At 38.3% G+C, this 60948-nt stretch overlaps 1 protein-coding gene across 1 annotated transcript; it reads left to right on the top strand.

Moving 5' to 3' along the window:
- Nucleotides 1-4016: 4016 nt before the first annotated feature.
- Nucleotides 4017-27842, top strand: RPN1 (ribophorin I). The gene is made up of 10 exons (XM_051983388.1): nt 4017-4302; nt 8890-8954; nt 14551-14857; nt 15269-15478; nt 20924-21116; nt 21258-21357; nt 21544-21682; nt 21947-22066; nt 25202-25447; nt 27108-27842. The coding sequence occupies exons 1-10, from the start codon at nt 4045-4047 to the stop codon at nt 27288-27290; spliced, it is 1821 nt and encodes a 606-aa protein (XP_051839348.1). The 5' UTR covers nt 4017-4044; the 3' UTR covers nt 27291-27842.
- Nucleotides 27843-60948: the final 33106 nt, after the last annotated feature.

The raw sequence follows: 60948 nt of genomic DNA, 5'->3' as shown, positions 1-60948 counted from the left end.
CTCATCATAGTTTAGTGAAAGAATCACAACACTTGAGTTTGAATCTTCAATCTGTCTCTTGTGTGGGATAGTGACCCTTACCCAAATTAAAAATCTGAGACTCTCAAGGTAAAAAAAAAATTAAAAAGGGATTTTGGGGGGGATGTTTGGGAGAAAGGGCAACTCTTAACAGACAAGATTTCAGTAGAAAGAATGCAAAGCACAAACTGCAAAACATAAGATTTTTAGACCAGAAGCACACACCCTCTTCCCTGACCTTTTCTCCCATTTTCGGGAGGAGTCCAGACTTACACTCTGAACATGGAGGTCTATCCCAGAAACAAAAGAATATTAGCAAATAATAATCTCTTAATTTAAATCTCCTTAAAGAACTGCTATACAAGTAGATATTCTTGGATAGAGAGAATTCTGTTACCTGAATTCCCAAAGCCATCATGGCCTTTAAAAAAAGTACTTAAATGCTAATTAAGAGGTGGGTGGCAGGAAACAGGAGGGGAAATGTTCATCCAAGACAATCGAACACCTGCAGGTTTTTAGCTATGGTTCAACTTGTTATTACAAAATCTAAAGTCATAATTAGGGCATAGTTTAGGGTCATATTCCCATGAGAGGTCTTCACTCAGTTTATCCCATTCACTTACTAATTATGTTACTATGGGCAAGCCATCTCTCTGAGCCTCAGTTTCTTCATTCTTCATTAAATATTTACTTAAATATTTAAAGGCAATATTATTAGATATGAAGGATGGGTTGCCAACAGTTGGCTATAAAATGCTTATTATATTCCAGGCACTGTGTTAAGTGCTGAATATAAATACAAGCAAAAAAAAAAAAAAAAAAGACCTCAAGGGGTTTACATTCTTAACATTTTAAAAATAAGTTTTAATTACTATCTTCTGTTTCACATCATCGTAATTATCCCAAGTATCCCTATTCCTCATCATCCCCGAGAACCATCCCATATAACAAATAGTATTTTCTTAAAGAGAAGAAAATCAGCACTACTGATCTATGGGAGCTTACATTCCAATGGGGAAAAACAAAAAGTGGGGAGGGATGAGAGGTACCGGCAAGGGGCATTATGAAATCTAGATTGCAGACTTGTGAGAAATAAAGAGATGGTTGACCTGGATGTTTCCCTTAAATGGAGATTTTGGGAAGAGTATCCAACTGAAGGAAGAGCTAAAGGGGTGCAGGGTACTTCCAAGGTATGAATTCCAGAGCTAAAGTGATCTTGGACAGACTAGAGAAATAAACTCTCAAATGAGGATAATAATATTAGCATCTTATAAGGCTAGTATGAAGAAAGCACTCTTTAACAGTGAATTCTTGTTTGTTTACAACAGGTGCTCAATATGTATTTGTTGGCTGACTGAATGAGTCTCTTGTCACCTTTGTCACTACCCTGCTCAGAATTCTTCATCCAATACAAGATGGCAAACAGGTTTGTCTACATAGAAGTTTGTCTGAAAAAGATCCTAGGTTTTTAGTGGACTTCAGACTCAAAATGAATCACCAAATGAGCCAATGAGAGGCAGCTGGAAAAACTGTGATCGTAGACTGCATTACCTTAAGATAGTACTCAGGATGAGACTATCATTCTGGGGTGCTTTGCCCTAATAAGATTCCATCTTTAGTCATGAGTTCAAATTTTCTTGCCACATCTTAGCAAGAAGGTGATGATAAGCTGCAGTTATCAAGAAGAGAATGAAAGGTCTCAGGTTGATCCATGTGAACATCAGCAGAAGGAACTGGAATATTTAGCCTGAAGAAGAAGACTTGGGGTTGGGGGTGGGTGTATAAAAGCTTTCTTTAAGTATTTGTGGAACAGAGATTAGACTTGTTCTTTTTTTGTGGAGAAATGGGTGAAAGTTTCAGAAATTTGCATTTCTGCCACCATACAAAAACTCCCAAGAAGTGGAGCAATTTAAAATTGTGGCCAGTGAGCTCCCATCTCTGGAGAGGGGCAGGTGAAGACTGAATGTCCACTGGCTGGAGTTGTAGAGGGATTCTCCCTCAGATACCAGGTTGACCTATATGGTTTCTCAGGACCACATATCCAAATAAACAAGCATTGATTAAGCAACTTCAGGCATTCTACTAAATGTTGGGGCTACAAAGAAATACAAAACAACAACCCAATAATTCTTGCCTTCAAAGAATTCACTGACTAATGGAGACAACAAAGAAATTATGTCCAAATAAGATATACTGGAGATCAATTGGAGATTATCAATAGAGAGAAGGTGTTAGCATTAAATTGATCCTGAAAAGTCTTCTTGCAGAAGTTGGGGTTTTACTTGGGATCCCAAAGAAGTCAGAGAAGCCACTTGGCTTGACATGAGGCAGAATTTCAGGCATGGTGGACAGTTAGTAAAAATGCATGTGGTTGGGAGATGCAGTTAAAGCATACCAAGTAGGGTCCTCCAACTCTGAGATTCAGGGATTCTTTAAGACTAGTGGAGACTAATCTCCAGGGATGAGCATCCTCATCTCTAACCACCAGGCAACTCAGGTTTCTCTAACCAAATTTTACTTGGATTTTGTTTTTAGGAAAAAGCCCTAGCCCGAGGAAATTTCCACGCTTAATTAGCCTCTCTACATCAAAGAATATCCTCAGCAGCTAATTGTAGCTCCACCCTTAGACTGGTTGGGAGACACCCTAAATTTCATCCAACTCCTATTTAGAACCGCTTAAGCCCTCCCAGGGGTGGGGTCACTTAAACGCAGTACAACCTGGCAGATTTCCCTCGGATTCCCGACTCCTAGCTAGGATTTTGCAGACAGTAACATTTCACAGAGGAATTTATAATGTTCCTTTTCTGGTGTATTTGGTTCTTCATTGCCCCAACTCCCAGATAGGTGCATTAGGCTGTAAAAATGATTTGAGAGAGATCTTTGAATACAGAATACTGCCTAAATAGTCATATGTGTTGGTCTTATATTAATATGGGTTGTATTTTTTAATTAAATTAATATTTATTGGCCACAGAGCATTAATACCAGAGATAGTAAATAGGAAGAATCAGATAGGGATCACTTTGTACCCAAGCACAAAATGCATGGGATGCCTACTCTTCGACCTACATAGTGGAAGGCTGAGGCTGTTTGGAAGCACTGCATCGGCTGGAGCATGGGGGTCATAGTGATGTGATGTTATTGAACAGGAGAGGGGAAGAAAGGAGCAGGGATTCCAAAATGAGGTTAGAACAAAATCCACAAAGGTTATTAAGGAAATGTTTGTTTGTTTGTTTAAAGAGATCTCAATTTGAAGTCAGGAAACCTAGGATGAAATCCTGATTTTGCCACGGCGACTATGATGTTGTGAATTTTCTGTGCTCAATTTCTTTCTCTGAAGAAAGAGCTTTTGGTGTACACTAATAATAGTTAGCATTATATAATCTTGAACAAGATTTTACACTTAAAAAAAGCAATGACACATTTTATCGTTTTATTATCTTCAGGACCCGAAGATGGAAGTCCAATTATTGATTCCCATTTTACAGATTTGGAAACTGAGGCACAACGTCTAGGGTCTGACGCAAAATTCGAACTCAGTCCTGAATGTCTCCAAGTCCAGCATTCTAGACTAATCCTAAATGACTTCAGAAAAGTCTTGGACACTCGGCTAATCACATGAAAGGACTTCTCTAAGCCTCAGTTTCCCCATGTGTATTATGGAGCTAAAGAATATCTGAAGCTACCACCCAACCTATCAGTGGTTCTAAGGAAGGTATGTAAAAACTTAATAGCAGAAGTTATTAGTTTGATCTTAGGCTCCTGCCAGAGATGCCTCGGTTGCCTAGGAGACGAGGTCCTCGGCAGAACCCACCCCGCTTTCCTCCTCCCGTGGGCGTCGCCACTCTGTGACCCCGCCTCCCGTCCAATGAGCGGATCTTTGGGGCGCGAGGAAAACGAAAGAGCAGGGGAAGAGGAAGGCTCGGCGTTAGGTTCGCGGGGCTGCTGGGCCGGGTCCTCCTCTCGTCTTCTGCGCCTGCGCCTGCGCCCGCGCCTGCGCGTGGACGGTCTGCTCGGTCCGTGGTAATGGAGGCGCCCGCTGCCCGCCTGCTGGTGCTGCTGTGGGCCGTGGGGGCGGCCCACGGGGCAGCCGCTGCCGCCGCCTCGGAGACGCAGCTGGTGAATGAGGATGTGAAGCGCACGGTGGATCTGAGCAGCCACCTGGCCAAGGTGACGGCCGATGTGCTGCTGGCGCACCCGGGCGGCTCGGCCGCGCCCGTCTCCTCCTTCGTGCTGGCCTTGGAGCCCGTGCTTGAGGCTCGGCTGGCCCACCTCGGCGTGCAGGTGAGAGCCAGGGACGTGGACTCCCTGCCGGGGGCGAGCAGCCCGCGGAGCCGATCCTGCGCCCTCCTACCCCCCCGACAACTCCCCTCTAGCGGGATCTCTGCCTACCCCCCCACCCCCTGCGCCGGCCGCCGCAAACTTCCGCGTGTGCCGGGCCAGCCTGCCGCTGACTGACACGTAAGCGTAAGGCCGATGTGCGCGGTCGGGACACGCGCCCGCGGCCCCCGTTCTGCAGGCCTGCGCTCGGCTCAGGTCCAGGCCCCGGCGGCCGCGTTGTCCAGCTGTGCTGACCCTGGGGCGGCCGGGACTGCCGCGGCCTTGACCCGAAGGCGCGGGACGTGTTTTGGCCACGCTCCCCAATTCTTTCCTTCTCCTCCCTCTCCCCAGGGCTCCTTATCCTTGTGGAACCTGACTGTTTGGGCCCCTTGTCCTTGCCCCTGGCTTCTAGGCCCACCTTGCGGCCCCTGTGATTCTCCTGAAGCTCGGGGGTTTTCCCGAGACCATCCTCCAATTTGCATGTTCTCTCCTGTGAGACTGAGCTCCCTGTCTTCCCGTGGTGTCGGGCACACTGTGGCGCCTAATAAAAGTTTATCCTCTGGCAGGGAACTAATAGAATTGATTTAGTAATCCTTAAAACTTAAGAACACTTTAAACGGAATACTAAGGGAAGATGTATCGATCATGTCGTTTATATAGCATTTTGCAAAACTTATGCAAAATATTTTACAAGTTTGGTCTGCAGATCACTTTACAAATAAACTTTTATTCCCACAATTGCTCTGGGAAGTGGGGACTATTATTATTCATGTTTTACAATGAGGAAATTAGATTTAGTGACTTATCCAAGGCCATTTTGATAAATTCGAGATCAGATTTGAAATCACATCTTCCTGACTTCAGTACTATGGGTCTTTCCAAATTATGGAAGCTGCTTTTTTTTTTAAAAATAACCTTTTTTGAAAAATTTTTAAGTAGCCATTGTTATCAGAGTACCATTTAGTAAGAGAACGACCTGGACTTCTATTTAATTGCAGGATAATCTAGTCTCTAATTTACAGATTATGTGTTTAGTTGCCTGTTATAAAATTGCATTTTATAGTGTGTCTGGCAGCACTGGTATCAGATTTATGCATTTTTTTCAGTAAGACATGTTTTAAATAAATTTTCGAGCTAAATTTCTCTTCCAAGTACAATTTTCTGAAATATAAGCAAAAGTTTTGTTTAAATGGGTACTCATTTCTTTTTATGTGGAAAATAAATTTTTTTTTTTACCAAGTCCAATGCTCATTAAAAAGGGCGTTTCATGTATTACAGAAGCAAGTTGTCCAAGAGTATATAGCTGAAGGATAGTTGTAAACCACATTTATGTAGTAGAGATTAGTTTTCATTGCTCTATTAGGTCTTCAGGCTTCCTCCTTGTCTTATTCAGAATCTGTAGTCTTCTCTAACTGTTGTGCAAATCATAGCAAAATTAAAACAGGCTAGCACCATTCTGCACTATGGACACTACTTTTAAGATCATTTGAATCTCTTAATTTTTTCTAATTAAGAAATGAAGGTCCAGGAAGATGATTTACTATGCCCATGGTAGTAGAACTGGAATCAGAATTCTGTTCTCTAGACTTCTAGTCCATTATTACCTAGTATATTTTTCTATATTCATTATTGCTTTCCCCACATGCTTCACTTGTATATACTGATTTGGTCTCATTTTAATTCTCAGACAGCTGCAGTTTTGGAAAAGAACCCGTGGTTTGCAGGAAATAACGTTCTTCTATTCCCTAATGTGGTACCTTGAGAGGCTGTATTATTTCAATGAGCCTCAGGAACCTTGAAATTTTAAAGGCAAGTCAATAAGTATCTAAGTGTCTACTGAGATACCGGCACAAGCTCTTCCAGTACAAGAATCTCTTCCTTCAAGGAGTTCCCATTCTAATAGGGGTACAGGCAAGATGTACCTGGAGGCACTAACTGTAAGGAAGACCAAGAAAGATTTCTTGTTGGTAGTGGGATTTTCCCCTGAGAATTAAAGGAAACCCAAAAGTAGAGATGAAGAATAGTGAGAATGCCAGCCATAGGGAACATGAAGGGAGTCCAGAGATGAAGGATCTGGTGTCTTATCCCAGGAACAGCAAGGTCATAGTGATTGGTTGGGCTGAAGAGTGTGGAGAGGAGGAAGGTGTACATCTAGAAGACTGGAAAGTTAGGAAGGACCAGTTAGGAATGTTTTTTTTAAAAGCCAAACATAGGATTTCATTTTTGATTCTATAGCAATAGGCTGTCTTTGGAGTTTATTGAATTGGGAGGGTAGCATGGTCAGACCATGGTAAGCAGTCCTCTGGGTTGCTCCATCATTCCTTGCAATATCACTTAGCCCTAGAGCTCCCACTTTCTCAGTCCTTTGTATCCTGCAGGCTGCCCAGGCCAGCATCTCTTCCTGCTTCACTCCTCTGAACTTATCCATCTTCTTCTTGCCCCCTTCAGTTTCCTTTGGTGTATTGTCTTTTTCCATTTAATTGCTCTTTGAGGACAGGGACCATCTTTTTTCCTTTCTTTGTATAAAGAGTTTAGCACAGTGCCTGGTTCATTATAGGCTCCTAATGTTTATTGACTGACTTGTGCTAGGAAGATCACTTTGGTAGATGAGTGAAGGATGGACTAAAGTGAGGCTTTGGATTGAGACAAGGAGGACAACCTGCAGGCTACTGCCAGAGTCCAGGTAGGAGGTATAGAGAGGCTGCCCTTGGCTGGTGATGGTGTCACAGGAGAGCTATTCTGTGGATAGATTGGACAGATCTTGGTAACAGATTATAGTAGGTGAAGAGTGAAAGAATGATGACCCAAGTTCTGTGTTGCTTTGTGATTCTAAAAGCATAGAATATATGACAATTGTTGCTATTTGGCATATTATATGTTGGCATAGTTTTGTTATTACTGTTGAAGAAGCAGAAATGTGCCATCTTCCCAGAATCAACCACTTGTACTCCTGGGGCATAAGTGGGATTAAGATCACAAATGGGAAAAACATTGATGACCCCAACTAGTAATGTAGTTGGCCAACCACATAGATCAAAGGTATGTCATAAGTTTTTTTCCTCTCCCTTTGAATCTAGTAGGATTTGAAATAATCTCACAAAAATCAACATCTTTTCTATGTACCAATTACCAAAGCAGAAGAGGATAATAGAAAAATCCCACTCAAAGAATTACAAAATGCATAAATTGTCTGGGAATCAAATATCTCAGAGCATGTTTAGTATTTCTTTATAGATACAGTTCAGAATACCGTATATACTCGAGTATAAGCCGAGTTTTTCTGCTCAATTTTTGGGCAGAAAATCTCCTCGTCTTATACTCGAGTCACTAGATAAAACATGTGTAAATATCCCTTTGAATGCCTCCCTGCTGTGTAGTATGGCCATTGCTACGGTGATGCGGCTGTTCCTGTAGTATCACAGTCGGTAACTGGACTGTATACTAATGCTGGCAACTGCTCTACATACGTATACGGGCACCTGCTCTCCTCCTCTGCAGGTACCGGTGCACTACCTAAACCTACTGATATATAAGTTTTCCCAGATTTTTGGGTTAAAATTAGGGGCCTCGGCTTATATTCGGGTCGGCTTATACTCGAGTATATATGGTACTTCTTAAAGAACAGCAAGTAACTGCAGGGATATTCAGTACTTGTGGTTGGGCTGTGCTAGTAGGAAATCACAAGACCACCTGTATTAAGTTATAGATTTAGTGCTATACCAGTCAGATGAACAAGGGGATACTTTCTAGGGGTAGACACGATAATAAAATTTGGAGGAACAAAAATAAAAGGAGAACAGCATTTCTAGACCTTGTACTACTATTTTAGTAACAAATTGAGTGTTCAACCGATTGTAGAAAGACTGAATCATTTGGGATATGTAAAGGAGAAATGTGGAAAATCATGAGACATGTTCAAATATCACCCAATAGGTGTCTGGGTTTGTTTATTTATCTGTCAGAAGAAGGATTTGAATCCTGTAATGTGTCCAGTCCTTTCCAACTCTAAAACCAAGTTATCTAACACTGACCACAGGGAACAGCTTGGGAAGAACTCAAAACAGAGAAAGGCTTTATGAAGTAATATGAATAGGTACAACAAAGTCAAAAGGACAATATACATAATTTTTGCAGTTGTGTAAATGAATTTTTAATGCCAATAGGGATTTTAAAAATTGAAGACTGTTGCTGTAAATGCATAAAGCATACATCTATCATTTAAGAAAACTAGACATTTCATAGAGTTAAGTTTATGTGTGTCACAAGTTCTAGTCATTTTTTGTTTTACTTTAGAATGTTTCATATTGTGGAGGGTTTAGTTTTCAAGCATGTAAAGAGTTTTCATAAAGTCACAATTTATCATTGGTCATTAAATCCACCTTAGTAAAGGTGATGTGACTGTCCCCTCAAGAAAAGCTCTTGCAGATTGGTGGTAGTTATTCTTGAATAACTTTATAAGTTATAATGTTAAATGTTTATAAGTTAAATGAAAATGGATTCAAAATTTGTGATCAAAAAAAGCATAAGAAATAACTGTATTTTCTGCTACAGTTAAAGGGAGAAGAAGAGGAAGAAAATCATTTGGAAGTACGAGAAATAAAGCTTAAAGGCAAAAGGTAAACATTCTGATTAGTATTTATTAAGTTTTATTTATCATCAGCTTCTTAAATTTCTGTATTCATCTCCATATTTCCTAGGTCCAGTTAGTGAAGGGTTTTGTGATTTGGTTTTTTTTTTTTTTTTGATTATTGCTATTTTCATATTGTTGTCTTCTTAAGAGTTTACATTTTGGTCTTCCCTGCCACTGATGTAGCTCTTTTGTATGTTCCCCCTTATTCTGGGTGTTGGGGGAGCTCCAGACAGACCTCCACCCATGGGGTTACAGACCTCTCCTGCCAAGGTCTTAACTTGTCATAGGCCAGAAAAATAGCTTACCGTAATATTTTGTGGGCTCTGTTGCCCCTAAATGTGATGTAGGGGAATATAGAGAGAATTCAGCCAGGTGGCTCTCTCATATACTATTTTTTCTGTTTTCCTTGACCAGATCTTTGTCAATCCCTTATTCCCCCTTTATTCTTGCACATAAATTGTTAACTTGAGTTGGAGGAAGTCGGGAGCTTGTGCTAATTGGGTCCACTAAAAATGTACATTGTTGAATTTCTGTTGGCCCCTCACCATGGTGAGGCAGTCTTGCTGCTCTCCTTGACAGGTCAGTCACTCTGCTGGCAGTTTCTCTTCTCAAGGTTTTGGTGACACTGATTTCTCTTTCTTCTCTCCCACTTGTCTGACCACTCCTGAGTCTCCTTGTCGAGCCCCAAATTGTGGGTGTCCTCTGAAGCTCTATCCTGGGTGCTCTTTTTCTTTTCTCTATACTGGCTCCCTTGGGCTCAGTTATTTCTTTGCAGAAGATTTCTCAGATCTCTATGTATATCTAATTCTAATCTTGTACTTCCAACTGCCTGTTAGAAACTTTCTAATTGAATATCCTATAAGAATCTCATACTCAGTATGTCCCAAACAGAGCTCATGATTTCCCCTCACCTTCTCCTCCTCCAGACATTCCTGTTACTTTGGGGGACACCTCCCACTCTCCCCGGTTCTAAGTCTTTGTCTTCTGACTCCCCACTGTCATTCATCTTGCTTGGCTGCTCTGCTGCCAGGGTTTTTCTTTTCACTTCACATACATGCCCTTAGTAGACCTTTCCAGTTCCCTCCAGTGACTTTGGCCTTCCACGGTTACCTTTTTATTTTTATGCATCATCTATGTACTTAACTGTTCATATGTTGTTTGCCTCCTTGGGGGCTGAGTAGTGAGTGTTATTCTGCTGTTTTCCCCTGTATCCTGAGACAACATTGTGCCTGGCACACAGTAGGCATTTAATAAATATTTATCAATTGATTGGGCACTAATCTGGCCTCTGCCCTGTCCCCACACCAACAAGTTACTTTGGAGCTCTCTAAGACTGAATTGTCTGAAGTTCTTTATAGGATGCCTCCCATACCCATGAGGTCACAGGTCACAAAAGGTTTTCATCTTTTCATTACCTTGTGAGGAAGATGGGATGGATATCATCACCATCTACTAAGGAAATCAAGGTGCAGTTTGGTGAAGTTACTTCTATAGTGACATTGTTAATATATACAGGCCCTGGTAGGCTTTCATATTCCAGATCCTTTGTTCTTGCATTACAGCATACCGCCTTTGTTAGAAAATCTCTATCATTTGTTGATATGTATAAACCAATAAGTTGAAATCTACCAAGAGAATTATTTTCCTTTGTTTTTTAAAATCTGAAGTTACACTATCCTGTAATTTTAAAAAATATATTATTTTATTCTCCCTCCACCCCATTATATATGCCTTTTTTAGAATTTTTATTTTATTTTATTTTAGGTGAGGCAGTTGGGGTTAAGTGATTTGCCCAGGGCCACACAGCTAGTAAGTATTAAGGGATTGAGACCAGATTTGAACTCAGGTTTTCCTGACTCCAAAGACTATGATTTATCCACAAAGCCATTTAGCTGCCCCACATCACTCAGTAATTTTTAACTAAGTTTTATTATTTTCTCTTATTCTTATTATATTCTTAACTGGTTGGTTGGCCAGAAATTAATTATACTTATAAACAGATGAGGGTTTTTTTTTTAAGTGAAAAGAAAACAAGTCCAGATAATAATTATGCTTTGGTGACATCTGTAAAGATCAAGGAGTTGTAAGAAAAGTTTTATTTCTTTCACAACTCTGTTCTATCTATTATTTCTTTGTCTCTATATTAGTCATCTATGTCTCCACAAATTATAGGTGAAATTTCTATGCTTTTTTGTTGTTGTTTGTTAAGTTTTTGTTGTCATCTTATTTTTTTTAGCAGAATTTTCTCTAGCATTCCTTCCCCTTATCCTGGAGAACCATCCCATGTAACAAGTAATACTTAAAAAAAAATTTAGTAAACCTGTTAAGTCCTTTGATAAAGTCTGAAATGATATTCGGTATATTCCACTTGTGAGCCTCTCACCTCTGCATGGGGCTGTGTTGGTGGGGTGTCTTTTTCTATTTCCTTTTTGGAATCATACTTGTTTTTTTTTTTGTTTTTTTTTTTTAATTTTGTACTTTATTCACTTTTGATTTTTTTGTGATTCTCTTTACGTTGTTGTAGCCTTGTATATGTTGTTTCTTGGCTCTGCTTAATTTACTCTGTCAATTCATATAGAACTTGCTTCTCTAATCATCATGTTTTTCAGTCTTACAACAGTCATTCCATTAAATTCATGTATTGCAATTTGTTTAAACATTTTTCAATAGATGAACATTATCCTTGCCACAAAAAGTATTGCTGTAGAAAGTTTCCTGATGCTAGATTTCAAAATTTTCTTTTTAGAACTCCCAAACTAGTTTCTGTCATTAAATCTCCAGCTTCATTGTTTGGACTTCTTAGCAGGAAATATTGCATGGCATCATGTAGGCCCTTTGGAATGCCCTCTCCTATTTGGCTGGTTATTTCCCTGTTCTGTTTTTCTTTTTTTTTTTTTCCCTCTCCCCTTTAGGGGATTTTGAAGAGAGGCAGGAGGAGCATAGTGGCAAATTATCTCCCCTACTGCTGTGGGCCAGTGAAAAATAACATATATGTTTATATATTTTATTTATTTATATTACATACTTTATTTTTATTTATATATTATATATTTATTAATTATTTGTAATTCTTAATATAATCCTTATCAGAGAAATTTTGACATAATTTCCTTTAACCTGGATGCATTAATGTTATCATTGTAGAAGCTTTTCAGTTTCAAATAATCAGAGTTATCCATGTTGTCTTTTATAATTGCCTCTCTCTCTTGCTTGATTAAGAATACATCTCCTGACTTGTGACTGTAAGAGACATATCTGTTTTTCATTTAATTTTTAATAGTGTGATATTTAATATTAAACATCTATTTTGAATGTATTGTAAAATATGGCATAAGATGGTCTAAACATAATTTCTGTGAGTCTGCTTTCTAGTTTTCTCAGCAGTTTTTACCAGAGAAATTTTCCCTTGGGTAATTTATATTTTTCACTTTTTCATACACAGATATATGTCATATCCAAAGATCACACAAACTAAATTTGGAGGGATTTACTGTCAGATTGTCTGCAATATTATGTATGGACTTTTTAATGCCACAACTTAAAAAATATATATATATATATAGTTTATTATTTTTTCAATTAGCAAAAATCTGCCTTTTTCCCCTCCAGCTCCACACTCTGCACCTCTCCTTTTTGTAACATGTGTAGTCAGACAAAACAGTTTTCCCTGGCCATGTCTCAAAAATGTGTCTTATTATAATATTGGACATATTATAATATAATAAATGAATGTTATTATAATATATCTTATTCTTCACCCTTCTCTTGGTCCTCTGGAATCATGAGTCACCAGGCTGAGGAGAGGCCAAATTTTTCAGTGCTATTTTGTCTTTACTGTCTTGTTATCGTTGTGCATGTTATATTTCTGATTCCGTTCACTTTACTCTCTGTCAGTTCATAGAAAAACAACTTTCAGGCTTCATTGATGACTTACATTTCCAAGGGAGTACATATATCATGTCCTTGCATTTGTTTGTCCCATCTGATTGTTCATTCTTGGCTTAACTCGCATGTCTCTCAACTTCCTCATTTGACTTTAAAGTTTCTACATCGTTTTCATCTTTTCATCAGGAAGGCTTGAAAGTTCTGTGCTTCATTAAATATGGTGTTCTTTTTCTTCTTTAAAATAATATAATATGATAATATAGATGGTTCTCTCTGGGAGAAAGCAGGTTTCTCGGGGAGGTTTTCTGGAGGCAGCCTTAGTATCAGTTCAGATCAATAATTACCCCAAATGCAGCCAGCTGGTAAAAATACAAATGTTTATTCTTCCTTCCAAGTCTTGTCTCTTTCCTTGGGCCCGGATAGCTAGATTCTTAGAGACCTAACTTTCTGTTCGGTTCCAAGAGCTCCCTCCAAATGTCTCCAAAATCAAAGGTTTTGTCCTTCAGCCTCTGCCTCTGCTTTCTTCAGCCTCCAGCCAGCACAAAGATGGAATGAATCTCTTTATCTCCTTTACTTGGGGCTTGGCTAGATTTCTGGCGAGTCTTTCAGACCAGCTTGGTCTCAGTGGGGGAAGTGCAGGAACCCAGCCACCAACTACAGTGGTGTGAGATGAAGATGAATCTGGTTGTGCCTCTGAGAGAGCCTTCTCAATCTTCAGTTCAGCTCCGACTTGTGGCTTCTTCTGACTTGACGCTCTTCTCTTCATGTAATTTGGCTGAATTCTCTCTGAGAACCTCTGTTAGTATCTTATATATGAGAGAGAGGAATTGTGGGATATGAGAGAGAGGGATTATGGGTTTTCTCCCATAGTGCTTTCTGGCCCTAAGAGCTTCAAGGGAGGTATGAATTCACAAAGTTACACAGTTAACTTTGTGAATCTCCCATACTTGTGAACTCCAATGAATAAAGGTGTGAACACAAGCATTGTATCAATTAGTTCTACTTAGTACCTTGTTTCAGGTTCTGGCCCAAAACAAGATCAGATCAATAATCTATCAACTCTAATGAGTTAGCAGTTTGTAAAGATTCCAACAATTAAAGGCCTTTTTTCCCTCCTGTAGAATTACACTTGGTTTTGCTAGTTAAATTATTCTTGACTCTTAAGTCTGCATCATCTAGTACATGGAATAGTACATGGAATACTGGACCAGAAGTCAGGAAGTCCTGAGTTTGAATCTGGTCTTAGTTCCCAGTGGTGTGACCTGGAGCAAATCACTTAACTTGTGTTTGCCTTAATTTCCTCATCTGTAAAAGGTACAGCAGTAGCACTTGCCTCCCAGGGTTGTTGTTAGGCTTGAATAAACTTGTGTTTATAAAGGACCTAGCTCAGTGCGTGGCGTGGAAATAGCAGTTCTATAAATGCCAGTTGCTTTCATCATTATCACTTCTGGAATATTGTTTTCTAAACACTCCTATAGAGATAGTGATGACTGCTACAGCATGTGTGATTCTGACTGGGCCACGGACATTCTGTAAGCTCATCTTCTAAATTATAAGGAGGTTGCAATCTGTGTAGATGGAATCAGTGCCTACAATGATAAAATTAGGTCTTGGGAAGATCTTTGCTTTAGAGTGGGCCTGCAGCTGAATTGCTGGAGCTTTTATATGTTTTATTCCTTTCTCTATTTCTTCTGCAGTGGGAAATTATTCACGGCAAAGCTTCCATATTCCTTGGCTGGAGGTGCCAAGATTCGAGTGGTCATTGAAACAGTATTTACTCATGCTCTGCAACCATATCCTACCCAGATCACCCAGTCAGAAAAGCAGTTTGTGGTTTTTGAGGGGAACCATTATTTCTATTCACCTTACCCAACCAAGACACAGACCATGCGTGTGAAGCTGGCTTCTCGAAATGTCGAGAGTTATACCAAACTTGGCAATCCTACCCGTTCTGAGGACGTGCTGGACTATGGCCCCTTCAAAGATATTCCTCCCTTCAGTCAGGTAAGCTTTCTAAGCCTACGTCTGCTTCAGAGATAACTCAGCAGCTGACCACTAGCACTTACTCAGCTGTCATTTTACAAATATCTCATTTTCTTCTCATAACAACTCTGCAGTTAAATACTTGCCCAGGGTCACCAGCCAGTAAGTGTCAGGCTGGATTTGAACTTTAGTCTTTGTGCTTCCAGGTCCAATGCTGTATCCACTGTTTTACCAGCTGCCTGATAATAGAACATAGTGTTTGCCTGCACAGTGTAATAAGTGTAATAAGAATAAGTATAAGGTTCGATGCTAAGCACCCTGAAGGCTACAAAGAATAACAAAATGCTGATTGCATTCAAACTTTTGAAATATCAATTCTTCCTTATCCCTTTTACTTAAAATTAAAGGTATTTGTTTTTCTTTTTCTAACAGGATCCTTTTAAAGTGCATTATGAGAACAACAGCCCTTTCTTGACCATCACTAGCATGACCCGGGTCATTGAAGTCTCTCACTGGGGCAATATTGCTGTAGAGGAAACAGTTGACTTAAAACATACTGGTGCTGTCCTTAAAGGGCCCTTTTCCCGTTATGACTATCAGAGACAGGCAGACAGTGGGATTTCCTCCATCAGGTCTTTCAAGGTGAGTTGCTACCTCTGAACTTTGAGGTAGATATTCTTGCTGTTTAGTTTCTTTTCTTCTGAGTCTCAGCTAAATACCTAACTGTGTTGGTTTAGTTGGTTAGTGAATTAATGGCAAGATGAAGGTGATGGTAGAGGATAAAGGAGGCTTTAATACTAATAGAAAGGTTTCTTTATGTGAAGGAGATATTGCAGTATTCAGATCTCTGAAAAGGAAGTATAAAGAATGAACAGAATGAAAGATCCTGCTGGAAAGGAAGCTTGGGGCAGAAATATAGGGACTGATTGACTGGGTGAACTTAATAGCTTGGTTAAATGGTACACTGTGAAATTATGAATGTTCTTGAGCATATTTTATTCCTGATATCAGCACTGAATCTTCTAGATCATGTTTTATTTTACTATTTTTGTCATTCATTATTTGGTACATATATTCAGAAATTTCAGACTAAAACTTACTTTTGCTAAAGGTTATAATTGAAAAATATGTTGATGTCCTTTAGTTTGCTTCATAGGGGAGTGTCTGTGTTTTTAATTCTTGTTTTCCACTAAAAATTATTCTTGCTGTCCCTTTTTGGTATATTTCTCTCTCTATATCCCCTTAGCCTAATTAAAAAAAAACATTAAAAGGGGGGAGGGAGAAGTATCACAAAAGCAACCATTACACTTACACTCTATGACTGTTATGTGTAGTATTCCACACCCATAATCCCTCAGCTCTACAATGAAGGAAGGGAGGTTAGTATGTTTTTGACTTAATGTTAGCCAAGCCATCCCTCAGGAGTCATTTAGTTTTCCCACATTTTCCCTAATTCTGAGTATTTAGCCTGTCATACTGCCAAGTGAACAGCTGAAACTTTTCAGAAAGGTACCTTTCTTAGAGATAAGTAGTTTGGTGGGTCTGCCTAGATTGAGAAATGGAATTGGATTGTTTAAGTTTGTGAGATCACTTAGAAACCTTTGTTAGTCAGGTTCTGTGGCTGAATAGAGCTTAAAATTCCTGAAGAAGAGGAAGAATTTCTTTTTTTTTTTTTTTTTTAGATTTTTATTTATTTTATTTATATTTGTGTTATATTTATTATGACATAGGAAAGGCAGTATGGTATAGTGGTTAAAGAGATGTATTTAGAGTCACAGAGACCTGAGTTCAGGTCCTTTCTCTGATACATAAAATACTGTGAGACCTTGGAAAAATCACAATTTCTTAATATCCCAGGCCACTTCTTAGGGCTACAAGATGCTGATCTGTATTAGCTGATAAAGTTCTTTGTCCAGAGATTCTCATACCAATGAACTCATAGACCCAGTTAAAAACAACCAACCACAGTCATCTGTATATCCACATGCACAATCACATTTATTTATGTGTATATACAATCTGTGTGTACTTGCAAATATGCAAGCATGTCTCAATATATATATACATTGTAGATATACATATGTATTTGTGTGTATACATGTGTGAACATGCATATACAGATATATATACTATAGAGGAGGAATTTCTTTATGTTCCTGTTGTTTTGCTGCGCTCTCTTTAATGTAATTCTACTTGCAGATTGATAGGTTTAAAGGGAAGTTTTAATATTAGCACAGTGCTTAAAACATAGTAGGCACTTAAATGTTTATTGATTTATTGACAAATGCCTGAGCTTTTGTATGAGGTTTTCAGAGTCCAATCTGTGGCATTTTTTTCTAAATACAATTTCTTTGTAGACAGATCTTTTGGTCATTAAGTGTCACTCAGATCCTAAAGAAATTGGGTATGTTCAAACTCTTGATTGTGATTCCCCTTTCACAGAATTCTTTTGGCAACTATTTACCCAATCCTGGGTATGTTGTTTATTATCAGACTGGGAATACCTTGAGAGCTGGGATTATCTTATGTCTCTAGTGCTTACTACAGTGCTTTTTCATTTCTTTGCTGAAGATATGGGATGTGTAAATATTTGTCCAAGCATCTGGATACAAAGATTGTATCCAGACAATACAATCCAGTCCCTGTCGTCAAAAGATAACTATTAAGACCTTAATCCAGTGAAAATCTCAGTGTAACCCCCGCCTCAAAAAAAAAAAAAAAAAAGACTGACCATTGGCTTGTTTATTTCAGGCATTATTCTTTATGCAAATCTCTTGGTTTCTTTGAACCTCAGGTCACTTGGACTAGGTGATTGCTTAGGTGCTTGATAGCTCTCAAATGCTGTGGAGTCCTTTGATTGCACTAGAACATTGCTATATCCATCATCAGAAATTCTGTATGCTGCAGCACTTCGATTTCCATCATTAAGTTCTCAATCTATTCCTTTTTTTGTGGGAAATAAACTTAACTAGCAGTACAATCACCTTCATTTTATCTTGACTCTATCTGCAATTACATATTGTGTAGATTCAATATAGATTTTTCAGTGATAAAAAGTGGTTGATAACATTTTTTCTGTTACAGCCTTTCATTTTATTTAAAGATTATACTTAGATACTCAAAAATAGCAGTTCATTTGAAAATATATTGGGGGTCTTAGTGGACTTGAAATGCCATCAACAGTGTGATGTGTCCAAGAAAAAGACCTGATTGGACATTAAATGACATAAGAGGCGTTGTCAGTGACAAGAGTTTATTAAACATTTTTTAATGTGCTAGGCCCTATTTTGAGTATACAGAACGAGAGCAGGCGATACCCTGGTCAGACCACTGGTAAGACTATTTCTTCTGATTATCCATGTTTTAGGAAAGGCAGCATTGGTCAAGCAGAGAGTATATGGAGCAGGGGTCCTTGGGTTAAGTAAGAATTTGTGAGGATGCTGTATGAGGACCAGGTGTGGGATTGGGGCTACCTTTTCTATAGAAGAGACAGTGTGAGTAGAGAGGAAAAAGCTGTTACATAGAGTACATTAGCAGAAACCAGAAATAGGTACAAGTTGCAAAAAGTTATCAAGAAAAATTTTCTAGCAGTTAGAGCTGTCCAAAAGTGAAATGGCCACTTCAAGTAGGTGTGTGGTTCTGTTGTATTAAAATCTTCAAGGAGAGTCTGGATAGATTACTGTTTGTTGGCCAAATTGCCTGGGATTAGATGATCTCTGTTATCTAACTTGAGAGAGTTTTTTGACATCTCTTTGATTTCACAAAGAATGTGTGATAATATGATTCTGAGTACTTTTAAGATCCTCAACTATTTATTTTTTTTTGTAAGTATTTAATTGATATGTTTTGTTTCTTATCCCAAGTATCTGTCTCCCTCTCCTCCAAGAGTCAGCCTATGTGAAATAGTATTTTTTGGAGAGAGAAAAATCAGCACAACTGATAAGACATATTGAAAAAGTACAATAATATATGCAAAATTTAACATGTATGGATCTTCTACCTCCAAAGAAATGGGTGTCTTTTCATATCTCTTCACTTAAATTTTGTTTTATCATTTTTGTTACATTCACTTTTTTTTTTTTTTTTGGTGTGTCATTGATCTTTCATTATTGCAGTCATTGTGTATATTGATTTCTTGCCTCTGTTGCTTACTTCAGTCTATATCAGTTCATATAGATCTTTCCATGTTTTGCTGTGTTTATCAAATTCATCCTTGCTTACACAGTATTATTCCATATGCATTGCATAGTTTATTTAGAAATTCTCCTGTTGGTGGGCATTTGCTTCCAATTCTTAGCTATAATAAAAGTGCTGCTATAAATATTTTAGAGTATATAGAAACATTTTTCTTATCAGTAGCTTTCTTGGGGCAAAAGCCAAAGGGTATAGACATTTTCACTTTTTTTTTTAAAGAGTATTTCCAAATTGCTTTCCAAAAAGATTGTATCCTTTCCCAGCTCCACCAATAATGTGTTAGTGTGCCTAAACTCCTCCAACATTGACTATTGTCATTTTTTGTCATTTTTCCAGGGTGTGAGGTGTGAGGCATTTTTCTTATTAGTGATTTGGAACATTTTTTTTCAATGTAGTTGTGAATACTTTGTGGTTCTTTTGAGAAATATTAATATCCCTTGGCCATTTTGGGAGAAGAAAGAGGGGAAGGCTGTTTTAAATATATAATTGAGACACTAACCCATTTCAGAGAAATTTGATACAAAGGTTTTTTCCCTGTTTAACCTTTGATTTCATGTAATCAAAGTTATTCATGTCATGTTTTTAGATGCTTTTTCATAAAGAACTTATTTTACTATAGTAAAGTCACAAAAATAATGAGATTCCTTTTAAACATGATTCTGGTTTTTAACTTTTTTTCTTTTTTTTATAAATAGTAGAAAAACTACTGTTTATGTAAGTCTTTTGCTTTATTTTAAAAAACAATTCTATTGCATAGTTTTGAGGGTTTTTTGAGCTTTAGATTTTATTTAAAATTTTTTTTAGTAATATTTTTCCAAATACATGTAAAGATAGTTTTCAACATTCATTTTTGTAAGATTGTGTCCTAAATTTTTCTCCCTCTTTTTCTTATCTCTCCCCTTCCCAAGACAGCAGGCAATCTGATTTGAATTAAACATGTCTATTGCCTAGTTTTTGAAAATAATTTTTGGGGAAATAATTTGATTATCAATATGCCTCAGTGAGAACATTTTACTCATAAAATATCACTCAAATATTAACAAATGTTCTATGATTATCCTTCTACCCCTCATAGTTATTTCCTCTGAGAATCTTAATGGTATGTAGTCATGGGACAGAGTAATGAGACAAGTATTGTGACAGAGGTGGCATATACAAGTTTGGTTCTAAGACCCAAAGCACTGGTTGACTATAAATCCAAGTGTCTTGAGTCTCCCTCTAAAGTGGACAGTAAATCAAAATGTTTTTATTAGTGTAACTTGTCAGAGTTTACTAATTTATTTCCATATTGTTTTTGTATAGATATGAATGTATATGTATATAATTTGTCACTTACAATTTTTAGCTTCTGCCTTCCTATCATCTTCCAAGTAAAGCTTAAACTTCTTTGCCTGACATTTAAGGCTCTCTGTAATCTGATTCCGTCTGCCTTCTTAGCCCTATCTGATATCGTTCCTTACATAAGTTCTATAAACTTTAGCCAAATTTATTATCAATCTCTGTCTTTTGAACATACCTTCCCTTTCCTGCCTTTGTTCATGGTCTTCTTTTTGCTTATACTCCTCTCTGTACCAGTGAAGATTAAAGCCCAATTCAGATGCTGCCTCCTCAGTGACTTTTCTATGTATATATTTATAGGTAATAGTTTTTCTTATGTAGCGCTTTTCTTCCTCTCCCTTACTTATTCATATTTCCTTGTAATATTTTACATTCTAGTTATAGGTTTCTACCTTATTTCCTTACTAGTCTGCAGTTTCAGGTATAATAGGTCTAGTTTCCCTCTAAGCCAAAAAATTACTCTCCCCCAAATAAATGCTTGATTAATATTTGTGTGAATAAGAACAGAACAAGGTTTAGGTCCAGGGTTTTAAGAGACTTTCTTTTCTCTTGCAGACCATACTCCCTGCTGCTGCTCAGGATGTTTATTATAGGGATGAAATTGGAAATGTCTCCACCAGCCACCTTCTTATCCTGGATGATTCTGTGGAGATGGAAATCCGTCCCCGTTTTCCACTCTTTGGTGGATGGAAGACCCATTACATTATTGGCTACAATCTTCCAAGCTATGAGTACCTTTATAATCTAGGTCAGTGGTAATTTGTCAGGTCTATCCACCTTAGTTAATTCTCTTGTGGTAGATTTCCATTTCTTTGTTTCCTCGGTAATATTGTGCTGAATCTTTGTGTCTAATTAAGAGACTCAGGACTGTAATTCTTTGCTCTTCCAGGTGATCAGTATGCCTTGAAGATGAGGTTTGTGGACCACGTGTTTGATGAACAAGTGACAGATTCTTTGACTGTGAAAATCATACTTCCAGAAGGAGCTAAGTGAGTATGGTTGTTAATCATCTTTCTCATATGCTTTAGTTTTCCTTTCTGATTCCTTCCAGAACCTGAAATGAAGTCCCCTTGAACATTGTGTTAGTTAGAGAAAACCTCTTAAGCATCTTATATATAAGCAGCTTGGACTGAATGTTACTGATGGTTGAAAATAGTCTCTTCTCTACTTCCCAGGAACATCCAAGTAGACAGTCCTTATGAGATCAGCCGAGCCCCAGATGAGTTACACTACACTTACCTGGATACATTTGGCCGCACAGTGATTGTCGCCCACAAGAACAACTTGGTGGAGCAGCACATCCAGGACATTGTGGTGGGTGGCGAGCTCTCCTCCTGGTCCCCTTCCCACTCTTTTACTGACTCTTCCTTGCAGAGTAGGGGCTCTGGTAGAGCTATATTGAATTGAATTGAGACTGTGGTTGTAGCTGGTGGTGAGGAGCCGGCCTCTTAGAGATGGGGCTTTGTGTCTCATGAATGTCTTTATTTTTTTCTTTTTTCCTTTAAAGATTGGGAATCTTTCTGAAAGGCCTCAGATCTGTTACTCATAGTAATAGCCCTTCTCTGTTTCTCTTCTCAGGTACATTACACATTCAACAAGATCCTCATGTTGCAGGAGCCTCTGTTGGTCGTTGCAGCCTTTTATATCTTGTTCTTCACAGTGATCATCTATGTGAGGCTTGACTTTTCCATCACAAAGGTATGTCACTTTCTTCTTAGAAGGTGAGAGATGAAACCCAGAAGCTCCACCAATCCACACAGATTTTTTTTTTTTAAACACATCCTATCCCATTTTTTAAAAAACTCAATTGATCCATCATAATTTAAATCTTTATATAGTGAGGTTTTGTTCTTTTCCTGATCTAATTGTATGCCTTATAGAGCACACTCTTGTGGTCAAACTTGGAATCTACATAATTCAGAATGTGAATAGCTAGAGACCATTTGGAAAACAGATATTGTTTTGACTCCTGTTGGAAGTCAGTCTGTGGAGATTCTTTGAGAGATGCATATCCTGATCAATTCTGATGGATGTGGCTCTTTCCAGTGATGAAATGATTCAGATCAGTTCCAATCATCTTGTGATGAGGAGAGCCATCTACACGCAGAGAGAGGATTGTAGGAACTGAGTGTGGATCACAATATAGCTTTTTCACTCTTTTTGTTGTTGTTTGCTTTCATTTTGTTTTCTTTCTCAATTTTTTTTCCCATTTTGATCCGATTTTTCTTGTGGAACAAGATAACTATAAATATGTATTCGTATGTTGGATTTAACATATATTTTAACATATTTAATATGTATTGGATTACCTGCCATCTAGAGGAAAGAATGGGAGTAAGGAGGGGAAAATTTGGAACTATGCCCAACATTCCGCATTATCTTTCCCTGTCATTCTAGCCAATCTGACAGGTGTGTAGTGGTATCTCAGAGTGATCTTAATTTGCATTTCTCTGATTAATAATGACTTGGAGCATCTTTTCATATGGCTAGAAATAGTTTAAATTTCTTTATCTGAGAATTGTCTGTTCATATCTTTTGACCATTTATCAATTGGAGAATGGCTTGATTTCTTATAAATTAGAGTCAATTCTCTATATATAATTTTGGAAATGAGGACTTTATCAAAACCTTTGACTGTAAAAATGTTTTCCCAGTTTATTGTTAAAGCTTTATTTTCAAAACATGCATGGATAATTTTTCAACATTGATTCTTGCATAGCTTTGTGTTCCAAATTTCCCCTTCCTTCCCCCCACTCTCTCCCCTAGATGGCAGGTAATCTAATATATGTTATATGTGTTAAAATATAAGTTACCTTGATTCTAAATGAACCAATAGGAGATTTTATAATTGGTTATGAGGGGAAAACATCAGATGTTTGCAGAGAATTTATTCAGGATTTTTGGAACCCTGGAAAAATAGTCTCCCTTCTTTTGAGGGGAATATTTTAAAAACTGGCATCAGTTTTCTTGTCTCTAAAGTACTTGATTAGTATTACATACTAAAACTTTCTCAATTCTATTTTGATTTAATCTGCCATATTTAGTTTCATTTTCCATTATTCCACATCCTTAGTATATTTTCTTTTGTTTCCTCTTTCATTGTCTTATTTATTTTCTTATAACTTTTATTTCATCTTAATTTCTCGGGTCACTTCAGTTTGTCTAATGAGTAGCAATATTATATCATTGTTCCAGAGGGATTTTGATTTGATTGTTTTTAACCTTATCCTCTTTTTATCTATTAACCAATTAGATAGCTATTTCCTATAATCACAGTTGAGATTTGGTCTGTAAAAGGACTTAACTACACATGCATATTTTAAGTTATTCTCCTTGTGAAATTCTGTAGTATTCTATGGAACATCATATGAACTTTTTTTTTTTTAACACACTCAAAGATAGTTTTCAACATTCACCCTTGCAAAACCTTGTGTTTCAATTTTTCTACTTTCCCCTATTCCCTTCCCCTAGACAGCAAATAATCTAATATATATTAAGCATGTCTAATTCTTCTATACATATTTTCACATTTGTCATTTTGCACAAGAAAAATCATATCAAAAAGGAAAAAAAAAACATGAGAAGAGAGGGGAAAAAAAGCAAGCAAGGAACAAAAAAAAAAAGGGGGGGAAATATGTGATTCACATTCAGTCCCTATAGTCCTTTCTTTGGGGTAGATGGCTCTCTTTATCATATCATCATTGGACCTGGCCTGAATCACCTCATTGCTGAAAAGAGCCACATCTACTATATTTGATCATATAATCTTGTTGTTTCTGTGTACAATACAATGTTCTCTTGGTTTTGTTCAGTTCATGTAAGTCTTCTAGACCTCTCTGAAATTATCCTGCTGATCATTTCTTACAGAACAATAATGTTCTATAACATTGATGTACTGTACTCTATTCAGCCATTCTCCAACTGATGGGCATTAACTCAATTTCCAGTTCTTTATATTACAAAAAGGGCTGCTACAAACATTTTTGCACGTGTGGGTCCTTTTCCTTTTTTTATGATCTCTTTGTGATACAGATCTAGTAGAAACATTGTTGGATCAAAGGGTATGCACAGTTTTGATAGCCCTTTGGGCATAGTTCCAAATTGCTTTGCAGAATGATTGGATCAGTTCACAATTCCACCAACAATGTATGAGTGTCCCAGTTTTCCCACATTTTGCAGTTCATAATGTTCTTTAGTTCTTCTTTGGACATAATTCCTTTCTTTTCCACAGATCTTGAGAGGTAAATTATTCCTTTTTTCCTAATTTGCTTATAGTATCACCTTGTATGTCTCAGTCATGAACCTATTTTGATCTTATCTTTGGTATAAGGTGTTAGGTGTTGATCAATACCAAGTTTTTGCCGTACTATTTTCCAGTTTTCTCAGCAGTTTTTGTTAAACAGAGTCATATGAACATCTTTATGTTATTTTTGGATAAGTGCATTAGTGACTAGTGAGCAGTGATGATGTTAGGGCATGTGTGAGTGGCCAGATAAAGTGCTGGAAGATGGCCACCCTGTTTTGTATGTGATTGATTAGTCATGTGCTGCAAAACAAGTGAAAGTCCAAAATCTCAGTAAGACCACACTTCAGTGAAGGATAGCTCTTTTCCACTGTTACAATTTTCAGATTTCTTCTCAGTCATTGGATTCTTGGTGGAAAGGGGATTTCCTGGAAGTTGAAATGTTCTTGGGGGCAAATATTTATGACTTTATAGAAATAGTTTTTATTTTTCAGATAGCTGTAATTCTGAATGCTTATTTGTGGAACCAAGGTCAAGATGAACTTGACCTTCTTAACCTTTTAAATGGCAGGTGTGTCTTCCCTCTGTAGGATCCAGCTGCTGAAGCCAGGATGAAGGTGGCTTGTATCACTGAACAGGTTTTGACTCTGGTCAACAAGAGATTAGGCCTGTACCGTCACTTTGATGAAGCTGTCAACAAGTACAAGCAGTCACGTGATGTGTCCACCCTCAACAGTGGCAAGAAGACCTTGGAAATGGAGCATAAGTCCTTGACTAATGAGATTGCATCTCTGCAGTCCAGATTGAAGACTGAGGGCTCAGATCTTTGTGACAAAGTAAGAGATATGGGCAGTTCTCTCCTGTTCCATAGGTGTGGCCTTGAGGAATATTCCTGGTGACTATTTCCCAAGTTTTTTGGTATTTAAAATGCAGCACAGTCATGACAGCATCAATAATTGTACTCCATTCCTTTTTTTTTTTTCCCCTTCGGTGCTCTGCTGGTCCTGTGATTTATTTATTTATTTATTTATTTAAATAACTTTTTATTGACAGAACCCATGCCAGGGTAATTTTTTAACAGCATTATCCCTTGGCACTCACTTCTGTTCCGATTTTTTCCCCTCCCTCCCCCAGATGGCAGGCAGTCCTTTACATGTTGAATAGGTTACAGTATATTCTAGATATAATATATGTGTGCAGAACCGAACAGTTTTCTTGTTGCACAGGGAGAATTGGATTCAAAAGGTATAAATAACCCGGGAAGAAAAACAAAAATGCAAGCAATTTATATTCATTTCCCAGTGTTCTTTCTTTGGGTTGTACTCCATTCTTTAAAGAATCATCTAAAAGCAAATGGGATACCAGCACATTTGGGAGAAATGCAAGCCATGGCATTTTATGAGTTTTCAAGTGATATTAATCAGGATCATGGAAATTGAAGTTTTGGTGTTTGTATTTTAGAAAAAGTATCTAAAGATTATTAGAAACACTGTTGTCAGCTACCACGTCATCATGTAATAATAGATGTCTTTAGTAGAAGCTTGTCAGTCAGATGTTTTAAATACCTACTGTGTGCTTAGCATGAAGCCAAGTATTGAAAACACCTAACCGAAGGAGAATCCAAATTAGTATCAGGTTTCAATGTAGAATACACTACCGGCCCATTTGCTATATTCTTCCTAGCAGAATACGCAAATATCATTGCTATAAATGCCATCACAACTATCCTATTCCTAGGACCATCCCTCACACTCAACTTCAATTCTTAGCTTCGAAAACACTGCGCTGAATGTTGCCTGAAAAGAGTTTTCTTCCTAGCTACAACTTCAGGATTAGGCTTTTTAAAAATTGTTAATTCAGTTTGCTGGCCTGTCATAGACACTCATGTTTAAAGATGTCCCTACAATTAAAATTGGAGAACTATGGGAATTGGAATGGAGAGCTTGTGTCTTACCTATGCATGTTCCTCATACTGTTCTTTTCCTCATCTATAAAATGGAGAAAATATTTAACTTACAAGAATGCTCCACCCAAATTATATTACACCATAAGTAGATAAAAGTGCTAAGCCTGGAGTTAGGAAGGTCTGAGTTCAAATCTCAATTCAGAAACTTACTGTGTGATCCTGGTCAAGTCACTTAATTCCTATCTGCCTATTTCCTTGGTTGTAAAATACTAAAAGCAACTACTTCACAAAGTTATGAGATATAATATTTATAAATCACTTTGCAGAATAATATTTGTCAAAAGCTTTGTAGGTTACAAAGTAGTATGCAAATGTAAGTTTTTAAGGAAAGCAATTTGGAAGTGTTAGTGCAAATGTGGGAATTAAATGCCTTTGTGAGGATGAAAATGATAATATATCAAAGGAAACCAGGCATCGTTTTTTTTCCTTGATGCATTAGACATTAGGAATCCTAAGCCATGCTAACTGAATAGGAGTCCTGCTTTTGTGTTGATTTCTTTAATGTGTATTCTTCCTCTTGCCTTTTTCAGGTTAGTGATGTTCAGAAACTAGACAGTCAGGTGAAAGATCTTGTGCTGAAATCATCGTTGGAGGCAGAACGGCTGGTGGCAGGAAAGCTCAAGAAAGATGCCTATATTGAGAATGAGAAGGCCCTCTCCAGCAGACGCCAGGAGCTGGTCACCAAAATTGACAACATCCTTGATGCTCTGTAACCTCCAGCACTGCCTTAGGTACCTCGTTGCTGCAAGAGCAGAGTGCTGGGCTAGACCCTCTAAGCTCAGAGCAGCCATGCCTTTGGGGCAATGTGAGAAGTTAGGAGTGTTGGAAAGGATGAGGGTTGTCAAATTTTGCAAGTGTTGTATGGGTTTTTAAACATTGGTTCCTGACATCTTGTTATTGTTTCTAGGAACAGTCAGGTCAGACTGAAGAGAACTAGGAGTCTTGCTCTTCCAAGAATCTTTCCTGTATTTGTTTAAATAAAATACACACACATTTTGTATTTTGAAGAAAGGAATCTGAATTTGTATTATACTTCTTTCATTCAGCAGATGCTTATTAAATGCCTGTTATGTGCAAAGCCCTCTGCTGAGTGTTTGGGGATGTGTAAAGCTAAGGCCTAGGATTATACTTGGAATTTTTTTAAACACTTTGATCTGTGCCCTCCTAGCTTTAGATGTTTGGGAGTTTTGTTTTGGGTTTTTTTTTTTTTTTTAATTTGTGTGAGACCAAACTGAATAAACCAGGGACTGTGAATGTTTACTAAATTGTCTTGTTTCTTGTTCTAAACTTTGAATTGAAAAAACATCTTAAGCTCCCCAGTGTGGAATAATATGGATGGAATAAGAGAAAGGGAAGAGATTTTTCATAGTAACGAGCTTTATAGGAGGTATAAATAATTGCTATTCATTGCCTTTAGAAAGCTCCTCTCTCCTTGGCCCCCTCTGCCTTTCTCATTCCTAATACATATCCTGAGTAAACCTTTGGGCAGCTACTTATGACTCCACCTCAGTGAATGGGAGAAGAGGGCAGAGGGAAGCCAGACTGTTAGTGTAAAATAATGAAACTGAAAAGAGGCACTGAGTAATGGGAATCTCCTCATTATTATAAATTGACACTTAAGTGGTTGGCTGTCTGGTAGGTAAGGGCTTGTGGGGATGATTATTGATCCACCTTCCCTTAGAGCATGGTGAGAAGTAACCAGGCTAGATTAGACTCAAATTGATTTCATCTGCTCATCTAGTAGTAGCATAATCATATTGAGATAATAGCATTTCGGCCTCTGGTTTGTTGTATGCAACCTAAAAAGATTGCTGGACTGTCCAACTTACAACTAAACCTAGAGTGATTTAAGGATAAACAACCTGTTGGTAGTAATTGATCCACTAATGTGTATTATTATAAAGAGCATTGATTTGTGTCCTTTAATTCTGATCTCTACTCATTTTTTCTTTCTCTTTTAATCTTGTTTTCCCTCTCCCACTTTGATTTACTTTTTCCATATCTTAACTCACCCATGCATGGCTTTAACCAGTTGTAGTTCCCTTATTTTGAAAAGTAAGTGAACCGAATGTTTTAGACTTTTCTTCCGGATAAAATGTATCCTAAAAAGTGTAGAATTTTTGCCCCAATCATCAGTCCATGAAGAGTTAGGAGGTGGAAGAATGAACTAGAGCAACCTTCAGGAGGAACCATCCTTGCTACTCCCTAGTTACTGTCAGAGGAGTAAGCACAAGAGCCCCAGGAAATCAGGGTCGCAGACCCAGTCACCTGAACTCCAGTGCAGTTCCCAACAACTACTCCCTTAGTCATATCCTTCTGAACCTTATTCTGCCAAAGTCTCACTTTAAAGCTATCCACCCATCCACTGGGCTTTCTGTAGTGCCTGCTCCTTTCTCACTCCATATTGTATTTTTTGAGACTTAGTTCCCTCCAGATAACACCACTTCCCTGGCTACCTTTTCCTAAATTTCCCCCTAATTTTCCCAAAATCACTGGACATGGGGAGTTGAAATATTGCCCCTTCTAGGCCGTCCCTTGCCATTATTACTCAGTAATAACTTCATTACTCACTTAGGTGGAAGTTCATTCAAAATTGATGTTATCACCCACAGATGCATCACTTCCATGTTCATGCACTTTGAAATTCCTCTATCACAATCTTGCCATTCTATCACTCCTGTTCTGCAACTTCAAAACCTGCTCTTCAACTTCACTGTAATCTGCTCCTTCCATCCCTCATTGCTCTCCTGGGCTGCACTGGCCTTTCTCTCACCCCCTCCCCAGTGACCCTTTGGTTAACTGGTTCAATCCAATGCTGTCTTCTTGAGGCCTCTGCCTTTCTGCAGTCCAAACCTCATACTTCCTCAAATCTCAGAAGCGGTGATTCCCACTGCTGACTAATGGTCAGGGCTCTCCCTGCCCTCTGGCTGCTTCTTCTCTGTTGCCTACAGAGATGCCCACTCCCCACCCTCCTTGATTGCTTCTGCTGCCTCCTCCACCCCCCCCCCCCCCCAACTCCTTCGTGTTGTGGCCAGAGGTGTTAGCACTTCCTCCGGGGTTAGAGGCCTGGACCCTCTCCCTCCTCCAATTACTTGTCATCCTGCTCCTGCAGCAGCTTTCAGGTGGAAGCCTCCTACTTCAGTATGGCCCCCAATACCCACTTCAGTCAGGCTCAAAGAGAGGTTCTGTGGCCCTTCCGGGGCCTCTTCCTCTCTTTTTAGTCTTCCCACACTAACAAAGGGACCTTCCCTCCTCTGGCTCTGGGCATTTCCCCTGGCACTCCCTCTTAAATCTCAGGGCCTTCCTTTTGGTTTTATCTCAGTACACTTACATTTTGTTAATACGCATACAACGTCATCTAGGTAACACTCTGTTACATTTTGTCATCTAGTAGTAGCATAATCATACTGAGATACATGTGGTCAAGCATGTGGTTTCTCGATATAAGCAGCTCCTTGAAATTGGGGTCCATCTTCTCTGTACCCCCGGCACACCGTCAGGTCATTTTATCCATGAAAATGACGTTAAGGAAGATGCATCATCCGCCTCGCTGCTTGCTGCAACCCAGGGGCAGCTTAAATCTATTGCGGCCAGAGGAAGGCACTCTAGCCTCCTTGGCCCCGCCTCCTACCCAGCTGATGACGGCATCGCCCCGCGAGTCGGGGCGTCACCCCATGACGTCATCGGCCTTCGGGTGCTGGGGCCCGGGTCTGTCAGGGGCAGCCCGCTTGTAGCGCCTTCCCGACCTGTTTGTCTCGTGCCCAGTACTGCTCTCCGTCCCTGGACCACCGAAGTTTATTAATTAGTGCGATGCTCACGAAGGGACGCCTCTGTCCGCCCGCATTCCCGTAAACGCTTCTAGGAACCCCCCTTCCCCACTTTAAACCCTCTTTTTAGAGAAGGGACTCCCCGTGACCCACGGACTGAGAGGAAATTCTGGGGCTCCCGGACGCCTTGGCCGGGGCCCCGGGGGGCACTGTCCGCAGGTCTGGGGCCGTTCTCGGAGGGCATTCCTCGCTCCGCCCACGGCGCTTGTCCACAAGCCCAGCGAGCGCTCCGCCTCCGGCAACGGGAGAGAGACCGAATGCGCAGGCTCCAAGGGCGACAGAAGGACGCCTGCGCGACCCGCCTGCGCGGGGATGCCGGCCGCATCCTTCCTGATTGTCGGACTGCGTCCGTGCGCATCGGGTGGCCTAGTCTGTGCCTCGGGGCTGCGCGGACGTCATCCAGGGGCAGTCACGTACTTGGGGCGCACGCGGCTCCCTGCGTCCTGCGCCGCCCCAGGACCGGGGTGCGAGGGTCCCCCGACCTAACATGCAGCCTTCTTTACTAAGGTCCCCAGCCTCGGCTCCTGTATCCAGAGTAGAGCCTTGCACGTGGGAGGCACCCAGTTCTTTCTGGGAATTTGATTAAAAGTGACCCCCAGACCCTCTCTTCTTCTCCTTCCCCGCTCCCTTTCTTCTTTCCCTCCTCCCCCCGCTTGTGCAAAGCAGTTACTTCGTACGTAGAAAGAGGGAGCTAATCTAGACCTTTTAAAGCCCCTTCCGGCTCTGAAATTTCACCTTTCTCATTTGGGCTTAGAGCAGCCAGCGGGTCTCCGAGCTCCCTGGACCAAGTCAGGAGCAATGCCCCCTGGAATTGGACCCGAAATACGAAGTTTCACTCTCCCAATGCTCCTGTCCCAGTCTGCCTGGGACCTGTGGGGTGGAGAGTCTGCCCCGATCTCACCCCCAGGCCCACCGAGAGTGAAGTTCTCATTCCTCTCCTGCTGACCTACCTTTGGCTTGTGAGGAGACCGATGAGCGCACTCACGTGGGAACATCCATCCAGGCTGGTCTGCTAATGAAGCTGCGGGCCATTTGCGGATAAAGAAATAGCGGAATCGGAATGATGAGTGTCTGGTTGGGGAACGAGGCGGCATTGGTGGGCCAGGATGAGTCTCCTGGAAACTGGAGGATTAGGTTTTGGCTCGGACAAGCAGTGAGAGCCAACGCATAGGAGGGTGGAATTTGCTTTACTTGCATTTATCTGCTTGTCCCTTCTTGGTTTATCAGGCTGCCATCCTCAGACCTAATGCGGTCCATTCTCCCTCTCACAGCTCCCTGTGGGGCCCCCTGGTTTTACTCCCTGCTAGTCTGAGGATAGGATTTAGAAAGTACCCGAAGCGTACCATCTACTCTGACTTGCCACTAGGGGGTAGTGTAACAAGTTATGATTTCAATCCATGCCCAGATCATTGGGGAGCCAGACCCCATGGCACTGACCCTAGGGACTAGACCTAAACAGGAGTGGGGGGAAGGTCATGCAATGAATCCTTTAAACCTACCCCCCTACATGAATCAAGGAAAAACAAAATTGAATAACGAGAAGTGCTACAGTCACTTTTTCCTCTCTAATTTGTCTTTGAAGCTGACATGAGAGAAAACCCCAAATTTCCGAGTGTGCCCGTCACAGTTTTACCACAGTATCCTGGCGGGGCATCTGGTGCGGAGCTGATAGTGCAGGGGGCCCTGGGCCGAAGCCCTGCCGGAAACCTAGTACTGCCAGCGGTTGGGGGGCCGATGGCTGAGACAGGAAGCTCCCCATGGCCAAGGAAGAGAGGCTGTATGAAGCCTCTAGCTTAGGAGCCAGAATGCCCCCACTACCAACTTGGATCAATTTTTTAGTACCTCTGGAGCTAGCCCCTCTTCTTGACTCAGGCATTTAGCAAGGCTTGGGCGCCATTTTGGACTCAGGCCATCATGGGGGCCTGGGTAAGCTTGTTTGGTTCCAGGCCTTGGGCCTGTGTTGCCTCCAATGACAGTAGTTTCTTGATTGGGTAATGAAGGCTTCCTAGGTGAGGTGGCGGTGGTTTCTGGAGACTGAAACAACTAGCATTACTCAGTCACACACTCTTGAGGATTTGAAGAATCAACTGTTGGGAGAAATTCTTCAAGCAAAAGTTCCGAGGGCCCTCAGCATATGGCTTTCTGATGTCCATGTTTCTGTCTTCCACAGTAGAGGGGTGTGTGTATGTGTGTTTGAGAGAGAGACAGAGAGAAACAGAGAGAGAGACAGAGAGGGACAAGTCATTGTAGAAAATAACCATCTTCATTTCCAAAGACTATTCTTTCTAATTTGTCCATTGCTCTCAATAATATTTTGGTCACTGAAGGCTCCTAAACTTAGAGTTATTTTAGAATCTCTTCTTTGTTCCCTGTCATCCACTAATTCTAAAGCCCTATTACTTTTTCATCAGAAATATTTCAAATTATTGTTTTTTTAATCTCCCTTCCTATCACTACCATCCTGGCTCTCACTTTGACGTATCTAGATCACAGTAACAGATGCTTAGCTGATATCTCTCTTCTCCAATTCATTCTCCACACTACTTCTAGAATATTCTCTCAAAATATATTTTTCCTGATGTTGCTCCCTGTACTCTCTAGACTTATGTTGTATCAATTCTAAACACCATCATCTTGCACTCAAAGCTTTTCCAATAATTTCATGATAACTTCCCTCCCTACTGAATTCTATGATTACTGTTGTTCTGTTGTGTCAATTTCCAACTCTTTGTGACCCATGTGGGGTTTTTGCCATTTCCTTCTTCAGTTCATTTTACAGATGAGAAACTGAGATAGACAGGATGAGGTGACTTGCCCAGAGTCACACACTGAGGCCAAATTTGAACTCTGGAAGATGAGCTTTTCCTCTGGAAGATGAGTCAACTGCACTACCTCATTGACATATAATGATTGTAATACAGGTTGTTTATAGCTGTTGCTCAGAATGCATTTCTGCCTCCTAGTCAGTCTAGATGCTGATTCTTTTAAAACTCAGATCAAGCCTTGCTTTGTTTAAGAAGCCTTCCTAAGACAACTCCATGATATCAGGACCTTGGTTGGAATTTTGTTTTATTTTTTTAAACTAAGCCACAAATATCTTAAAAGCAAAGATCTTATTATTTGAATTTCTCACATCATTTAGAACAAGACTTGAGGATTATGTTATAAAATGAATGCTATAAAATGAGCAGAAGAATAAGATGGTTTTGGTTCTGATTGATCATTCATCCCTGATATATTGATTGTTGTCTGTATTCGTAGCCCTGTGCTAGGAGTTAGGAGTGTTATCACCCAGGGCAATGGGAGGACAGAGAATGACTAAAATATGTACTTCCCTTCTTGATCTGGTTCACCATTATCTAAATATTTCTGGAACTTTCAGAACAGATTTAATCCCTTCTTTTTTAAAGGGAAATGGGATAGAACTCCTTGTAAGTTGCCCTTGGAAGAACTCTGTTCTCTGCACTTCCTGGTATATAACCCAGGAATATTATTGCTTTTGATGACAAAGATCAAAATATCAATGAAAAGCTAAAATGTCAGAACCTAGATGCTCTGAAATTGTGGGCTGCTTCTCCAGTTCTGCCAGGTGAACCCAGCAGGTTCTGTGCCCTTGTGGCCACCAGATGGCCCTCTAACCTTATGAAATCTAAAGGCTGGGGACCTGATGAAAATAAGAAATTGCTGCTTTGGATGAAAGAATGACTAGAACCTTTCTCAGCCAGTCAGGCCTACAGAGGTTAGGAAATGCTGCACACTCACTATCTTGCTATTGTTTCCTCCATCAGAAGAATCATTATCCCTCTTTTAGAGATATTAAAGTATTAAGGACTTTGGTCATATAATAAATTAGCAGTAAAGTCAAGATATCCCTATCCCAGTCTCCAGTTTTTTAGCCCTAAGTCACTCTGTCCATTTCTGGTTTCTCTGATTTAGAAGAAAGAGCAATCAATCAACAAACATTTACCAAGTATCTACTTTGTGCCAGTCACCAAATATAAGGAGCGCGAGGGCTAAATGGGAGAAATGAGGGACTGAAAAGTCAGTTGGAGACGTAAATTGGACTGAGAGAAATTCCATCCAAGTTAACCATCTTAAATCATTTCAGTCGATCAAGGAGTTGGGGGTGGGGTAGGAAATAGCATGGTTGGAGTAGAGCTACAATAGATGGTAACTGGAGATCTCAACATAAGTGCATCATTGTTTCTGGGGATTCTAGGTGGAAACAGAATCAAGATGGGTGGTTGAGGATGGCGCTTGTCTAAAGCAGAGGCATAAACCTCATTGGCTCCTTAGGTTATGGCCGCAAAAGTCCTTAGTTTGGCTCAGATTAGATTAAAATGTAATTAGAAAATGTTTAATAAATAAAAATGCAATATAACACAATGTTAATTTGTGGTTTTCTAAGTCAATATGTGTCCAACAGTGATTAGTTTCTATTTGAGTTTGACACCATTGGAAAGACAAACCCAACCAGAAGTAACACAGGGGGGCCAGATGTCTTTGTAAGATATTTATACCAAATCTTAGTTATTGCCATACCAAGGGATATAGATTCTATCCCAGAAGCAATACATTATAAACACAGCAATATGGAAGCAGTAAATTATCCACTTATCCAACATAAAATATCAATTATATGGAGCATTGTGCTACATAGACACTGTGAAATAGGGAATTTATATATACATATAAATACATATGTATGTACATATCCATGCACATATATACTCATTTATATACATCATGTAATGCCCATACACAATATATGTATGTGTGTAGGTATACATATGTATGTATATGTTTATGCATATATCTACATTTATGTCTATATATCCTATGATACCTTGTTCTTGTTTTCAAGGAAGCTGTAGTCTAGTTGGGAAGATAAGATACATGTGGGGGGAAAATTAAAGAAAATGAGTTAAATAACAATATCACATAAAACAGCAGATTAAAGTGTGTCACAAGGTAGTATATGATGAATACTATAGAAGGGTCAGCAGTAAGTATTCATCTCTAATAAATCATTATTAGGCTCCTGCTGTGTGCGAGACACTGTTTTGAATCTGTCACTAGAATGGAATATTCAGAGATCACAAGAACAACTGAGCTTTTATATATCCCTGTTACTAGTATCCCTTTCCCCTAGCATCTGACAGCTATGGTGAGAAATTAAAGATGAAATCTCATCTCCTTCAATTCAAATCTTTTCAATAAGTAAGGCTTAAATAGGCCTACTTTGTTCCAGGCATTTTTTCTAAGAGAGGGCTATAAAACAAGGGAGAAACAATTGTTACCTTTAAGGAGTTTATATTTTCTTGGATGAGGTGGGGTGGAAAAGGGAAAGGAATGCAACATGTACCCAGAAAAATAAATATAGAGTTTAAAATTAATTTGCAAAGTATCAATTATCTCAGAGCCTTAGAGCAATCCTATGAAGCAAATGCTAAAGATATTATTATTCCTTATTATTCCCATTTTAAAGAGAAGTTGAGGGCTTTGACCAAGATCATTGCTAAGTAAGTATCAGAGATGCTATCCCAGAGCATACAGAGCCAAAACAAAATAGTCTCTGAACTCAAGGGGCTTCTATTTTATTGGAGGAATAGACAAGTTACACATATTAAATAATTATGTAAATTGATTCCTTGTTATCCTTGGGATATTCTGATTTTGACAGGGTGGGAATTATTAAATATTGGGATGAATTACTGAATAAGGGAGAGTTCCTTTTGTATAAAACTAGCTGCTCAACCTATTTAAGGATAGACACCTCCATATATGTGATATGCATGTGTTATAACATGTACCTTCTATTTGCTTCATTGTCCCCCATTTATTCCATGCATGTTGATTTCTATTCCTGAATTTTTGCTTATAGGGTAGGTAGGAAGCACAATGGATGGAGTTCTGGGCTTGGAATCCAGAAGACTCATATTTCTGAGTTCAAATCTGGCCTCAGAGTCTTCCTAGGTGTGTGACTCTGGAAAAGTCACTTCATCCTGTTTGTTTCAGTTTCTTCATCTCTAAAATGAGGTAGAGAGGGACATTTCAGTATTTCTGCCAATAAAACATCAAATAGGATTACAAAGAATCAAACACAAATGAAAACCAACTGGAAAAAAAGAAAACTTTGCTTATACTATTGCTCTTACTTAAAATGCCCCCCTCCGTCCTTTCTTCCTAGCCAAATCTTATTCATTCTTAAAGGTCAGCTTAAGTCCCATTTTCTCCATGAAGCTTTCCTCAATTTGATTGCCTCTGAGCTTTATTTCTTATGACTTCATAAAACACTGCATAATTATAGTCATAGAATCATAGACTGTTATAGTAAGGAACTAGAAGGTTCCTTAAAAACCATTGACCTTCTTACCTGTATTGCACAATCTAGTACTTTATTTTAGATGAACTTTTTTCCTTCCCTCTTTGTTTCTTGTACATAAATCTTACTTGCTCATCTATAAGATAAGGTTCTTATGTTTGTGTCTTATACTTCTCTTGTATGCCTCAGTAATATCTAGTTGGACTTATTGTTAGGTATACAATAGGTTTTTAATATTTACTTGGTGAATGAAGGGAATAAGGAATGAATGATATGGTATATCATATGGTAGGAAGATGGACTAGATCAATATTCTTCAACTCAAAATATGCTCATGAATCTGTAAAACGTCTAGATTTTCTCTCTTGGTTAACTTCATTTCCTGGAAGATAGTTTATAACTAAGGAGGTAGGAACTGGGAGCCACAAAGCAGAAAGCTGAGGATAGGAAGAGGGGGACACATAGAGAAGGAGAAAGGGAAGGTGGAAATATCCATCTATTTCTAGTGATTTGTTCTTTTATTTTTTAAGTTTTAAGAAGAATGGTGCTATGCTTGGAAACGTTTTCTTGAATAGTCAAAAAAAATTGCTAATGACTAGCAATGAAAAACATTGGCTTAGATCTCTGAGGTCTCCAAAAACTCTAGGCCTATGATCTTTAATCCCAACTTTTGTCAATCCCAGTATATAATCTCTGGATGGGAAAGAAGAGGATGACTAAAGAAGAGAATACTGTTTAGCAGTATTTTTATACCTTTAGAAATAAGGCAGATTACTTGAAGCGAGTTACAGCTTCTTTTTCATCACTCTTGATTAAGAAGCAAGGCCTAGGAAGTGAATCCCAGGGCTGCCATAGCAATGGAAACATAGTTTTGTTCAAAGAGTCTGAGCAAGTTTAAAGTCATTTTCCCTGCTCTGCAACCTTCACCTTAAAGGGAGGTGAAACAAAGAATGGAGTGTCTTCCTGGTCAACCTCAACATTCTAACTTACCTACTTGCCTATTCTTGAGGGTCCTTGGCCCTGGGCAGTTGTTGGAAGGTAGGAAGTGGGGTTGGATGGAGCCTGAAGCTGCCCCTCTCAGGAGCACAGCTAGAGGCTGTCTGAGCTGCTTGGAGAGGTCCTCAGCGTGGCAATTCCCATCATCCCATTCTCTGACCCCTCTTCTCTACTTCAGGACCTGGGAGTCAGTGTGGATGGCTGGGCAGAGTTTTTGGTTCCTCAGGAACTTCACCTCAGCGTATCTCTAACTGCGCTCTCCTCAGACTTTCCTTTTGTCCAGATGCAGTCTCCCTCCTGTTACCTCTTGTCAGGGGATGAGGGTTTGGGGAGGGTAAGAGGTTGCACATTAATCTCCCAGGCACCGGCCTCCTGGTCAGGGTGACGCTTATCATGGTTCCGCTCATGTCAGCTGGGCCTTCCGGAGCCCCTGCACAGAGGGTTGGCAGCAGCCTCACAAAGCTCTCTGCCCTCAGCAGCCTCCCCTGCCCCCCTCAGGCCTTGGGCTCAGTTCTTTACCACATCAGGATACAGAACATTGCATGAATTCCGGTCTCAATGGAATTATTTCAGAATTTTGGTCAACCGCAAGCTCTGGGTGTTTCACAAACTATCTATCACTGCTGTGTGGGGTGGGCAGGGGCTGGGCCCTGGGCATTTAACGGATGCAGAAAGGCACCACTGTCCAGTGTCTGTGGGGGTTGCCCCCACCACCCCCGCCCTGGGAGGCTGCAGGTGCCCAGCTCCTCTGCTGGCAGCCCTGTCCCTCTGGGCAGCTTCAGTGGGTGGGCAGTCACCAGGAGGCACGGGGAGTTTGGTCCACTTCTCAGCAGAGGTAGCTCTGGGAGGGCTTTGCTTTGCCCTCAAAGGTTCAGAAGAGTCCAGAAGGCTTCTGGTCCCCTGGCTTCCTATCACAGTCTGTCCCTTCTTCTCGCTTCTGAGACCGAGTTTGGGAACATGGATTATGTTTACGACCTGCCTGATGGCTGGGACCAGGTTCCCTGCTTGGATCCTGACTGTGCCCTTCTAGAGGCACCAAGAAGGGCTTCAAGGCCTTTCAGACACTTCATGGCAATGCTTCACTTGAAACCAGAGGTTAGGGGGCTTGGAAAAGGGCCGAAATGACCCCAGAGATCGGACTGTCTAGTGACTGTTCCCTTTCTATCTGAACTGGGGAGAAGTGCCCTTTGTGGACCAGAAGTGATTAGGGGTTTGGCTCTGGCTTGGATGTGATAGAGAGGCTTGGGTTGGCACAGGATCTCCAGTTTCCTACAAAGGGGCCCTGGGGCTCAGGGATGACTCAGGAAGAAGCTGCTTACAAAATCATCAAATCTGCTCATAAAGAGCTGTGGGATTTGCTGAAGCAAGAAGTCCCGAAACTTTGCAGAACGTCAACCTGGTCCTCCTTTAGGAGCCCGTGATAGAACATGAGCCCGTTTCTCTCAGCCTAGGAAAACAGTTGCTTTTCTTGATTGATAAGGAGGAGAAGGAGGAAGAGGCCACTGGTTCACATGCGCCATAGTTCATGAGATGTAAGGTCTTCACAGCCTTCAGCAGCTCCAGGGCAGGTGACCCAGATATACTGAGATTTTAATTCAATTTGAAATCAACCCACATTATTAAGCACTTACCACATATATAAGTCAAGACACCACTTCATCATGTCATTGGTCCTCCTCATAAATGAAGGATGAACAATATCAACAACATCTACAGCCACAAGCAGACACCGTTCTGGGCAGAGGGGACACAGACACAGAGATACACACAAACGGAAGAATGAAGGAAGTGATGGTCAAGGAGGAGGAAGCAGAACCTAGAATAAGCCAAGTGGATGGACACTTATTAGTATGATTTGCGACGTGCTGACTAGGTCTCGCTGTCCCCGCATCATTTCTTGCCTCTCTACCCCTTGCACATTTACTTCTTTCTGGAATTAGGATTAGAGATTCATTCCTTGTTGTCTTCTAGAGACCTCTATAGAAATTAAAATGTCCTGGGAAAACTGATACTTCAAGGCAGAAAACTTAGTTTTTAGACATTTAGATAATTGATCTTCAATATTAATGGTTTCTTCTGTAATTCTATGTATTCTGTTTTTTTTTATTTATTTAAAAGCATTATTCTCAGTAAGGGTCTCTAGGTGTTTTACATAAATTATCTAATTTGATCTTTGCAGTAACCCTGCTACTATTAGCCACATTTTACAGATGAGGAAACTGAGGCTCAGAAGTTAAGTGGCTTTTCCAGATTCACACAGCTAGTATGTCTGAGACAGTATTCAAACTCTGGTTTTCTTCACTTCATGTCCAACACTTTGCATTGCAGCATTTAGTTGACTATTTCATCATGGTCTTTTTTTCTAGCAAGATATTCCATTTCCTTTAAAAATTTTGTTAATGGTTTTTATTTTTTTTTATAATAGTAGCTTTTTAATTTTTCAAAATACATGCAAAGATAGTTTTCAACATTTACCTTCGCAAAATCTTGTGTTCCAAATTTTTTCCCTCTTTTCCCTGTTCCTCCTCCCTTCCCTAGACAGCAAGTAATCCAATGTAAGTTAAACATATGCAATTCTTCTAAACATATTTTTATGTTTATTATGCTGTGCAAGAAAAATCACATCAAGAGGGGAAAAAAGAGAAAGAAAAAAACAAGCAAGCAACAACAACAAAAAGGTGAAAATACTATACTTTGATCCACTATACTATGAAAATTCGATGCTTTGGTCTCTCTCTGAATGCAGATGGTGTTTTTCTTCACAAGTCTATTGGAATTGCCTTGAATCACCTCATTGGTGAAAAAAGCCAAGTAATGGGACAGTATTAACATGGATAGAAGTCTTTATCGGATTGTCCCAGGAATTTATTTTTGGCCCTGTGCTTTTTCATGTTTTTACTTAATGATTTCAAGGAAGGCATAGTTTGTATACTTATCAAAAATGCTGATAACAATCAATGCTAGGGAGAATCAGTTACTGTACTGAATCATATTAGACAGGATTGGGATCCAGGAAAATCTCAATTGGTTAGGAGAGTAGGAAAAACATAATTAAATAAAATTAAGTATAAATGTAAAGTCTGACCCTTAAGGTTAAAAAATCCCAACTTTTGAGGGAGGAATAGATGGATTGTAGTTCAAGAGAAAGAGATTTATGAATTTTACTGGACTAGGATTCATTCATTAACATAAATGAATATCATGACATGAAAACCAAAAAAGTTAATTAAATTCTAAGCATTATTAAGAGAGGTATAATATCAATTCCACAAGCAAGGACGGTCAGAACATTATCTGGAGCATTGCATTTAAATCTGGGAGCTTCATTAGGAAGCAGTGACAAATTGGAGGGATGGCAAAGTATATTGAAAGCATGCCATATAAAGTTATATTGAAGGAACTGGGAGTGTGTAATTCAGAGTGGAAGACTGAGAGGATGTGTGTTGGCTTACTTTAAGTATGTGGAGGTCCTTCATGTGGAAAAGGTCTTGTACTTGTTCTTCTGGACTCCAGAGGGCAGAATTAGAAGGAACAATAGGCAGTGATCTGGGTTTGGAATCAATCAGACACTTCCTAGTTAGTGCAAGTCACTTAACTCCTATCAAATAATAGTATAGTATAGTAGTATAACATAATATATAACATATATAATAATATAATATAATATATGTAGTATATATAATATTTAATAATTATAATATAATAACAATACTCACCTCCCAGAGTTGTTGTGAGGATCAAATGAGATATTTGTAAAGCACTTAGCACAATGCTTGGCACATGATAGGTACTATATAAATGTTAACCATTATGGTTAGAATTAGGAATAATAGGTGGAAGAAGAAAAGGCAAATTTAGGTTTGATTTACAGTAGAACTTCCTAACGATTAGAACAATTCAAAAGTGGAACAGATTGGTGATGGGCTTCCCTTCATTGAGGTCTTCAAACAACATATTGATGATTGCTTATTGAGAATGCTGTAGGGGGCTAGCTAATTATCAAGTAGACTAGATAATCTTTGAGATATCATCCAATACTGAAATTCTGTGACTTTGAAGTCTAATCCTCTCCTTAATTTACTTCTCTGTCACACATTCTTAATATTTGATGTTATTTTTTGTAAGTTTATTTATAAAGAAAAAGGAAAAGGAAAAAATTTTAAAATAATATAAAAAAGAAAAGCTAATCAAATAATTTTAAATAGAGTAATCAGGCAGACATACCAGCTTACTATCTATTTAATTATGGAATTCTGTGGTTAAAAGATATGAACAAAAATTATCAAAAGAGAACAATTGCACACTATGAACAATCGCATAAATGATTGTTTAAATCACTAATAATAAGAGGAATGTCAATCAAAACAACCTTGAGATTTCAAACCTCATATTTAATAAATTAATTAGGACAAAACAGGATGAAAATAGCAGATGTTAGAAAGTCTCTGAGAAAGCAGGCATATAATTTTGTCAATATATTTTTTTATTTAGTTAGTTAAATATTTCCCAATTATATATAAAACATTTTAAACATTCATTTTAAAAAATTTTGAGTTTCAACTTCTCTCCCTTCACCCCACCCCTCTTCTTTTCTTGAGAAGGCAAGCAATATGATATTGATTATGTAGGTGAAGTCATGCAAAACTTATTTCCATATTAGCCATGTTGCAAAAGAAAATACAGACAAAAACTCCAAGAAAAATGAAGAGAGTTTTTTTTTTAAAGCATGCTTTAGTCTGCTTTCAGAGTTTATCAGTTCTCTCTCTAGAGGTGGATAGCATTTTTCATCAAGGAAATTAGATTTGTCTTGGATCATTGTCTTGATGGGAGTAGCTGAGTCTTTCAGTTGATCATCCTTATAATATTGCTGTTACTGTGTACAATGTTCTCTTGGTTCTGCTCATTTCACTTTGCATGAATTCATATAAGTCTTCCCAGGTCATATAACTTTTTAAAAAGAGAGATGGGGAATGGAAATGAGATTTACTGGCAGAAAGGTGAGGGAATCAAGATGCAGAATGAAACATACATTTTTCTACATGGCTAATGAGAAAATCTGTTTTGCTTGACTGTGCATATTTTTTTACATGACTAACAAATGTGTTACCCTTTTTATTTTTCCATTGGTGGAAGGAAAATGGGAAGGATAAAAAATGCTTATTATTGAAAAAAGTAAAATTTTCAAAATAAAAACAGGCACATGAATGTACTAGTGGTGGAACTGTGATTTGCTCTAATGATTTTCAAAAGCAATTTGGAATTATATTTTTAAAAAAGTTATTAAAATGCCTATATCTTTTGACCCAGTGATTTCACTATTAACAATATACTCCAGGAGATCAATTTTATTTTAATAATAGCTTTTTATTTTCAATATACATGCATAGATAGTTTTCAGCATTCACCCTTGCAAAACTTTCCCCTCACCTTCCCCCTCTACTCCTTCCCCTAGACAGCAAGTTATCCAACATATGTTAACATGTGCAATTCTTCTACATGTATTTCTACATTTATCATGCTACACAAGAAAGATCAGATCAAAAAGGAAAAACAATGAAAAAGAAAAAAAAGCAAGCAGACAACAACAAAAATGGTGAAAATACTATGTTGTGATCCATATTCCGTTCCCACAGTTCTCTTTCTTTGATGCAGATAACTCTCTCCATCATAATTCTATTGGAATTATCCTAAATCACCTCATTATTGAAAAGAGCCATGTCCAGCAGAATTGATCATCATATAATCTTGTGGTTGCTGTGTACAATGATCTCCTGGTCCTGCTCATTTAACTTAGCATCAGTTCATGTAACTCTCTACAGGCCTCTCTGAAATCATTCTGCTGGTCATTTCTAACAGAACAATAATAGTCCATAACATTCATATACTATAATTTATTCAGCCAAATCATTCAGTTTCCAGTTCCTTGCCACTACAAAAGGGCTGCCACAGACATTTCCCCCTTTTTTATAAAGGAGATAAATTTTTTTTTTTAAAAGGTCTTGTTCAGAAGGAGCTACATCCAAAGAAAGAACACTGGGAAATGAATGTGAACTATTTGCATTTTTGTTTTTCTTCCCGGGTTATTTTTACCTTCTGAATCCAATTCTCCCTGTGCAACAAGAGAACTGTTCGGTTCTGCAAACATATATTGTATCTAGGATATACTGCAACATATCTAACATATATAGGGCTGCTTGCCATCTAGGGGAGGGGGTGGAGGGAGGGAAGGGAAAAATTGGAACAGAAATGAGTGCAAGGGATAATGTTGTAAAAAAAAATTACCCTGGCATGGATTCTGTCAATATAAAGTTATTATAAAATAAAATAAAATATATAATAATAAAAAAGAAAATGTCATGTTTCAATCAAAAAAAAAAGGTCCTGTTTATATCAAATTATTTATGGTAATACTTTTTTGTAGCAAAGAATTGGAAACAGTGAATCAACAAATTTGTATTAAGTACCTACTATGTGTAGACATAGTACCACTATGCTAGACATCAGATACATAAGTACAGAAAATCAAACAATCACATTCCTGCCAAGGAACGTATGTTGTAATAAGGGAGAAAAGAAATACATATTTAAGAATGTTCAGTATATACAGGCAGTGAACAAATACAAATGTATACAAAGAATTAAATACAAGGTAGTTGGGGAGAGAGGGGGACAAAGGAATGTAGGAAGGATTCCATGCAGAAATATGTCTTAAGGGAAGGGAGGAACTCTGAGAAACTAAGGGAAGGGAAGATTGCATTCCAGGGACATGGGATGGCCAGGGGAATGGCATGGAGATGGGAGATAAAGAGTCATGTGTGAGGAAAAGAGAGAAGACTGGTTAGTTTGGTGGATTGCATAGTGTGGTGGAAGAAAAATGTCTAGTGAAGCTGGAAAATTAGGGTGGAAAAAGGTTATAAAGAACTTTAAAAGCTTAACAGAGAAGTTTACATTTTATCTCCATATCTAATGAAAATAGAGCAATGAAACTCTAAAGTTGATTGTATGGATCAGTGACAAATTAGGTCTGAGCTCAAGAAAAATCACTTTGGCACTTGTATGTTGGATAGACTGGAGGACTGGGGTGGGGAGAAGATTGAAGCAAAGACATCAATTAATAGATTGTTACCCTAAGTTAGGTGAGAGAGAATGCAATGTTTGCAAGAGAGCTTATGAAGGTGAAAATGGTAAGATTTGGCAACTGATTGGATATTTGGGGTGAAGGGAATCAAGGAATTGAAGAGCAGGCCAAGGTTACAAATCTTGGTGACTGAGAGGATAATGGTGCCTTTGAGATATAAGGAAGTTTGAAAGAGGGATAGGTTTGGGAGGAAGAGAAAATGAGCTATTTTGGAATCATTTTTAGGATGTCCAGGGGACACAAAAAATGCTGCTACAAATATTTTACTGTATGTGGACACTTTCTACTCTTCAATGACCTTCTTAGGGATATCATGCCCAAGGTATGGGCATTTTAGTTACTTTATTTGCATAATTCCAAATTGCTTTCCAAAATAGTTGTGCCTGATTCACAACTTCATTAGCAACGCACAATGTGCCTATCTTCCCTTAACTCCTCCACTATTCTCACATTTTTGTCATCTTTGCTAATTTGCTGGTTTGAAATTTCAGGGTTGTTTTGATTTGCATTTCTCTTCCTAGAGAACATTTGGTTCATCTACTTCATCTGTTTAAAAGAAAAAGAAAACAGATAAGTAGACAGACAGACAGATAGATAGACAGATAATCAAACAAAACAATTAGATTATCTCCAAGTAGAAGGCATCTCTTTTTACAAGTATGGATAGCCATATAAACCAGGAAATGCAGCAGATATATCTGAGATGCAGTTTAAATGAAATTTATGTTCTCTCTCCTCCCTTCATTTTGGTCATTCATGTAATAAGTCATTTATCTATCTTTTTATCCCCATTTGTTAAATAGTTCTTGAATTCAATTAAATTCATTACGCATATAAAAAAACAAAAATAAACAATTGAATGACTTCCAAGAGATGTGTAAGGATTCAAATGATTAAACTAACCTTTTTCATCATCATTTTTATCATTATCATCATCTGAAAAACCTGTTTGAAGAGAATTATATAGATTTCACTTTGTATAGTTCGTGAGTCTATGAGACACAGATTTGAACAGACATGCTCAGGGTGAGCAAACCACACACACACACAAATAGATTAAGGGTTTAATGGTCACCATAGACTCACTAATGCAGAAAGTCAACCAAGGACTCCTTACCTAACTTGTGAGAGAATATACTGACCTTCTCAGCCTAGGAAAATTGTGCTTCTGGAATGTTTGATGAAGGGAGGAGCCAAATTGTTATCCTTAGGCTGAATGAGCCAGGAATCCCGTGAATTTATGGCAGAAACTTGAAAGGTTGCCCAAACAACTCTGGTATAGCTTGGGTTGGAAGTAGAGTCCAGAGGCTGAATGTACCCTAAAAGTCCAGTGGAAAAAAAAAAAAAAACATAGTTCTTCCGGTGGCTCTTTTATTTCCTTCTATTAGTTTGAGGAAGGATATTATTGTTGGAGAACTTCCAAGGTAACATCAACACTGCTTGTACAGATTACATCTTCAACTGAATCCTGGGTTCAAATTCTATTTCTTGTTACCTGTGTGACCTTGGGCAAATTTTGAAATCTTGAAAATGAAACTTAATTTCCTCATATGAAAAAGGAGGGAGTTATATTGGAAAGATTTTGAGTGGAAGAGTCACCTTGCTCAGTTCTAAAGTGAGTTACTCATTCAGCTTTGGTTTGCATTAAGATTATACATTTGTTTATTTACTTATTACTTTTAAAAAGGTATTTTATTTTTTCCCAATTATATGTCAAGAAAATTTTTACTATTTCTTTTTAGAAAGAAAAATTTCCCTCCCCTCTTCCAAAAATGGTACACAATTTGATATGTTAAATATATGCTATCATGCAAAACATATTTCCATATTAGTCAAAGCTGTGAAAGAAGAAACAGATTAAAAGAAAAAACACACAAAAAAGAATTAAGTGAAAAAATGTGTAATTTGATCTGTCACAGTCCATCAGTTCCTTATCTGGATTTGGATGCCATTTTCCTTTGTGAATTCTTTGTACTAATTTTGAATTGTGTTGCTGAGAAGACTTGAGTTATTCATATTTGATCATCACATAATAGTGCTGATACTGTGTGCAATATTTTTCTGGAGTGCTTATTTTACTTTGCATCAATTCATGTAAATCTTTCCAGATTTCCCCAAAATCATCCATCTCATCATTTCTTATTGTCCAACAGTATTCCATTGCATTCATATATCACAGCTTGTTCAGCTACTCCTCAATTGACGGACATCCCCTCAATTTCCAGTATTTTTTCACCATAAAACAGACTGCTATAGATATGTTTGCACATTAGTTTGTAGATCCTTTTATCTTAAAAAAAATCTCTTTGGGAGAGATTATGCACTTGAAGGTATACAACCCCTCATTTTTTTCTTCTGAGGTCATCTTGCCACTGATATTAACTTCATGGTAGAAGAAGTAACCTTTTTTTTCATCCTTATCATCTTCTCAGTGCTCCAAGCAATTCCCTAAGACTAAGTCAATGGAAAATATGTTGAATTTGGAGTCAGAGGTTCAAATGCTAACTTTGTCATTGACTACTGAATGTGATCTTTGATAATATACTTAATCTCTCTAGCCATCGGTGTCTCCATTTTTAGCAGGGTTGGAATGGAGAGAACCTTTAAAATCTTATCCAGTTCTGGATTGAGATCCTAAGTCACCAATTTATAGTGGTGTAAAATGTTTCCATACAGGGAGTTCCTTATAGTGATGAAATCATGTTTAGACCAGGAAAAAAAATAAATGAATTAGAAAAGAGCCCTTCATTCCCAAAGGGCTACTGCTCATTGCTAACGTGAGTTTCTGAGTGAACCCTGGTCTTTCTCTTTATTAACTTCTTGATTTCCCCCAAACTTCAGAGGCCAAAGATTCACTGATCACTCATGGCAGGTTCATGGCATGGGTTTCCCTTGGATCCAGGGTCTGCTTGTTTGTTTGCTTCTAAACTTGGTCTCTGGCTTTCTTTCAGTCTATTCTCCGGTTATTTCCATTCATGTCCACCAGCCATTTGCTCCTTTTCTGTTCTCCTAATTTCCACTGCTTTGTGCCTCATTTCCCCAAGATTTCTGTTGGTTCTTTATAAGCTGGGTATATTGGAAATTACTGAATGTCACATAGACTTCTGAGGAATGCAGTTTTAATTTAATTTAATTTTATTTAATAATAACTTTATATTGACAGAATCCATGCCAGGGTAATTTTTTTACAACATTATCCCTTGCACTCATTTCTGTTCCGATTTTTCCCCTCCCTCCCTCCACCCCCTCCCCTAGATGGCAAGCAGTCCTATATATGTTAGATATGTTACAATATATCCTAGATACAATATATGTGTGCAGAACTGAACAGTTCTCTTGTTGCACAGGGAGAATTGGATTCAGAAGGTAAAAATAACCCGGGAAGAAAAACAAAAATGCAGATAGTTCACATTCGTTTCCCAGTGTTCTTTCTTTGGGTGTAGCTGCTTCTGTCCATCATTTATCAATTGAAACTCAGGTAGGTCTCTTTGTCAAAGAAATCCACTTCCATCAGAATACATCCTCATACAATATCGTTGTCGAAGTGTATGATGATCTCCTGGTTCTGCTCATTTCACTTAGCATCAGTTCATGTAAGTCTTGCCAGTCCTCTCTGTATTCATCCTGCTGGTCATTTCTTACAGAACAATAATAGAGGAATGCAGTTTTAAAAAGTAAACTTGGTGTTTGTCTCCATGCCTGTTCCTTGTAAACCATGGAAGTAAACAATGGAAGTAGGTGAAATCTTTGTGATTCTCCCATCTATCCTATCAGTGGTCCTTCTACTACTGGAACTGTATATTCCTTTCTTCCCCTCCTCTTTCTAAACCTGTATCCTATTACTATAGGTGCTTTTCTTCTAAAAGCTGTGATGTAACACAACTAAACTGATAAGATTTAAGGTGATTGACTGACTGAACTATTTGCAGTTTATTACTGTTTGAAAATGGGTAGATCCTTTAAGATTCAGAAAAACGATTCTGTAATGGTAGAATTTCCATTTATCTTTAACAGGCCATTTGGGAAATAAGTGGGATTGAAGGAATAGCCTTATGTCTCTCAAATCCTATTATGTAGGTGGTTGCCTCTTTTGATCTATGATTGCCTCACCTAAGTAACTATATTCCCACTGTTGAAGCAGTCCCAGAATATGTGTCCAGGAATTGATGGGTTAGTTAGGGCTGCTTAGCTCCTGCATCTGTAATTGGGCAAAGTCTCCTCTTCCTTCCATCCCCTCCACACCTACTAGTGAATTATCACTATGTAAAATATTTACCTCCCAAGGTTGTTGGAAGTAAACACTTTGGAAACATTTCCAGTTCAACATGCCCCAAACTGAACTCATTATCCTTTTCCTCCAAACTGTCTCCTGTTCCAAACTTGTCTATTTCTGATGAAGAAACCTCCATCTTTTCATGCTTCTAGGTCAGTAACCTCAGCATTATCCTCATTATCTGTCTCTGTCTCTGTCTTTGTCTCTTTCTCTGTATATATACTGTATCTAGAAACTAGATAGATAGATGTAGTTAGATATGTATGTATATTTATCTTTCTATACACATACACACAAAATTTGCCAAATCCTGTTATTTCTACTTTCACAACCTCACATTTTCTCTTCATTCATATGGTTCCATCTGAATATGGGGTTCCTTATTACCTGAAACAATTAATATCTATGTATAATCTCTGATACAGAGATTATTGCAAGATTTTCTATGGTAATTGTTTAGAGTTAAAATCACAATTCGTTAGAGATCACACAAATCTTAGATAATACCCAAATAACAAAATCTCTATTTGGTTTATTCTTTGATGATAGGAGGACCACAATGTCAGAATAAAAATTATAAAGTTGAAATGAAGCTCTATCACTGTGTATAGTGAATTACTGTATATTGTCAAGCTGTGGAATTCCTTCTAACTGTACCATTCAATTGAAACTGCTCTCTACAAGGTTGCCAAAGAACTTTTTATTTCTAAATCCAATGGCCTTTTTTCAGTCCTCATCCCTTATGCTTTTTCCAATAAACAAAAAAAAAAATTCTTTCCTTCCTATTTCCTTCCTTTCACTGAAGGGGAGAGGAAATGAAACAGCTAATAAATCAAAATAAATAAAAAATAATAAAATCAAAATAAAAACAAAAGTTTTATAAAAATATAGTCAATCAAAAATTCTTGAATTCATCATGTTCTAAAAATATATTCTATTCTGTTTTCTAAATCCATCATCTATTGAGAAGTGGGTAATGAATTCCTCTTTGGCCCTCTGGAATTGTGGTCAGTAATTATATCAATTACAGTTCTTAAGTTTTTCAAAGTTGTTTGTCAAAGTAATTTCATATATTCTTCTTTTGATCTATTCAGTTTACTCTGTATCAGTTCATAGAAATCTTTCCAGTTTTCTCTGAAATCGTCCCTTTCATCATTTCTTATGGCACAATAATATTATATGTGAATGTGAATTATTATTGTACCATAATTGTGCTTTAACTTGTATTTCTTTAACTGTTAATGAGTTGACACCTTTAAAAAAAAATTGAAGGCTTGGATTTCTTCGTTTGAAAACTGTCTATTCATATACTTTGATCAGATAAGGAGTGTGGATCCTTTACTTTCCCCTAGTTTCCCCTGCCCCCATTCAATCAATTGTTAGGTCTTCTTGATTTTACAAAAGTCTTGCATTTATCTCCTATTCTCTAGTCACATGGCCACCATCCTACTTCTCACTCATAATTATTAACTTTTGCCTCCTCTATTGAAATAGTCTATTAATCAATCTTCCCACATGAGATTTTTCCTCTCTCTTGTCCCTCTTATACACAGGCTGAAATAAAAATTCCAGCCCTTGATTATTGAGAAATGGAGGTATGACTATTTCTGCACATGGTTAAGGCAGACTAGAAACAAATCATAGGAGTTGAGAGCATCAAGACCACTGGGTCTTAGTCTTTTGAGCTGTAGAAAGACTGGGCTGGAGAATGTAAGTCTGTGCTTACGGTACAGTACTGTAAGTCAGATGCTAGTCTTTTTAGGACTGGAGGAGTGCCCTGGAGGGCCATAGATGATTGAAACAAGAATATTGACTGGATAGAGAGAAGCTGAAAGGAAGAGAGATAGGTGACTGCTAAATTGATATTTCTGAAGCACCCATTTGCCATTTCTCTATCCCTTCTTGAAAAGCTTCTAGGATAAATGCCTGTAAGGCATTTCATAGCTCTTCATAATCTGGCTCTAGCTTCTCTTTTCAAGATGAATATGTACTTATTGGATTTAACATATACTTTAACATATTTAACATGTATTGGACTATCTGCCATCTGGGGGAGGGGGGGAGGAGGGGAAAAGTTGGAACAGAAGGTTTTGCAAGGGTCACCATTGAAAAATTACCCATGCATATAACTTGTAAATAAAAAGCTATAATAAAAAGATGAATATGTACATACATATATATATATATATACATAGACACATATACACATATATGTATCCATCTCTGTGTGTATGTATGTGTGTGTGTGGTATATTATATATATATATAATACACCACACATACGTCCCTCTGCTCTCCCATACTCAACCTTATTCTCCCTTCCAGGCAAATTCATCTGCTTGTTTGTTATTCCCTGTACAGGACATTCCATTTTTACTTTCCATAACTTTGCCTGGAATGTTCTCCTTCCTGACCTCCAGATCTTTTCAAGATCTTGCTCAACAACTACTTCCTTCAAAAGATTTTTCCTTATTTTATCCCAAAGTACTGCACCACTTAATTTACTTAGTATTTATTTCACATCTGTCTTTTATTATAATTTTATTATAATATTTATCATATTATCTTTTATTATCTATCTCTATCAATAGAATGTAAGCTTCTTGAGGGCAGGGAATAGCTCATTTTTGTCTGTCCTCAGCAATTAGCCTTGCTCAGTATGCGGTAGGAACTTAATAGCAAGTGCTTGTGGAATTGGGATGCAGAGAACTGACACTGGGCAATAATTTTATAGACAGAGTACCCAGGATGGGATCCAAGAGGGTCCCATTCTTGAGGCCCAGGGAAGTCAGGGGGCCTGCTACAGCCGCCCAGGATAGAAGATGAGGAGCAGAACCCTCTGAAATGCTAGAGCCCGGACTCTTCCCACTCAGCGGGATCAAAGACAGACATTGGCTGAGGTTTTGAAGGTGGACTTTTTTTTTTTGAGTATGAAATTGGCAAACATTTGAATCGGAGAAGAGCGGCTGGGCTCTGAGGTTGTTTTATTTTTGCCTCTGATTATTTTTGGTGAGATGGATTTTAAAGAAGGAAATCAAATGCAGACCTTTATGTGAATGCAACTTTTAATGTTACACATTTTGTCAAGTCGGGAAATGTTTCTGGGAAGGTTCTCATGGCAGTGAGACTCCCACGTTGGATAACAGGGGCGGTTTGAGTTTGGATTAAGGCTTATAAGCGGGGGCTTTATTTTCCAAAAGTGCAGCATGTGTGAATGTTTTAAATGAAACTTTACATATAGGTGCGGGAGCCGAATACTCTTGTGGAGCATCCCGGGGAGACGGGGTGGGAAGGCTTCTCGGCGGCGCGGGCCCCGATTTGCATGACGAAATGACCTCTTCATGGGGGTGTCCCGTAGTCCCCTTCGGCTCTCTGGCATTTCTTCCCAGTCCGAAATTCTGTGATTCGGAAGGGACCCCTTCCAACTTGGGATGTATGATCCTGTGAGATCTTACACAAGGCATTTCCACCCAGCATCTTGGCGGCTATGGGACTAGATTACTTCCAGAGATCTCCTAGGATTCCCTTCTCCCGATCCGAGGTCTGACCACCAGGCGGCGCCAAAGGTCCAGGGACCGGCGGCCTAGCGCAGGGAGGAGAAAGCGGAGGGGGCCTCCGGGTACCTTCCCCGAGCCCAGAGAGGAGTCCGGGGGTGACGTCACCGCGGCTCCAGGTATAGCGGGAGGACCGCAATCCCCCTTCGGGTCAAAGGCAGAGGCAGCCCCCTCCCAGGGCAGGGAGGTCAGGGGCCCGAGGGAGCGTAGCATCACGTGTCGGGAGCCTTAGAGGGCATCTCGACAGCATCTTGGGAAGCAATGCGTTTTGGCTTTTGGATCCCTCCGTCGGTCTGCTGTAGCACGTCTGCTTGGAATGATTTATTATTATTTTTTTATCATGATTGAAGGAAATGCTGAATTTCAGCTGGAAGTTACTAAAAATACAGCTTGTCACCCCTAAAAAACACCTGACGCCTTTTAAAAACCTCTGATTTATAATTATTTTCTAGAACAGGAGACTGCAATTCAGGGAAATCACAGACTTGCCCAAGTTCACACAAATAATAAGCATAGGAGATGGGAATTAAAAATTACTTTTTTTTTGAAGATTGATTTATTATTTTAATTTTTATTATTATTTTTATTAAGGCTTTTTATTTTCAAAACATATGCATGGATAATTTTTCAACATTAACCCTTGAAAAACCTTGTGTTCCAGTTCTGCCTCCCCTTCCCTAATCCAATATATGTTAAACATGGGTAGAAATATAGGCTAAATCCAATATATGCATACATATTTATACAGTTATCCTGCTGCACAAGGAAAAAAACAGATCAAACAGGAAAAAAATAAAATAAAATGCAAGCAAACAACAACAAAAAGAGTGAGAATGCTATATTGTGATCCTCACTCAGTTCCCACAGTCTTCTCTCTGGGTGCAGATGGCTCTCTTCATCACAAAATCATTGGAACTGGCCTGAATCATCTCATTGTTGAAGAGAGCCACATCCAGAATCGATCATCATATAACCTTGTAAAATGATCTCCTGGCTCTGCTCATTTCACTCAGCATCAGTTCATGTCAGTCTCTTCAGGCCTCTCTGAAATCATCCTGCTGGTCATTTCTTACAGAACAATAATATTCCATAATATTCATATGCTATAACTTATTCAGCCAACAAAATTACTTTCTAAGACTGCCAATTAAGGGTTTTTCCCACCATGCTATAAGTCTTGGATTCCCAGACTTTCCAGATGAAGGAGAGAGTTTGGTTTTGAAAGAGACTTAAGTGTGCCCAGTTTCCCCCATTTAACACTGTTAGATTTCTTTCTTGAAGGACCATTCCCTCATAGATGTAGAATCAGAAGGGGATATAGACAGTAGGATGACAATAATAAGAGGCTGTATATCTTATTAAAATTTTCAGGGTGCTTTTTATATATTTTCTCATTTGAATCTCACAACAACCTTGTGAAGTAGGGAGCAATAGAAATTGGATCTGTGAGTTCATTGGTTTAGGAAATTTCACCAAAGCAGATGAGCAACTTTTCTGAAATTTATCTTCTTAAAGAGTTGCCTAGACTAGTGATTCCCAATCATGAACCCCATTCAACAACAACAAATTGTATTGTGAACCTCTAGGATAATTTAATATAGCATTTGTAATATTAAAAATTGTATTTATTTTGTGAAATATTTCCCAATTATATTAAAATTTTTTAGTATTCATTTTCCAAATTCTTCCCCCCCTCGTGTCCCTCCCCCACTTCTTGAGAAGGCAAGCAATATGCTCATAATGTTTTTCTTTACAATTATTTACTGTTTAAGGCATCACGAAAAAATTAAGACTTCTAAATATTTTATTCTTTTTCAATTGTGTCAAAACAATTTTTAACATTAATTTTTTTTATTTCAAGTTTCAGTACTCTCTTTCCTTCCTTTCCTTGCCCCCTCATTGAAAAGTCAGGCAATTTGATATGTTATACATATACAATCATACAAAACATTCCATATGAATCCGGTTGGGAAAGAAAATAGAGAAAAAAAACCCATGGAATAGTATACTTTGATCTGCATTTAGACTCAATAAGTTCTTTTTCTAGAAGTGGATAACATTTTTCATTATAAATCCTTTGGGATTGTCTTAGAATAGCAAAGTCATTCACAATTGATCATTGTACAATATTGCTGTTATTGTGTACAATGTTCTGCTCAATTCACTTTGCATCAGCTCATGCAAGTCTTTCCAGGTTTTTTTGTGAGCATCTTGCTCATCATTTTTTATAGTACAATAGTATTCCATCACAATCATATGCTGCAACTTAGTTAACTATTCTCCAAATGATGGTCATCCCCTCCATATCTAATTCTTTGCCACCACAAAAAGAGCTGCTATTTTTTGGTCCTTTTCCAAGTCTTTTTCCTTTTCCTTTTTTTTTTTTTTTTTTTTGATCCATGAAACATTTCTTAGCACAAATCCCTTGAATTAGAATTTATGGCTTAGAGAATTAATTGAGTGGTTAGGTGACTTACCTGGAATCACTCAGCTAGTGTACTTCAAAGATGAAATATGAACCCAGTTCTTCCTGGGCTCAAAGTCAGTTCTCCATCCATTATGCTAGGCCTCTCTGAGGGGTAAGTCCTATAAGTATTTATCATTCTAGTCATGTCCAATTCTTTGTGACTCCATTTGGGATTTTCTTGGCAAAGATACTGGAATGCTTTGTCATTTTGCAGTTGAGGGAACTGAGGCAAAGAGGATTAAGTGATTTGACCAAATGTCTGAAGCCAGATTTGAACTCAGGAAGATGAGTTTCCTGAATCCTGGCTTGGTGCTCTATCCATTGTTCCATCTAGCTGCCCCATATATATCTTTACACTCATTTTAAAGGTGAGGAAATAGCAGAAATGAAGCAATTTGTCGTTACACAAGTAGAAAATGTAAGGAGATGAACTTTGCAATGAATTCTTCTAAACTCTAAATTCTGCATGTTTTCCCCTGCTTCCCCTCCCCCTCCAACTCACTCTGGTAGAAAGGAAACTCCTTTAGGGCAGGGATTGTCTTCATTCTGTAATTCTATCATGGGCTTGGCACGCAGTTACATTTATCGATTGATAGATCGTCTTTCTTAGTCCTAGGTCATCTATAGATTAGAAGACTAAAATTCTGAAAGATCCAATGATTTGTTTAAGATTACTCCACTATCAAACATCAGACCCAAGACTGGAACCTAGATCCCCTGATTCCACATTCAGCATTCCTTTCTTCCCCACATCCTACTTGTTTTTATCATTTTTAGAAGCACAGTTAAATTGTTTTTTTTTTCCAATTTTTCAAATGAGATGGTTTCAGTAAATACCTTTAATTTTTAATATTAAAATTATTAAAAATAATATTAAATTACTTTCAACATTTAATATTATTAAAGTACTTTGCAAACATATAAATGCTACTGATTTTTTTTTTTTTCTGAGTTTCTTTTCTTTTTTTTGGCTGAGGCAATTGGGGTTAAGTGACTTGCCCAGACTCACACAACTGGGAAGTGTTGTGTCTGAAGGCAGATTGAACTCAGGTCCTCCTGACTTGAGAGTCTATCCACTGCACCACTTAGCTGCCCCTCTGAGTTTCTTCTTTAAGGAAGACCCTAAGCTTGGAGCTTTGTGAGGGACACAAAGTTAAATGATGACAACTAATGTTGGTATTGTGATCATCTTTGCAAACATTATCTCTTTTAGTCTTCATGAAAATGAGATAACAATGCGGTGTAAAAAGCAACGGGTCTGAAGCATGGAAGAAGTTGTGGTATGGGAGGTGACTCTGAAGATAGAGTATTCCAGTTTAAATTCCGATTCTGATATCAGCAGGGTGACCCTGGATAACCACCTTCCTGGATTTCAGTTTCCTTACCTGTAAAAGGAGGGAGGGTGAATTAGAGGGCTTCATGAGGTACCTTTCAGTTCTATGTCTATGATCTAGCTTAAGTCCCAGCTCTTCTGTGAGCAGGTGGCTTCTCTCTGTGGCTCAGTTTCTTTAGGGATACAAGATATTAGTGTGATGGATGGAATGCTGGTTTATATCCTAGCTTTGTCAGTTATTGTTTGTGGGATTTTGAATATGTCACATCTTTCTCTGTGAATCAGCTTCCTCAATTGAAAAAAAGGGTTGTGAACCTCTAGGGTACTTTAATAAATTATTCATAATAGTCCTTGTAATTATTTATTATTCAAAGTACCATTGAAAAATGTTGAGTATATATACTTCAATAACAATACTATATTTCTGATAGACATGGCCCTCTTCAACAATGAGATGAACCAAATCAGTTCCATTAGAGCAGTAATGAACTGAACCAGCTACATCCATCGAAAGAACTCTGGGAAATGAGTATGAACCACTACATAGAATTCCCAATCCCTCTATTTTTGTCCTCCTGCATTTTTTATTTTCTTCACAGGCTAATTTCAAAGTCCGATTCTTTTTGTATAGCAAAAATAACTGTGGACATGTATACATATATCTATTTAACATATACTTTAACATATTTAACATGTATTGGTCAACCTGCCATCTGGGGGAGGAGGGGGAAGGAGAGGAAAAATTGGAACAAAAGATTTTGCTATTGTCAATGCTGAAAAATTACCCATGCATATATCTTGTAAAGAAAAAAAGAAAAATGTTGAGCATATTGCTTCTTGGACCATCATTATGAACCTCCAAGGATCTCAGTAAATAGGAGCCACTGTTCTTTGTATAATCCCATGATCTCTCAAAGGCTTTTCTGAAATCTTATGATACTCCAAATCCCTGAAGGGAAGGCAGATACATTTCATAGTAAGTGTCTGTCTACAAGTCTAAGAGGAAAAAATGGCTCCAAATAATTATGTATGGTATCTACCCAATTGGAGGGTAAGTGCCCAGAGAGCAGGAACTCCATTTTCTTCTTTCTTGGGTATCTTCTCCAGGAGGATACTAAGGAAATCTCTTGTTCCTTAGCCTGAAATCAATGCCACACAGATCATTTGAAGAAATAAGAATAATTAGCCTGGTGGAGAAAAGACTTGGTGGGGGGATAATATAAAAGCTGTCTTTAATTAAGTTGAAGGGCTTCCAGGTGGAAGAGGGATTACAACTGTTTTGCTTGTCACTAAAGGTTAGGACTAGGAGCAACTTGTGGAAGTTGTAAACATAAAGATTTAGAATTAAGGTAAGGAAAAACTTATTAACAATTAGAGCAGTTTGAAAGTGGAATGATTGGCAGCCCACGGGGATAGTGAGGTCACCATCACTGGAAGTCTTAAAGCAGAGGCTGCCTGATCTCTAGTCATATAAGTTGCAAATGGAATTCTCATTTGGATAAGTGTTGGACTCCATAGCCTCTGGGGTCCCTTCCAGTTTTGATTATGTGATGTTGTGAAGGGTTCCACACAGGAGATACCTTGAAGGTATTATTAACTGACCTTAAAAAGGTCACTAGGATTGTTTATGCCTTCATTTCCTCTCAAGGGAAGGGGGACAAGGGATGACTGTCCATTTTAAGATGGGAAGATTGATAAAGTAGTCAGGGGCACCTTATCCAAGGCCCTTATTATACAGAGCCTTGCTGAGAGCTTTCCAAGCTCTATTAGCCTGCCAGATTTTCCCCTAGTGCCACAAAGACCACTGCTGATAAAGTGTGGAAATAATCTGTAGTGGTGTATCTTGTCTGGCAGAAGGGAGCACACGAGGTCTGGATGGTGTTTACCACATAAGAATAATGTAGAATAGAGGCAAGCTTTCAAACTAGTTTTCCTTAAATCATGACCTAATTTGTGAAGCTGCTACTCCTGAATATTATTAACAGGATGTTGGCTGTTAAATGCTTTGAATTTCTTTAGCAGACAGAGCTGATGATAGCATCAATGCTGATATTGTGAGGATTTAGAGGGAATGTAGTTTTTCTACTGGCAAGCCTCTAAAATTTGATCAATAAACAGATCATATCACTGTGCCCATTTTACAGATGAGGAGATTAAGGAGATAATTCACTTGGGGTAAACTACTCCTGATTCAGTGTTTTCTCCAGAGAGATAGAATGAAAACTAAATGAATCAGCCTTCCTAGCTCTTGTAGATTAAACTCTTGGTCTTTTTTTTCTTTCCCTTAAAATCCAGTTTGTAAGTAGCCCTTTTAGATTAAAAGTACATCTGTAGTGGAGATATTTTCTGTTCTTTATTCATGAAACCCTGTGGCTGCTTTATAGATATATAATCCTGGCAAAATATTAGGATTGTGGGACAAGACTAACGTGAATTTTATATAGCATTCTTGCATGGCGTTATCATGTTTCTGGGAAACATTATATAGTATGAATTGTTACATATTATATACAATTAATTATTTATTATATTATGTTCCCATATTATAATATTCGATGCTACTGTGGGGTTATGCTATACCTATTGTTCAATACATTCCCAAGAAGAAAGAAGATATCTAGAATCATATTGGGGTTAAAGGAGAAAAAACTCTAAAGCAAAGAAGAGGTGTTTGCAGATTGTAGAGTTTGACTTGTTAAGATTTAGTTTGGTTCTCTTAACATTATATATTTATTTCTACATGTGATTTGGCTGTTAAATAATTAACCATTTTAATTAGGCCTATACTGCTCATGCAGAGACACTAAGGACTAATACGATTACAAATGTGAAAACAATACGACTCTTTGGAGAAATGCTGTTATACAGACATTCATTTTGGAGGGAAGAGGACCAGAAATAGTTAAATTTTATGAAACTACATAAAAGTGAGATTTTCAAAAATTAAAAGAGTTAGTATTGAAGTATGGATTTAAAAATAACAGAATCAGGCAGAGCTAAACACTTTATTGTTTTGATTGTACCACAGTGATAAATGAAAAAAAATAGTATTAAATAAGCAAATTTTCCTTTTCTCTGGCATGTTGAACCTAAGGTGAAGACAGCTGAAAATGTGGTTTGGGATTGAAATGCTGCATCATCAAATATTTAGAAAAATAAAAAACTAAAGTAACACCAATAGAAAGGTTTTTCTTTTAAACTATATCTGGAAGAAACAATGTGGTTCAGAAGAAAGAGAGTCTGGATTCAAAAGCCTTCTCTACCACATACTCTCTAGGTGACCTTGGCCAAGTGATTGAACATAAGGGTTCTCATCTATAAAGTGAAATGCTTTATCTAAATGACTTTTGAGGCTTCTTTCAGCTCAAATCTGTGATCCTTTGACCTTAACATTTGAGAAATATGGATTGAGATATAATTACATCTCTGAACTGATCTAAGAGAAAAGACCCAAATGGATTTAAACTGAGAAAGAATCTAACCAAGGAGTTGTCCTTCCAATTTCAATAAAATTCATCAAAGGGATTGGCAGAAATCATATTGGAAATATATAAAATAAATAAAATAAAAAAAAAAAATACTTAGCACAATTCACAGCATACAGTAAGTACATAATAAAAGTTGATTGATAAATTGATTAAAATGTTCAAATGTAGAATGACAAAGATAACAGTTGCAAAAGTTCCTTTGGTAATGCTCTCTAGTATTGCAGTCCCTTTCAATATTATCACTAAAACATGGAATTATTGTGAAAGATTCCAAAAGTCTGAATAGAATCTTGAACACTGGGTGATCTTCTGGCTTGAACTCACCACCTGTTCTTTAGGTCTTTGAAACAAAAAAAATCTCATCTTTGTCCTTAGTCTGTGGAAAGAGATTTATTTCAATTTTGGAGGCTGTGATGAGAGTGGATCATGCTTGAAGATATCTCTCTTTTGTGAAAACTCAGAACAATTGAAGAGCTATAAGAAGCTTGGCTGCTGCTACCACAACAATTGGTATATTTTTAAAAACGAATGAGATTAGGGAAAATTATTCATTTGTCAAATGTTTATTGAGCATCTACTGTATATTAGGTGTTCTGTTTAGTGCTTCATGTCATAAAAGGATAAGATAGAGTCCCTATCCTCAAAGAGCTTACAATGCAATAGAAAAATGGCATGTAGACATATAATTGTGACAGAAATAGGGTGATTGGTGGCTGACCGTATCACATAAAAAAGAGGAAAGATAATGCTAAGAGGAAGATCTTGCCCACTGGGTTTGGTCATTTGCTCTTGTGCCTTTCCATCTCTCATTCATTTACATGGGAGACAAAAATAACTAGAGGACTGAAGAATGGGGAGGTTCAGAACTAGAGAGCTCTTGGCAATATATTTTAAAAGCATCTGGTGCTGATTGCTTCAATTCAGCAACTGGACAATAAGAAAGGAGCCACAAAGAAATTCTAACCCTAAG

The sequence above is a fragment of the Antechinus flavipes genome, chromosome 1 (genome assembly GCF_016432865.1).
Source record: "Antechinus flavipes isolate AdamAnt ecotype Samford, QLD, Australia chromosome 1, AdamAnt_v2, whole genome shotgun sequence".
Taxonomy (NCBI): Eukaryota; Metazoa; Chordata; class Mammalia; order Dasyuromorphia; family Dasyuridae; genus Antechinus; species Antechinus flavipes.
This window is presented reverse-complemented; position numbering and strand designations above follow the sequence as displayed.

Excerpts from the sequence above, each read along its gene's own strand:
- RPN1 (XM_051983388.1), top strand. The coding sequence starts at position 4,045 with ATGGAGGCGCCCGCTGCCCGCCTGCTGGTGCTGCTGTGGGCCGTGGGG. Across the intron at positions 14,858-15,268 it reads ATATTCCTCCCTTCAGTCAG|GATCCTTTTAAAGTGCATTA; the intron begins GTAAGCTTTCTA and ends TTTTTCTAACAG. Across the intron at positions 15,479-20,923 it reads CCTCCATCAGGTCTTTCAAG|ACCATACTCCCTGCTGCTGC; the intron begins GTGAGTTGCTAC and ends TTTCTCTTGCAG.